At 42.7% G+C, this 72,089-nt stretch overlaps 2 protein-coding genes across 5 annotated transcripts in view; one reads left to right on the plus strand and one right to left on the minus strand.

Annotated features, from left to right (window-relative positions):
* The first annotated feature begins 23,633 nt into the window (after window positions 1-23,633).
* GABRE (gamma-aminobutyric acid type A receptor subunit epsilon) lies at window positions 23,634-41,154 on the plus strand. Its single transcript, XM_047715985.1, has 9 exons — window positions 23,634-23,748; window positions 27,876-28,093; window positions 28,533-28,600; window positions 32,192-32,412; window positions 33,118-33,200; window positions 34,561-34,698; window positions 38,625-38,777; window positions 38,890-39,089; window positions 39,362-41,154. The coding sequence occupies exons 1-9, from the start codon at window positions 23,693-23,695 to the stop codon at window positions 39,707-39,709; spliced, it is 1,485 nt and encodes a 494-aa protein (XP_047571941.1). The 5' UTR covers window positions 23,634-23,692; the 3' UTR covers window positions 39,710-41,154.
* Window positions 41,155-70,118: 28,964 nt separating this feature from the next.
* The window catches only part of MAGEA4 (MAGE family member A4), a 6,414-nt gene continuing 4,443 nt past the window's right edge, over window positions 70,119-72,089 (minus strand). For 2 of the 4 annotated variants that reach the window (XM_047715994.1, XM_047715995.1), the window contains exons 2-3: window positions 71,434-71,491; window positions 70,119-71,247 (exon numbers count right to left, since the gene is read on the minus strand). In XM_047715994.1, the coding sequence (XP_047571950.1) occupies window positions 70,225-71,247; window positions 71,434-71,491 (1,081 nt within the window). In that variant the 3' untranslated portion in view covers window positions 70,119-70,224. The other 2 variants (XM_047715993.1, XR_007124778.1) reach the window with 2 other exon arrangements.

Raw genomic sequence — 72,089 nt, forward strand, 5'->3', positions numbered from 1 at the left:
ACAGGTTGTATCTAGAGTATGAAAAGAACTCTTACAACTCAAAAAAGACAAATGACCTAACTAAAAAATGAGCAAAGAGTCTAAGTAAACATTTTACCAAAGATGATATGCAAGTGACCAAAAAGCACATGAAAAAAATGCTCAACATCATTAAATATTAGAGAACTGCAACTCAAAACCACAAGATACAAAATCACACACACACCAGGATGACTTAAAAAATGACGTCATCCAATTTTAACTCAACACACCCTCACAAAATAGATAATTGCTTTTTAAAGTTTTCTGCAAAGAAACAGCAGATTGAGGATAACACTAACAGTATGTATAAGCATAAATGAATGATAAGAAAGTGGCACCACTGACACTTCAACTAATTTGGGAATAAATCCTTTATAAACTATATGACAAGCTAATCATATGTGACAAAAATGGCAAAAAGTTGAAATTACCAAGACAATATGAAATGTGATATTTCATTACTACTGTTAATGATGAAACTTGCATTAAGTGTATACTATGTCGAGAAATCAGCAAATTTCAGGGTAAAGCCATCAGGATTTATAAGATATTTACAAGTATTATTTAGCTATATTTATATTTTCTTTCTTAAAACTCTGGATTTAAATATGTTTTATAATATAGATGTATAATATATTTATAATACAGAGATTGTCCAGTGGTTTGTGTATATAAGCTATAAACAAATATTCATATATTCGGGATTGATGTTTAACTGATAAGATGGGCAATCACAGAAGTGTAATGACTACTGTGTTAGAGCCCAGACCTGGACTTCTGTCCTAATTAAACCCCTTAGATGGAACTTTGAACAAGTTACTTAGCCACTTTGGTATTGGTTTTTCATCTGAAAAAATGAGAATGCTGATAACCTTTACTTCATGGAGTGGTTGTGAGGATTAAATGATATAATACACATTAAACAGCACAGTGCCTGCATGTGGTTTATGCCTAATAAATATGATGATGATGGCTATGATGATGATGATGATGATGAATAAGAATCCTTGGAGGGGAGAGATAGTGGAGAGATATATAAACCTAGCACAATAACAAGCTAGAGTTAAATATGGGACCTGATAATCTTGCAGTCCCAGGGAATGTACAGTATACAGTTTCACAGTATCACTGTCACCTTCACCCTTATGACCTTGTCTGCTACTTCTCAAAGTTCTTCCTCCTCCTTCCAAGGTTACCTATCACTTCTAGTTTCCAAACTCCATTCTTCCTGGCTCACTGGAATAAAGGGAAAGACACCTGTTATTTTATTATGCTGAGGGATTTAATTCTTGTTAATCTTCCCCCTTCCACCTCCACTTTGTCCACTGGGTCTGGTTCTCATGGCCATGTAGCCCTAATAAGATGATTTTATAAACAAAGGATTTTTTTCTAATAAAATTCAACTTTCTTTCAGGGCCAAAACACTCAAATTGCAGCCAGCTCTTAAAATAACTATTATTCTTCTCCCACCATAAACAAATGAATAATTGAACAAATAAGTGAGCCATCTTCTCCCCTCACTGAAATACCTCAGGGACACTTTTCAATTAAATAAGATTGCTGGAATCAAAACAGCAGCCTTATTCTGTTTCCTTATATGTTCCCTAGGAGCTGCCCTTCATTCTACAATGTTAGGCTGATTTGACTTGCTTAAACTCAAGTTACTCAGGAATTGGCAATATTGGTGGGGGTGACAAATGGAGATTGTTTGATTTACAGAGAAGGGAGTAACCAGATGTAGCAATATAAGCCTGTGTTTTAGGGAAGAGGAAACCTGGGTGGTTAACTGAACTCTCATGGGCAAGAAACTAACTTTCCTGGATTTCAGGTTTTTCGTCTGTTAAACATGAAGTTAGAACCAGATTAGAGAGAAGACATTATAAACCATGCAGGGAAGTGCTTTACATTTCCTTGTTGTTGTGGAACAGGAGAAAGGCTGAACACTACTGAATTTTATTATCTAAAAATAAACTAGACACAAAAAGGCTCAGCCACTTAAAATTGGCCACCCACAGTGGTTGTCTTTGGATGGGGACATTAGAGTAGTTGATATTTTTGCCTTTAATATTTGTATACCTTTCAAAACTTAAATAACTGTTGTGTGTTGACTTTCTAATTAGTAACCATAAAAGGCGAGGTGGAAAACTCAAGATACATGTTTGTATATACGTTCTGATTTCACTTTTGCATAAAATTCTGTATGCACATGTAAGAAAATTCCAGAAAGAAAAAGAGCTTAAAATGAAACTGTGTTTTTCTCTGAGTGGTGGTATTGTGATCTTTATATTCCTTTTCTCCATACTTTTTGATATGTTCTAAATTTTATACAATACACAGAAACCTTTAACCAGGAAAATAATAAAACATTTAAAAATTAAATTTAAATGCTGAAATTGTAGCAAAATGGGCTTCAGCCCTACTCCACTTCCCTCCTCAGTAATGAGCCCAAATGCAGTGTCTTCCTGTTTAAGGTTTGATCTTGGTATTGTTTCTTCCTGAGCTTTGGGACTAGTGGAGTCTACCCAGCTTGTGTTTTGCCATGTGTTTATAAAGTACTGGAGAAGCTCCATGAGGGTATATGTACTCCATTACTACTGTATGGAACTGTTTAATCACTATATTGTGTACCTGAAACTAATATTACACTGTGTTAACTGGAATTTAAATAAAAACTTAAAAAAACTACAAAACTTCTAGATAAAAACTCTGGAGAAAATTCTCATAGACTTAGAGTAGGCAAGGATTATCTTAGCCAGGAGTCAAAGAAACATTAACCATAAAAAGAGAAAAAGGATAAACTGAGCTTCATCAGAATTAAAAGCCTTACAAATAAGAACAAAGTTAGAGATCTTATACTACCATATTTGAAGGCCTACTATAAACCTACAGTAATCAAGATGGTGTAGAAATGTCATAAAGACTAACACACAGATCAATAAAATAGAATTCAGAGTCCAAAAATAAGTGCACATTTACAAAGTCTTTTGATTTTCCACAGAGGTTCAAAGCAATCCTAGTGGGTATAAAAAACTTTAGAACAAATGATACTGAAAATCTATATGGAAAAAAACTAACCTCAACTCCTCTCACATACCATAAATAAAAAATTAATTCAAGATGGATCACAGATCTAAATGTAAAAGTTAAAATGCTAAAATACTTAAAGAAAAATGTAAGAGAATATCTTTGAGAACTAGGAGCAGGCAAAGATTCCATAAATGAAAAAATTAATAAAACAAATTTTAAAATCTCCACTCATAACTAAGAAACTATTTTTTTAAAAGATTTATTTATTTATTTATTTGACAGAGAGAGATCACAAGCAGGCAGAGAGGCAGGCAGAGAGAGAGGAGGAAGCAGGTTCTTTGCTGAGCAGAGAGCCCGATGCGGGGCTCGATCCCAGGACCCTGAGATCATGACCTAAGCCGAAGGCAGCGGCTTAACCCGCTGAGCCACCCAGGCGCCCCACTAAGAAACTATTAATAAAAATTAATGGCAAGTCACAGACTGGAAGAAAGTATTCATAAACATATATCTGACAAAAGATTGTTATTCAGGGTATATTTTGAAAACAAAACAAAACCCTACAGCTCAATAAAAAAAAGACCCCCCCCAAAAAAAAAAAACACTTTAAAAGAGGGCAAAATATTTGAAAACACATGTCTTAAGCTAAAATATATAAATTTCAAAAAATGCATTAAAAAGTATTCAACATCAGCAGTTACCAGGGAAATACAAAAATTAAGCCAAGAGAAAATGCCACCACATGCGCGCATACACACACACACACACACACACACACACACACACACAATACAATGGCTAATTTTTTTTTTAAAATGCTAGGGGAAAAACTAGTGCAATTGTACATTGTTGGTTGGAATGTAAAATGCTACAACCACTTTGGAAAAAGTTCAAAAGTTTCTTATAACTGAACATATTCCATATGACCCAGCTCTTCTACTCCTAAGTATCCAAAGAAATGAGTCATAAGCCCATAAATAGACTTGTTCAAGAATGCTCATAGCAGCTTTATTTATAACAGTCAAAACCTGAACTAAGAAATAAATGTTTACCAATAGGAGAATGAGTAAACAAAATACAATATGTGGAAGACCACTCAGCAATAAAATGAAGGTGCTGTTGATGTACACAAACACATTATGAGTCTCAACCTGAGCAAAAGAAGATTTTCACAACAGAGTACATATTGTATGACTCCATTTATATGAAGTTCCATAACAGTCAAATAGTTATCCTGAAAAAATGCTAGAACAATAGTTGCTTCCAGAGGATGGTATAAACAAGGAGTCACTGAGAAGGAATATGAGGTAATAATGATAATGATAATGGTCTACATCTTTCTAAGGATTTGGTTTACTCAGGCATAGGCATTTGTCAAAACTTAGGCAATATCTTTAGATTTGTGCATTTCATTGTATGTAAATTTTAAATGGAAAAAAAACTGTAAACAACTATTGAACTCTAGTTAATGAAAATTCTAATGAAATATTTGTGAGGGAAATAACTGTTGTCTCTAATTTATTGAAATGCACATAAAAATAAATAGTTCAATAGGGAGATGGATAACTGTGATAAAACAAATATAATAAAACAATGATAGAGTCTAGATGGTTGTATAAAAGTGTTTACTTTGTTGTATGTTTTTTTTTACCTAAGAGAATTCAAAATATACATCCACACAAAAATTTGTACCGAAATTGGTGTAGCATATTAATTCATATTTGCCCAAACTGAAAGTTATATATGAATATCTATCAATAAGTGAGTGCATAAACAAACTGATATTAAAACTAAATGAACTGCTACACATAACATGGATCAATTTTATAGACATAATATTTAGGAAAAGAAGGCAGTCATAAGAGAAACCATGCAGTATGATGCCACTTATGTGAATTCCAGAATAGGCAAAGCTAATGCATCATGACTGAAATTAGGTAAGTGGCATTACCTGAGATGAGAGGCAAGAGTGGTAGTTGTGGGGGCATTCAGGAGCTTCTTAGGGTAATGCAAATATTCTGCATCTTGATTATGATGATGATTATATACTATGTATATTTTTAAAAATCTCACGCAATTCCAGTACAATTGAACTGGGTACATTTTATTATATGTAACAAAACAAAACAAAGCAAAACAAACAAACAAACAAACAAAAAAAGCCATAATGAACCAGATTTTTAAAATACCTAATTCAGATCCTGATTTTTTCCTGTCATACAATGGCTCCCCATTTCATCTCATGGTAAAAGCCTTCCTAAAGCCTAAAATTCCCTAATGATCTGCTTCCCCGTCCCTTCTCCAACGTCTCTGACTTCAACTCTTAATATTCTTGGCCTTCCTCACTCCACTTTTGCTGCATTTGGCCCCCTTGCTTTTCCTTGAAACACGCCAAACATGCTCTCACTTCAGGGACTTTGTGCTCACTCTTCCCTCTGTCCAAGATGCTGTTTTCCCAAATATCCACAACATGGCTCATCCCTCTTCTCTTCTGGGTCTTTACCAATTATTATCTTCTAAATGAGATCTTCACTGATGCACTCTTTAAAATTGAGCACATGTGCACAGACCTAAAACTCACCATACACTTTTCCCTTCTTCTGTTCTTACCTTTTTCTTTTTACCTTTTAACCTTTACATATAGCAAAACATACATGCTTTACATAGCATATGTGTCAACAATTCTCAATATCCCCTTGTTAACATGTTAGGTTCAACTTTTGTTTTGTTAATTGTTGTGTTATGTTGCCAGAGCTTGTTACAGTGTTGAGACATAACAGTAAACATAACATATAACCACATATATATATATATATATATATATACATAAAACATAACATATAACAATAAAAATTTGTTGAATAAAGAAATAATGTTTACTTATTTAGATATGGAGACCTTCTTGGAAAGAAAATGTGAGAGCTGAAATGGCAGACTATCTCCTCAGACCTGAAGGGTGTGACATTAATTGGACTTTGTGCTTCTACCTAGTGGCTCCAAACCAACTTCAAAGTCTTTTCCCATAAGAGAATTGGTTATTCTGCATGGTAATAGACAAAAATAGTCTTTAACCCCCAGAGCTGGAAGAGGGGATTTGGGGAGGGGGATCCCACTCTGAAATTTTTGAGACCAATATCTTAACATATGGAGTTGGATTGTAAGTTTGAGAAAGATGACTGGCAGGCAGAGTTTCTGGCTCTATAGGGTAGAGAAAAGGCCCTCCTCAAGGACTAGCCTGTGCTTTAAGCCAAACCTCCTCATTTTCCCTCACCTCAGTAAACTAGATTGCATGATTAGCCCTAGTAATTCGGGGGTAAGGAGTGCAGCCTGGAGAGTATGCTCTGATGGAGAGAAGGAAGGAGAGGTGTGGAAGATGGCATCCTGTTTAGGGAGGTCAGACTTACTGGGGCTCCAGACACCTGATGAAGGATGACAAAGCCCGGGATTGGACCTCAGGTAATCAAAGAGAAATTGGCAGCCTACTGACAAAGGACCATTTTCCCGAGGTTCGGCCTCTGTTCCACAGTTCACTGCCAAAAGCACCTCTGAGTTTAACTTCAAAGGTACTTTTTATGTAGTTAAGGGATTAGAACAAATGCCAAAGCCTCTGGAAGACCTGTTGCAATTAAATAAAATCAGAAACTCAATGCCTCTTGGTTGAACAGGTTACAGGCTGGAGGAGAAGGACACCACCTGAGTTAGAATCTAAAAAATATGGTTTGAATCACAGCTTGACCACTCTGGCAATAAAATCTTGGGTAAGTCACTTTCCTTCACGGATTATCAATTCCATCATCTGTCAAATGGGATACTCATGCTAACTTGCCAGCTCTACCTCAGGGCTAATACAAGGATTAAATGAATGTGTGACCAGGAGATATTTTAGAAATTGAGAAGGTCTGTACAGTATCAGATGCTGTTGTTGACAGGTTCAGGTAACACACTGATGAAAAACTAGCTGGACAACTGGAGTAACTGGATACATTTAAAGATGGAAAGAAGAATTTTCCAGCTCACTTGATCTTGGATCAAGTGACTTTCTGGGTAATTGAGAACAATTATGAACATGTAGTCCTCCCTTGAGCCACCAGAAACAGTATCAGGTGTCTGATATGTCCAGGGAAGGGCCTAGGAATCTGAATTTTGATAAGCCCACCAAGTGATTCTGATGGCAATGGAAGTTCAAGACCTGCTTTATCTGTCAGCTACACATGAAATTTCATTGGCCTTTGGGTTTATTTCTCTCTAATATTTAGCTCTGTTGGTGGTCTTACTAAAGAGTATACCTGCTCCTGCAGGAGTTGGGTGGATCTTCTTGCTTACAGCTGGGAACAAGCAAACTGCACTATTAATTACAAAGAAATAATCTGATTTGTTGCTAAACAACTGTTTGCCTTGCTTCAGCCATAGGTGAAACTATTCAGAATTGCTCACCATAGATTTCTGAGTCACCTGCATGATCATTAAAGAATCACAGTTAGTGAGTTTTCAGCCTTCAGACTTCGTTAGATTCCTGCTGGGGGTTGTCAGAGACAAAGAAATATTATTGACTATATTTCCTATGCTATACATTATGTTTCCATGTCTTATTTATTCTGTAACTGGAAGTTTGTACCTCTTAATCCTCTGTACCTATTTCATCCATCCTCCTATCCCCTTCCCCTCTTATAACTGTCAGTTTGTTCTCTATAAGTCTGTTTCAGTTTTGTTTTGTTTTGTTTCTTTTTTTTAATATTTAATTTTTTTATTTTTTCAGCATAACAATATTCATTATTTTTGCACCACACCCAGTGCTCCATGCAATCCGTGCCCTCTACAATACCCACCACCTGGTGCCCCCAACCTCCCACCCCCCACCACTTCAAAATTCTCAGATCGTTTTTCAGAGTCCATAGTCTCTCATGGTTCACCTCCCCTTCCAATTTCCCTCAACTCCCTTCTCCTCTCCATCTCCCCTTGTCCTCCATGCTATTTGTTATGCTCCACAAATAAGTGAAACCATATGTTTTGTTTTGTTTCTAATTACATATATGAATGAAGTAATATGGTATTTGTATTTCTATGACTTATTTGACTTAGCATAATACCCTCTAGGTAAATCCATGTTGTCACAAATGTCACAAATTTCACATTCATGTGTTGCAAAGTGTCACAAGATCACTTCTTTTTAATACTTTTCTAAAAGCATCAAGGGGCAGCCAACACAAACGTTCTGACTCTTCTCAGTGACTTTTTCTAATGCTAGACTCTCAGTAAACATTAAACTGAATTCCAAGTTAGTTTAGGTTACAGTTTTACTATGCTTTGCCATGGCATAAAATAATTTACCAGCTTTCAACTCTATTATAGTATCAATATATGTGTCCCCCTCCACACACCTTCTGCTAGGTTTTTGTAATAACAATACAATAATACTTTGTATTTCAAGATACAATTCCACTTTAGTCAAGGTAAAGTTAAGTTGTTCTAACAGAAACCCACTAATAGGATGACTGAGATAACAAAGCAGTTTCTCTTTATCTGTCAGCTACACATGAAATTAAGAGTCCTGATGTGAGGGATACTGGTTGGCAAGTGGTTTTGCCCCTTTGAAGTCATTTATGAGCCTAGGTTCCTTCCAAGTTGTTACTTGGCTGATATAATTGACTTAATTAAATGTGGGTAACCACCATGAATGGGTCCAGGTGGTGGGAAGTAGGAAGAAGACAAAGGGGAAACACACTGTGGTCTTAAGGTACATACATTCTATTAGGGATAATATAGTCACATGACAGCATCTGACTACAGGAGATTCTTGGAAATGTGGTCTAGCTGGGAAGCAATGTGCCCAGCCACAATTTTATTATTATGGAAGAAAATGAAACTAGGTTTAAGTGCACAGCTAATAGTCTTGACCACACCCATTTCTCCTTGCTTCTTCCATACCCAGAAGCCACATTGAAACCTTCACTCGCATTTATACCTAAAGATCTCTGTATTGATTAACTTAGCAAGCACTATCTCAGCTTTTAGCACACTTGACCTTCCCAGTAGCACTGTGAGGCAGGCAAGATAGGAATTTGAGGCTCCAGTGGAAAGAGATCTAAAGCAAGGCTCAAAGAAATTACTTGCCTCACAAGTGGCAAATGTGTGGTCAAAACCCGATTTTCCAACTCCAAGCACCTGTAATTTTTCACTGTCTTATATTCCATCTTTTTTTAATAATCATCTGCTATATGGTTCTTAGCTGTTTACCTTCATTACTGCCTTGCCTACTGTCCCCTCCTCCCAGGGAATGGTCAAAGCCACACAAGAATAAAACCTTTTTTACAGGGGCACCTGGGTGGCTCAGTTGTTAAGAGTCTGCCTTCAGCTCAGGTCATGATCCCCTGGTATCGAACCCTCCATTGGACTCCCTGCTTGGCAGGAAGCCTAGTTCTCCCTCACTCCCCCTGCTTGTGTTCCCTCTCGCTCTGGACTCCCTGCTTGGTGGGAAGCCTGTTTCTCCTTACCTTGGCAGCTTGATGGTGTGTGTTCCCATTGGGAACTCCTGGGCATAGCCAAACCAAGATGTTTTCTGTACTTTGTATTATTGCTTAAAACAGGTTCTCAATAATTTTGCACATGTCACTTGCACTTTTTGGTATACTCTCCATTCTGTTCTGTTAAAGCCTTTGTTCATCTATCCCTTCAATTCTGGGCCCAATACATACTTCTGAACAATATTCACTATGCTTATCGATATTCCTATCCACAGGCCACTAATGTGGCCATCCTTGTGCTTCAGTAGTTCCTTCTTTACACAGGGACTGGGATGTTATTTTTAAACTTTAATTCTGATCAAGTCATTTATGAGTTCACTAGAGCTGCCATAATGAAGTACCACAGACTAGGGGGTTTCAACAACAGACTTATTTTCTCGCAGTTTTGGAAGCTATAAGTCTCAGATCAAAGAATCAGCAGCATCTTCTGAAAACTCTATCCTCGGCTTACAGATGGCTATCTTGTCCCTGTGTCTTCACAGTCTTCCCTCTGTACTTGTCTGTGTCCTAAGCTCCTCTTCTTATAAGGACATCAGTCATATTGGGTTATGGCACCACCCTAATTACCTCATTTACCTTAATTACCTCTTTAAAGACCTTAGCTCCAAAAACAGTCACATTCTGTGGTACTAGCTGTGAGAACTTCGAGTATGAATTGGGAGGGACACAATTCAGTTCATAACACCACTCATCTCTTCAAAATCTCTTTAATGATTCCCCATTTCAGAGTAAAAAGTAGTGTCCTTTTAATCGTTCAGGATCCAGCCCCTGGAAGTTCCCTGATTTTATCCCTCTACCACTCTCCCCTTTGCCTGCGCTCCTTTAAGTCACACCAGACCCAGTGCCATTTCTCTAACATATCAGGCATGTACCCAACCACCTCAGGGCCTTTGTGCTCCTGTTCCTTCTGCCTGAAATGCTTTCTTCTCAGACATCCACATGGCTCATTGCCTCTATTTGATCCCCTTATAAATCACAGTATCCTATTTAAATAATAAAGTGCACCCTCAGCAGTACATTATTCCTTCCACTGCTTTATTTCCTTTCATAGCATTTTCCATCTTCTAATATGTCACATTTTTAAAGTGTTTCCTCCCATGAGATGCAAGTTTCATGAGGCCAGGGACATTTTCTGTTTTGTACTTCTGTATGCCCAGCCGGTAAAAGAATCTCTGATATATGGTAGGCACTCAGGAAATATTTGCTTAAAGAATGAGTAAGCCCTGCTTAATGAGAATACAACTGAGTTGGGGGGAAGGAAAGCCTCAGAGCAACCGAAATCACAATCAAGAAGCCCATGCTCCACACTATTTTTGTGGAGGTGAGGAACAGTGCCCAGAAACCTTAGTTTACATAAAGTTCTATGAAACATATATATATATATATATAAATTATATATATAAAATATATATATAAATTATATATATAAATTATACATATATATAAATATATATATAAAAATTTCAATTTCAATATATATAAATAAATATATATATTTTTATATATATATAGAACATAAAGTTCTATGAAATATATATATATATAAATTATATATATATAAATATATATATATAAAAATTTCAATTTCAATATATATAAATATATATATATAAATTTCAATTATATATAAATATATATATAAAATATATATATAAATTATATATATATAAATATATATGTATATATATAAAAATTTCAATGTCAACGCAAATGAGAAATGGTAAGAAAAAATGATTTTGTTAAAGAAGGCTTGTTGACAATCATGAGAAGTGACAACTGACAGATTTATAGTGAAGTCAGAGAAGAAACACTGTAAAAAGAGATACACTAACTCAAAAGGCACATCTATTTGGGGCCATTTTCCACAAGAGTAGTGACTACATCTAAGTAGTAATGAAAACAAACAAACAAAAAAACAATTGTCATAGCCAAGAACAGGACATGAAGTTCACAATAAGAACGAAGAGTTATTAGGAAGAGTTTGCATATATCTGGTGTGCTTCATTTTGCTAAGGCAGAAAAAATGTGCCATACTTGGAATATGTGGTTTTTTTCTTCCTAACATGTGGTTTAAATAGCTGTTTTCAAAAACCTTGATGTTGAAAGTGGTGAACTTTCTTTAGACTCCTTCATGCACATTCCTCACTCCCCAGGCTAGAAAATTTGATATAAAAAGTATGGCTGTTCTCAGCACAGTTCTGCTGCTCACCTTCTTCTGATCTGAGGATGGGAATAAATTGCCTTCAGTTTTCCTGAAGACATGAACCAGAGCTTCCATTGTCTCCCTTGGCACTCTCATTCCTACAACTCACCCCCAATTTGATGCTTGCCTTTTGGATTTTCCTCACTGCCTCCCAATGAGGACCATCTGGAAAATTCCCCTCTGGTTTATAAAGCCTTCAAGTCTGTCTAACATGCCATGTGACCCTTCCCTAGGGTTTGTTTGCCAGTCAAGCAAATCATAGTCATTCTCCATGCCTACTCAGCAAGAAAGCAGGCCTGAGATGGGCTGAAGAAACATGTCTGAAATCATTCCTATAATACTCCCTAGGTGTTGACACCCAGAACCTGAAACCCCGCCAGCCTAAGCCCTGAACAGAGCCCAACACCCAAAAAGAGAGACCGAGGGTGGGTCCTGGGAGTCAACAACCTAGGGATGCAGCCAGGGTTCAGAACCTCAAGATACAGTTAACAGAGCCAAGATCCAAAATACAAACTGAGTAACTTCAGTAGAAACACGGGGGGGGGGGGAGGTTAGAGTAAATTTGGGAGGAAAGCTGGGAAAGGCAAAGTTGCAGCATCCCCAGGTCCAGGAACCCAGTTAGATCCAAAGGCATAACATCCCATTGGTCAGGATTTTGTAGGCCCAGCTGCAGGCAGCTCATGTTTACTTCTGTGAAAACTCCAGGGTTCCATCTTCTGCCCAACTCTGTTCTTATTTTTCATAAGGTTTTTGAGGGACTTCAATTCCCCATGGCTTCTCCCACTATCTCTGTGCAGCTAACTTTGCATTTGAACAACAGTAGGAAATGTGTGGCATTCCCTATGAAGGGACTCTCATTCTAGCCCCAGTTCTGTTACTTCCTGGCTGTGTGATCTTAGGCAAGTCATCTAATTTCTCTGGGACTCAGTTGCCTCATCTGGGAAGAGGGAAAAATAATGTCCACCTCATAGAATTGCAGTAAGTATTAAATCAAATCATGAAGATGAAGATTATTTTTTAAAAAACGAAGTGCTATATATAATATAATTCATAGTGTTAGTAAGTCAGTCTCTAACCTGGACCTCTGTCCCAAGCTCCAGCTTGATATAGTCAACTGCCTCCTATAACCTTCCACTTGGTCATCCCACAGACACCGCAGAGTCAACATATTCCAAACTACCAAAACTTTTATTGTCCATTGAAGGGCATTCTGCCTCTGCTATGGAGCCTATCTCAGTGAAGCACACTTGAGGCACTAGGATGCCACACCTAAAACTTGAAAGTTTCCATAGGCTGAACCCTCCTTCACCATCTACATCCAATCTGTTACCAAAAACCAGGCTAAGACCAAACCATGATGAAATCGAAATCCTTTTACTCTACCCCCTCTGCCTTGACCTAGGTCAGAGTCTCAGTATTTCTCTCCTGGAATATTGCAATAGCATCTTAAGAGATTCAGCTACCTTTGGTCTCATACTCCACATTTCCAAATTAATACTTACCATCCTGGCCTTACTGGTCTTTGAAAAATATAAATCTGACATGCCAAACTCCTCTACTTAAATGCAATGTTCCTTAAAATTGATAACCCAGTCTTAGCACCTTGGCATTAGAGATACATGCCAACTTCACTTCTCACCCTATCCCTCTATGTACCCAGTGTTCTCACCACTCCTAACCAGAGGCATCTTAAACAGACCATGTCTCTCTAACCTCCATGACCCTTTTCTATTCTGATATACCTTGAACATTTCATAGAATTAGATCCTTCTGGGAGTATGGAACTTTACAATGAATTGACATCAGAAGCTCCCCTGCCATAGCTTTCTTCAACTTCCAGTGATTTTCCCCCCAACACAGCCCCACACAGAAGACAATTGCTAACTATGGAATATCCAAAACCCTAAGGCAGCATGAACACTGGACAGGGTTCTGCGTTAATTGTCAGATGCCTTTAAGTTCATTCAGTTCTTGTTCTAATTCAAGGTCTGCCATTAAAGACAAAAGCCAACTACATTGTGTTATCTGTGAGATGGTCCTCAAAGACATTGTTGAGCAGCTGAATTAAGCAACATAACAGCCCACATTACCTCTGGACCTCCTTATAAATGTTTTTTGTTGTCTGAGTCAATCTAAGTAAGGGTTTTCATTACTCACAGCCAAAAGCACTATAAATGTTCCAACACAATAGCTGACTCAAGCAATAACACAGGCCTGCAAAATATACATGGGAGCTATCATGTCTCTTACATCAATCAAGCAAACAAAAATAAAATCAGGCTCAGAGAAGGAAAGTAATTTCCCCAAGAACACACTGAAAATTCTATGGTTAATTCTATTGATTATGACAATACTAAAAGCTATTTGCAGTCTGGATTATCAGGTGGATAAGCACTGGTCCCTTCTAATTACGTTATTAAGTTGCAAAAGGTTGGGTAACCATATTTCCACAGGATATTAGAACTGAGTGTAGACTAAGTAAACAGACTCTAAGTAAAGTCCTAAGGGCTTGTCCATGAAGAAATGGTAGAAGCTTTAGTGTCAACTTTGGGACATCCAGATGATTGTGATGTCTCTGTATTCTTGGCTAATCTTTGGTCCATATAGTATCTGAAGCATTAAGATAATGTTTCACCTACTTATGTGTGTGTGTGTGTGTGTGTGTGTGTGTGTGTGTGTGTGAGAGAGAGAGAGAGAGAGAGAGAGAGAGAGAATGATTAATGAATGTCATAGAGTGTATACCTATAAAGAGGGAACTCAAATCATGCCTGCCTATGTGGGCGGGGCAAAAGAGTAGTAGGGATGGGCTAATTACCAGTTTAATTTTTTTTTTTTCTGGCCAACTTAAAATTGAAAAGCAAGGAGTCTGATTGGCCTTTCTACCTTCCCTCATATAATTCTTCACTCATGTCAAAGGACATTTTGCTGTACAGCTAGTCTAAAAGTGATATAAGATGCCCTGTGAGTAGTGGTCAGCCCATCCCTGGCTCGATCTAAGGATGAATGCCCCTCTTGTCGGGGGAGACTATAAAAGAGATTCATATTTCAGGAGGAAAGTACTACCAACTTCATCAAATCTTTTATAGTCCCTTCCAAATACTGATTCCCCTTACAGCCCATCTAATACTAGGTCCTTTGAGATGAAAACATATTCTCTGTTTTTTTTTTTCTTTTGTCAAAATTTCCCATAGAAATAGGAAGTCTCAAATTTATTTGGCCCACCATGGAGTCCTTTCTATTTCATACAATAGCGCCAGCCCTAATAATTTTGGAACTGAGACCCAACCAGTGATACTATTGATGATGCATCAGAAAAGAAAGAACAACTGCTTTTTACAAAGACCTTTTTACATTAAAACTACATATTTCCTACCAGGTGGTGGGTATTGGAGAGGGCACGGATTGCATGGAGCACTGGGTGTGGTGCAAAAACAATGAATACTGTTATGCTGAAAAAAATTTAAAAATTTAAAAAAAAAAGACCCATAAAAAAAATTTAAAAAAGAAAGAAAAAAACCTACATATTTCCTAGGTGAATTCACCTCTTAGCCTGTTGGAACCAATTGGTTTTATAGAACCAGCCACTTCACATTGTAGATTCAGTGGCAGAGCTTCCATACAGGGAGCCTCTCAGAGCACTTAATGAAGCCACACACTCCCAAATGTTACAAATGATAGGCAGTTGGACCCAGCAAGCATTATGAACTTGCCAATCAGTTTTCCAAAGCCTTGGGGGGAAAAATGTCTTTCATGAAATAGGCTACATTTGCCCAGAGCACCAGAGAAAAAGAGCATCTCTTGGGAATTCCAACAAAAGACTCCTTCCTTTCCTTCTTAGCCTACAAGGCAGGGAAGTGTGTCTGCTGAGGGAGGGCAGATAAGACAAGGACTCTTCCATCTAGCTGCTTAGCTTCATCCCCACCCAGAAACCACCCTGCTCCCAGTCATTGTTGAAGAATCTGTTCTCATGGACACTTTGACTATTGGAAAAATCTTTCTAGAGCTGAGGTGAAGAAATGTAACCATCCACACTGTTTAGTGCAAAGTCTTGCAGCTCTGAAGGATGAGTCATCTGCTTTTACCACCACTTGAAATAAATGATAATGGCTTGGCAGCCTCTCATATATTAATAGCTTTGTCATTTTACTTCCCTCCTGCTCCCTTTACTCCACATTGGAATTAGAGATGGCAAAACTGGTTTCAGAGCTGAATGCCCTGAATGTCCAAGTCACCCAGAAGGTCCAGAAGGACCCAGGACATTTTTTTTGCACCCTGACCAGATTGACAGGCCGTTTTCCTTCTCCTGCAGTTATTCTTGGCTACATTACCACTTTTAATGGTCCCAAGGTATTTTGTACTGGAAATTATCAGATTTACTTCCTTATCTGGGTATTGCCTGTTCCTCACTTAAGGATGTAAGCTTCAGGGGTGCCTGGGTGGCTCAGGTCATAGTCCCAGGGTCCTGGGATCCAGCCCAATATCGGGCTATCTACTGAGCGGGGAGCCTGCTTCCTCCTCTCTCATTCTCTCTCTCTCTCTCTCTCTCTCTGCCTACTTGTGATCTCTGCCTGTCAAAAAAAAAAAAAAAAGAATGTAAGCTTCATGAAGGCAGGGACTTAGTATGGCTTGTCACTGTATCCCCAGCACCCAGAACAGCATCTGTGAGAAAGGAGAGGGGATTTCAAAGCGTTAGCCCCTCCCTACATAAAAAAAGAGGATAATACAAAGAGGGCAGGAGTTGGTAATGGGGGAAGGGTTCCATGAAAGGGAGAACAGGACTCTATGTAACAAGGGGCTTTTTGATATAAAGTCCCATTTCCCCAAACCCCTGCTACAAACATGAGGCTCATAGTTCAACCCATGGTTAATCTTGGACTTAATCATTAAGCTTAAGTAGTTAGAAGGAATAAAAACCTGGAGATTGTAAGTGAAATGATTCGTCTTCTATTTAGTGTCTTCACTTTGCCTATACAACAGGGAACTTCAGTTGCCTGTGCTATGTGAGGAAGATTTCTGCTACTTCTTTACTCCTCCCTAAGGAGAAGCAGTGGCATACCTGACTGGTAAGACAGAACAAAGAAAAACACACCCACCCTTGCTTCTTCTGTGCCAGACTTCTGAGATATGCAGGAAGGCCACCTGCGTTTTGTAGCTGCCTATCCTCAGGAAAGGTAGTTAAGTTTAATTTGAAGGAGGGGTGAGGGATAGGATGGCATTTATGGAAGCCAGTTTGGAGCCTCAGCTCCTTTTATTAAGGGATGTGGGGAATTATTTGTTCTTCTGTATCTGTCTGACCCCTATATCTTATTTTTAAATTACTATGAATTTGGAGCAGATGGGATAGGGATGCAGATAATCATATCCCTCAAACTCCAAGAAGACCCACCACATTCCACAACCCAGTTCCTGTAAGTCTCTGTGCTCATTGCTTTCTATATAGCACATCCATCCCTGCACTTCTCTGTGCTTCTGTAACTATAATCAGACCCTGACCACTCTGGCATCCCCTATATCTTCAAAGCCTCCCACTAGCCCACCAGCACCTTGCTGTGTGAGAGAGAGGCCTCCACCTTCCCACCTCTTTATCCAAATGTAACTCTAACTCCTCTCCACCTGGAGGGCATGGCTTCCCATGCAGGCCTCTCATTCACACACTCAGTCATTAATCCAGTCGATATGTTGCGATAGGGCACTAGCTCTGGGGGCCATATGAAGGGGTTTATTCTCCTGTACTCCATGTCTCTTAGGGTCTCAGGTACGGTTGTCACCTTCTATAGTGCTGCTTCCAAACCATTACATCTTACCCCCTTTTGCTCACTTAATAACATCATCCTCACCCTCATTCCAATGTAGCATAGTTTTCACTCTATACTTGGGCTTTCCCATCAACTTATACATATGCTATCACTTCTCCCATATAACCTCTTGACCCTCCTTCTTTCTCCAACAACTATCCCATTTAGCTGCTGTCCTCTGCAATGAAACTCCCCCAAGGAATTTTCTATGCTCCTTATTTCTAATGCTCCATCCAGCCAAAAACGCACATCATACAAACTTCTTTTGTCAAAGTCACTAATGACTTACATATTGTTAACTACAATGATTAAGCCTTACTCTTATCCCACTTGACCTTCTAGCATTGGTTAACAATTGAATTCCTCCTTCCTTCTTGACTTCAATGATGCCTCACTCTTGATTATTCTCTCACCTCACTAGTCACATTTCTCTGTCTTTTTTGGCTGGCTCCCTCTCTTCTCCCTAGTTTCTTACTGTCCTTGGTCCAGTTTTCCAGCTACACTCACTCCCATGTTCATTTCGTCTAGTCCCATGTCTTTAAATGTCATCTCTATACCATATTATGTCACTCCTTTGTGCATAACTCTCCCAATGGCTTCCATTTTTAAGCAGAGTAAAAGTAAATGTTCCTCCAGTGACACTACATGTTTTGTCAGTCTCACACCATTATCTCTGATCTTATCTCTCACTAACTCCTTGATCACTCTACTCCAGATGCACTGGCTTTCTTGATGTTCCTGGAATATGCCAAGCATGCTCTGTCTTTATGTAATTTCTATTGCCTGTTCCTTCGTACTAAAACACTCTTCTTTCAGACATATGTATAGCTCAGTGCTACCTTCCTAGGGATGCTTTTCCTGACCATCCTATGTAAAATTGTAACCTACTCTCCACATCACTGTTAATCCCACTTACCTTACTCCATTTATTTTTCTCCAAACTATTTATTACCCTCTAAAATGCTACATTTTCTCCAAACCATTTATTACCCTCTAAAATGCTATATATATATATATATATACGTATACATACATACATACACATATACATAGATAGATAGATAGATAGATAGATAGATAGATAGATATTATAGTCAGCCTCTTCCCCTGGAATGTGTGCCCCATAAGAGCAGGAATTTTTATTTTTCTCATTTCTTCAGCATCTGAGACAGTGCCTGATGCATGGTAACAAATGTTGGTTGAATAAATAAATGAGCCTGTCTCTTTCTTCTCCTTTCCTTTCCTCCCTCCTCTGAGGAAGAGGTTTTCATCCTCCACTAGTAGACCAGTTCTGCACACTAGACTGACTGTACCCAACTACCTCCTTAAGGACTTCCTCCCTCCCTCTTTCCCCCAATCGGCGTCCTCCTTGTAGCCTATAAACATATGTAATTCATCTTTAAGACACAAAAATCAGAATTTTCCAAATATTTTCTTCCCCCTAGCTGTTGCACTCTGACCTCCTTCACTGTAAACTTCTTAAGAAGTTGTCTGTGTTTTCTGGCTTCACATCCTCACCTCACACATTCACTTCTCACGGAAGACGCTGAAGTTCTTTCCTTGAACCTCTTTCTCTTATTCTCTGAGGCCTTGGTCCAGGCCATAGGGACCCAGAGAAGAATCAGACTTGTCCTCTTCATTAAGCCCTATCTCCTCTTTTGGTCTGGGAGACAGTGACAGCTCTCCTTGCTTTCCAGCCAGACTTCTCAGATAAGCTGTGTTGGTATTCTCCCTTATCTCACTGCCCCTTTTCTGCACTCCTCAACCCTCCGTCAACTGGCCTCCACCCCAATGCTCCACTGCAACAGCTTGTGTCAAGTTTGCCAATAACTTCCCTGTTGATAAACCCAATCAGCATAATTCAATTCTCGTCTTACTCGAAATTTGTTGAACCTGCCATCCAATAGAAATTCTCCTTTCTCTTTTGGTTACTGTGACAGCTCTCTCAAGACTCAGGCTTTTGCCATCTTCTTTGCCTTGGGTGACTGCATCTAGTCCCATGGCTTTAAATAGCACCCATGTGCTGGGACTCTCAATCTCCATCCCCAGCAATGCCTTTCCTCCCTTGTAAACTGAACCTGAGTACCACCAGCCTAGGGTGCTGGCTCAGTGATCCAATTCCCCAAGGTCTAGAACCTGTTTTGTCCAGTCCATTATCACCTTCTGTAAATGGGAGCCTAGCTCTGCCATGCATATCTGGGGCTGGGCTCTTGCTCCCTGGTCAGACACTTGCTAGAGACTGTTCAAGACCTTAGGGATACCAGGTGTGCCTTCACTGCTAATTTTCAGTAATTTATCAGTAATGGTGAGAATGACACGTAAGTTTGTTAATTCAGCTAATATCTAGTGGAGGATCCGAAATTCAAACCCAGTTCCACCTATAGGGGGGCACAGGGACACAGGACCTAATCACTGCCCTGTGCTGCCTCTGCCTCTACTGTCTCTCTGCTCTGAAGCCTGGTTGTCCCCTGCTTGCCCCTTCATCCATTTTAGCTCTCAGCTTAGCCCTGTGGAGATTCTTCCCTCAGCCTGCTTCCCCCAGTATCCCAGGCATCTTGGTCTTGCTGTAAGCCCAGATACATAACTAGCTAAGAATATTGCACAACTTTTTGGGATGGGAATTTCCCCCTTGGTCTAACAGGAAAAACACATTGTGCATGTGTTACAGTTTGGGCCAAGCTAGACAGGAACACAGAGATGTTATGACCAGAAGCTCTGGTTTTACCCCTAAACCACATGTATAACATGACACATGGTGGGTTGGTATTGGTTATTAAAAGTGATCATTCACAACTGATAAAGGGGTTGCACAGGGCTATTCTAATCAATGTGTAGCTTGGTTTAGTTATGAAAATATAGCTGATATATTAACTTTTTTGTTTATATCCAGCTTGAATAGCTAGTTGTAGAGAGATATATTTGAAGTAATCAGAATAGGGAAATGGGGAGACACACACACACACACACACACACACACACACAAATCTAGACAATAAATATTACGGTTCTTGGGACATCAGAAAGTGAAACACAAAATGCAAGGGACTATTCTCATTACTGTGTCTAAAAGATCTCCCCCCCCTTCCTTCTGCTTTCCCTACTACTGTTCTGCCACCCTGGTCACCTGGGGGAAGACCCTGCACCTTCTCTAGCAATCCTATTTCTTTTGCCTCCTCCCTGACTCCAAGTAGATATCGAATGTGTCAGTTAAACCTCCCCCATGTTGTTCTCTCCCCTCTAATCATCCTGGGAGTTCTGCTCACATTCAGATCCATACAACTCCTTTTCTGGGAGAAAATGGGCTCCAGCCTGTCCTTCCTGAAAACACTCTTGCCTGACCTATCAGACGGGTGGGTCTCCTCGAAGAACAGTTCTGACATGCAACGTCTCTGTTTGAAAATCTTCTGTAACCTCCCCCTTGCCTACAAGAAAAAGTACAGGTTCTTGGCTCAGCATTCAAAGCACAGAAATAGCCTGTCCAGCCTGCCACTCCAGATTTATCTCCCACAATGTCTCTTCATGCAAATACCCGCAGCAAACTCTTCCTTGTTTTCTATCAAGCACCACACATTTCTGATTTCAGTATCTTGGCTGACTCTATGCTAGGAATGCCCATCTCTGTATCTCTGCTGGTAAGGCTCATCTATTGCTACAAATCTCAAGTCTCTGTAAAGCATAGGCTCCTCCTCCTGCTTGCAGTTTCCAGAACTGCCCAGCCAGAGGGAGACCTGGTCTTTCTGGGAACTCCAAGGCACTCATGACTTTCTACCTTGTGCTAGTAATTTCTGAGAGAAGTCCCTTCTCCTTTTTTTGAGCCATGCATGGGAGAACGAAAACTATGTCCAAGGCCTTGCTTTATATCCCTTCATTGCCAAGCCCATGGCCTGGTATACACAAGTACACAGAAAGCACTGTGAGAACTGCAACACAGTGATCAGGCCCTGACTTTTAGAAGGCTCATGAGTTTCCACAGCTCCTTGTAGCTATCCTGTTGGATGAGGTGGGTAAGGAAAATGGCAGAATGTGATTAATCTCCACCGTAAAGAGAAAGGTGCCCCGAGTGGGTCTTCTGACTAAAAAGCCATAACTGCTTGCCTCTTTTGACTGCCTGGGACTCATTCACTTATTCAGTGACCAACTAATGCTGGTCATTAAGCACAGCACTCAACCCAGGGGAGTACAGGGAAATCAGTCAAACCTCCATCTCTTGGAACTCCAGTGTCAGTGGAAGTAGGGACATCCATATAAGATACTTCAAGCCCAAGGCCGTTCTGCACAGCACTCTAGTGCTGGACAGGAGGGCAGGCAGATGGTGGACAGCTTTCTCCTTGTAGTGAGCTTGGGAATGCTCTGCATTTGCCTGGTCCCTGCTTTGCAGCATATCTCCCTACAGCAAGAATGACTACGTAATTTGCAGGGCTGAGGGAAAAGTAAAAATACAGGGGCACATGTTCAAAAATTATTAAGGATTTTAAGAGGAGGGCAGCAAAGTGTTAAACAAAGTGGGGCTTTTCTGTACAGGTCATAAGCCCATGAAGTTTGCCTTGTCAAAGGGCTAGGAAGCATGCACACCAGAGGCCTGAATGTGCCCTGCAGTGTTTTCTGCTCCCTTGCACAGAGGCTGAAGGGAGGCTAGGTCCCAGTAAACTCAGTGGCACTGGGACATACACAGCTGCACACAGGCCAAAAACAAATATTTGTTGAGTGCCTATTTTGTACCCAGAACATATCTAGGTTTCAGAGATATAATGGAAAACCAAACAGACATGTATTTTGGTTTGGTTTGGCTTGGTTTTTGTCACTGAGATTACTTCAGTCAGGGGACCCCACTACACACAAGCTCACAAAGAACTGCCCAAGAAGACCATCAGTTAGTGGGCAGTATTGTGGAGATGACAAAGTAGAGTGATGGGCTAAGGATAGGATGGTAGAGAGGTTGTATTAGGTTAGCTTGGTACAGCAAGGCTCTCCAAGGAGCCTTCTGCCAGCTAAGATGCACGCAGCCCCTTCTAGAGCAGCAGGTATCTGTAATCCTTACCCTTCTCAAGTGAATCATGAGGTTCTGGGTGACAAAGAGAAAGTCCAGGGATACTTGAGACTTCACTATTCCCACTGAATGGGGGCACTGACCTCCACTCTCATCCCCAACGCCAGTGTTTTCTCACTTCTATTTCTGGCATGACTGAGAGCCAAGTTTCCAGAAAGCCAGTCCAGCCAGTCTTGGAGAGTTTTCTGAGGTCCCAGATGGTCCCTCTCAGAACCAGGCCCCTGGGGCTAAGCCTGGACCCACATTGAGTCAGTTATTGCCTCTCTGCTGTTAAGGGAAAATGCTCTAGTGAATGCCTAGGCCTGGTCCTCTGCCGGTGGGTCTTCCCCTGCCCCCCAATACCTGAGAAACTGGCCTGTGTAGTAGCTCAGATCATAGCTTGCTGGGGAGATACCCCCCCCACCAAGTCTCTCTTCTTCCCCTGTGCCAAGGAAGGTACTCAGTTACCAGCTTCCTTCTGATGCCAAGAGATGCTCTGAAGGACTGGAAGGTCTGGAGTGAGGGTAAGGGAAATGTCAGAGGCCAGGAGACCTGGGGAAGCAACAGGTGATAAGGGCGGGAGCAGAGGGCTGGAAGCCACAGTTCGGTCCCGCTCTGCCCTAGTGGACTGGAGGGGTTCTATAAGGAGGCAGGAGCCCACCTAGTCCCCCATCTTGCCTAGCCTGGCCCACTCTGTGGCTGCCCTCCCAGCCGCAGCCGCGGACCTCCGTATTTCCCCCGCCTGGGGCCCGCGCCGCCTGCTCGCCTCTTCCTCCCTTCTCCCGTCCCCCGCCCGTGGCTGTCTGGCAGCGCTGCAGTTGTGGCGGCGGGGGGTGGGGGGCCTTGGCGACAGGGCTCCCTCCTCTTCTCCCTCCCCTTCCTTCCGCCCGCCAGAGCCTATCCACCCTACTCTCCGCAGCAGCAGCAAACAGGTCGTCGATTTCCATCGGGGCTCAGGGGGCGGGGCCAGAGGGGGGGCGCGGGGCGGGGCGAGTGGGAGGAGTGGAAATTGGAGCCCAGTAAAACCCTGCACACCGCGCTCGGTGCGGCCAGACCGTGCGCAGCGACCTCCCTACAGGTGGTCGCGCCGGTCCCCACCAAGATGTTAACCAAAGTTCTCCTGATCCTCCTGGGCATGTCCATAGTCCTCCCGTCTAGGTGAGTCTCCATCTCGGAACCCAGGAGCCCTCTGCGCCCGGCTCCCTCTCCCCTGGAGCTAGGCCAGCTCTACGGACCCCCGCTCCCCTACGTTCCTCAAGCCCCGCGCCCACCTTTTCCCATCTCCTGTGCGGTCTAGCCGGATCCCGGGTCCCCGCTACGCGCTGCCACCCTCCAACCCGCTCCCTCTAAGATGGGCACTCCAGACCCCTGAAGAGGCGCCCAGGAAGGGAGGCGGGACGCCTGTTGCCTGACGGTTTCGGTCCCAGACTCCTGCTCTCCAAAACCACGGCGATGGCTGGGGGCATGAGCACGCTTCTCCCTCTCTGGGTCTTCCGTGGGAAGAGGCGGGTGGCCCGCGAAGTAACCGACCAGCGTTGGCTCGCGCTTCTGAGGACTGGGGGAGACTTTGGGAAGGTGGCGCCCTGGAAGGCGCTCTGGCTTGGGGAACGAAACTGCGCCTAAATGCTGGAGTGTTGGCTTGTCTGTCCTGTCATTCAGATTTATTTTCCTGAGCGCCTAGTACCAGGCACTGTGCCAGATAACTCTGACTTTACTTATTTGCCTTCCCGCCGCGTCTCTTGGTGCCAGTGCCAGGCACCAGCCCCAGTTTAGTCCAAGGATTCCCGCCCCAGTTATCCACCCCACTCCACTCTGCCGCCAGCCTCCTCTTTCCTCCTTCATTCCCCGCCCGCACCAGACGCCCTGCTGGGTCTTGGGTTGACCGGACCGGAGGCCAAGTATGTTGTTCTCTGAGGTCTGCGGTTTGGGTCTTCAATTCCAATCCCCATCCCCTTCTCCAAAGGCTAACAACAGATTTCCCTTGAACAGCCAGCTTCCTTCACACTTTCTTCTGGCCCTGAGACTTTGCTAGAAAGGTTGTTCCCTACACTTCTGAGTTTTTAGAGTAGAAGATGACTGCTTCCTATTTTTGAGACGGTTTCCATTCCAGAACTCTCCAGGGCACTGAGTTCCTGTCTTGCTTATCTGTTTTGAGAAGAGAGAAGGCTTCTTTCCTCACCCCAGAATGCTTTAGCACCTCAGGGGAGGGGCTGTGGGGCTCCCTGCTGGCTCACCGGTGCCCTGGGGTGTGGGGGTTGGTCTCAGCAGGGGCTTGGCAAATATTTCTGAATGCGTGCTAGGAATTTCCAGTCATCTACCTCCCTCCAGATATGAATAAAACTGTTTGGGAGAGCTGGCATGGTTACTGGCTAGCTCAAAAGAGGGGTCTGGGAGCAGAAGCAGAAGGAAGCAGGAGGAGCAGGAACAAAATAATAAATAAAAGCTGGGAAGAGGGGCTGTTGACAAGGAAACTACCCTTCCCCGTCCAGTGGGGTGAATGGGGAGGGAAGGGCCTCAGTATCTGGCATTCAGACATTGTCAACATGGCAACCCATGATGTCAGAGCTGGAGATGGCTTTGGGGTGTGTTGGCAAGGGCCACATCGAACCAAGAAACCTTGCTCTGCTCCCAGCTCAGCCTCAAATGGTTGTGACTTTGGGCACAGCCCTCCCCCCAGGTGGGATTGTTTCTTCATCTGTAAGTTGAAAAAGAGGGCTGATTTTGGGGGAAAAAAAACCAACCCAGTGGACCCCCTCCTAAAGCATTTCCAGTCCTCTCCTCCTCCCCCCTCTTCCCCCACAGTTAGTTGAAAGAACATCCTCAGTAGTGGGAGGGTGCAGAATTTCAGCTCCATCTTGAACCATTGCATATAGAGAGATGATGCATGAAATGGCCCCATGGAAAGATTCCGCTAACCCAGTGCATGAGTGTTTTTCAAGTTGTTATTATTTCTAGCCTTGAAAGGGGGCTTAATGGCTGGCTGAGAAAAGGTATGCAGTATCAGCAGCTCCTTAACCTCAAGGACCCCAGGATGAGTGTGTTTGTTTTGTTTGTATTTTACTGGCAAAGGATGATTGTAGAATTACAGCAACCTCAAGACCTTCTGATATCATTTTCATAGTAGACATAGTTTGGGAGCAGGGGGGCTTCAGTGGTCCCTGGGCTTTTGCTTGTTTGCCTCTTGAACCTTGGGGCTATTGTTGTTGGCTTCAGACATTTGGGTGGTCTTGGCTGGCAGTGCCAGTCCTGACTGTGCCATGCTCCTAGCCACATCACTCATTTTGCAGGGTCTCAGACCTCTGTTCTCCCTCTGCCCCTCCAGCAGTCAGAGGACTGGGGGAAATGCCTCAGGGAAAGAGGATATTTCTGCACATGTTACTTGGAAATGGAAACTGTTTTTCTCAAGCCCAGTTCTTCCTTTGCCCACAGTGGGAATAAGCCACTTCAGACATGAAAAATGGTATAAATCTGGCACATCTGTATGTCAGTTAGGCAATTCTAAGAGCTTGAAATAGTGCAGGAAAATGCGTTTTGCTGCACAAGTTGCCAGGCCCTGCGCCTGCACCACAGAAGCCATGCCTATGTTGCTAGTCCTCTCTACCTAGCCCCCACCACAAGCTTCACCACATGCCCCCCCCCAGTATACTCTCCTATTCAAAGGACACCACTGTCATGCTTTACAACATCATAGATTAATTTTGCTGATGGTTTTTAAAAAAGCTTTTAATTATAATTTTTTTTCAAAGACAGAAAAGCAGGGGGAACAATAGAGTGAAACCTTATGTACCCATCACCAGCCTCATTAATTATAAATTCATGGCCACACTTAATTTCTCTGTCCTCCACCCACTCTGCATTTCTGCTTAAATTATTCTAGAGCAAATCTCAAATCTCATATCATTTTCCATGCAATTATTTTAGTATGCATTTTTAGTCATAAGGACTGCACTTACATAATAAAATACTACTATTACACCAAAAATTTTAGAATAATTTTGTCATAGTGAAGAAACTATCCAGTCAGTGTTCCCATCTCCCCTATGGCATTATAAATGTTTTTTGTTTTAGTTTGCCTTTTAAAAATCAGGATCCAAATAAGATCCATATATTAGCAGATTTTTATTAGCATTTTTTGAAACACTTTTTTATTGAATTAGAACATATATACAGAAAAGTATTCAAATGATTAGTGCGTAGCTGATGAGTTGTCAGAAAATGACTACATGGGTATCAGTACACCCACATCAGGGACTAGAACGTGACCGGAGCGTCAGAAGATCCTGAAGCCCACTTCTTCACAAAAGTACGAGGACCCTAACTTCTAACACCATCAGTGAATTTCATACATTGCTAGATGGCTTTTTAATTTTTTGTTTTATTTAATTTAATTCTTATCTTTTGGCTGTGGTGCAAGGCTGTGGCACTCAGGCTGGATTCCAGTCAGTCCTCTCTCCTAGATGACAGTCTCTGAGTAATGGACTCCTGCCTTTTCTCAGTGCTCAGAGCTTCTCCTCACCCCAGCCCCCAACTCCAAACCGTGAATATCACAAAAGCAAAGAAATGCAGAATATTCCCACTGTGTCCTAGTCCTCTGTGGGAGAGGCCGTTCTGGCTTTCCGGAGCATTCCTCAGCAATCTGGGCCCTCTGCCCACCCATTTGCTCCCGGGTGGTGCTGGTCAGGTGGACTGGAGGCCAGGGCTAGTAACGGCGGCTGATTGGCCAAAGCTCATACACCAATATCCTCTTCATCTTACCTTGAGAAATTCTTTTAAAATCTTGAACTTGGTTTTGTTATTAGGATATTTTTATTTTTATTTTTTTTTTTTTTTTAAAGATTTTATTTATTTATTCGACAGAGAGAGATCACAAGCAGACGGAGAGGCAGGCAGAGAGAGAGAGAGAGGGAAGCAGGCTCCCTGCCGAGCAGAGAGCCCGATGTGGGCCTCGATCCCAGGACCCTGAGATCATGACCTGAGCCGAAGGCAGCGGCTTAACCCACTGAGCCACCCAGGCGCCCTATTAGGATATTTTTAAAATAAAGAATTTCCATAAAGGAGGGGTAGTATGGAAAGTCCCCAAAGAGCAGCAAGATTTAGAAGAAATTAACAAATATAATCTGTTACTGGCCCCAAATTTGCTATTACCGGTTACTCTTTATGCCTCGGGATGCAGACTTATTTTGGTTTGCTTCTGTCCAAAGAGGCTTCAGCTGGGTCCCCTTCAGAGTGGAGAACAGAGCTTTATTCTTTTTGTTTGTTTGTTTGTTTGTTTGTTTTTGTTCTAGGAGTGAAGAACCTCATGTTGAATCAGAAAATGGACCCTCTGCCCATGATGATGTCTACGGGTACCAGCCCCAGGCTCCTGAAAACAAACTCCTTTCTGAAGAAACAGTGCCCACCCTTACTGGTCCCTATCACAGACTTGGGAACCTGCAAGCAGCCACTCATATTCTGAACAGTATCCTGAATAACTATGACCACAAACTGCGCCCTGGCATAGGTGGTGAGTAGCAGAACACAGTTCTTCCCCTGCTGGAGCAGTAGGTTGATGACAGCATAGGTGTGGATAATGAGTGTGGGGTATAGGTAATGGTGCCATGCACATGGACAGCAATATCTGTTGTTGACCTGTCAGGTAAGAGATATCAACTCTAGTCTTAGCAGTGCTCTTGACCTTGGTCTAGACTTTTTTTCTTTTCTCATCCTCAGTTTTTCCAAAAATAAAATGAGTAGACCAGATGACTGACCTTCAAGGTATGTCCAGCTCTTAGCAGTCTGTGAATTGGATCTTGCCATGAAAGAAGAAAGAAAGAAATAGGACTGGATGTTGAAACCATGTCTCTAGCCCTCACCCATCGCCCTGCTTTCCCCTCTGACAATACCCCCCCATCGTCCCTGCTCCTATTTGACACTTATCTCTGCCACATCTGCTTCCTTTGCAGAAAAACCCACTGTGGTCACTGTTGAGATCTCTGTCAACACCCTTGGTCCTGTCTCTATCCTGGACATGGTAAGTGCTGATTTTTTATTACAGTGTCTCGTAGCCCAGAGAGCTGACCCGTGGGCCCTTTCACACAGTTATTTTTTCTGTTCTGCATCTAGGAGTTTTGTGGTTTGGGTTTTGTTTTTGCTTTGAAGAGGGGAATATTATATCCAACACTGACTCTAGAAGGTGGGTAAAGGTAAGCCCCTTGCTGCCTGAAGAGTACCTTCAGGATCCTGACCACATCTCCTAGTTTTTCATTCAAAATAAAAATAATAAAGCAACTTTAAACACCACAGTGGAACAGCTCTTTTTTCTGATAGAGGTTTTTATAGATTTAAGTCTGTAGTTACTAACTCTCATTGTCAGACTGCTTCTCTCATTTCTCTTTCCTTTCCCATTACTATCAATCTAGTGTCAAGATGTCCTCAGTTAGCCTCTATTATCTCTCCTTGAAATATACAAAATTCAAGGACTCTCCCTACCCCGGTCTACCTACTGACCTGGCTTCCTGTGTGATATGCCTCCTGTGTGATGTACCTCCTGTAGTTCTAACCTGGCCTAAGGTGTGAAGTTCAATACCACACTCTAGTGCTCAAGCTCTTCCATGGCTGGAACCAACCCAGAGCTCTGGTTTTATTTTTTTCCCACCCATTTAGAGACCACATGCTCTAGTCACACTGGAGTGTGGGTGTTACCAAGTCACCTCGTATCTTTGAGTCTTTGTTTCAGGTATTTCCTGTTTGGAATGTCATTACTCCAATTTTCTACTTGCCATAAGTTTTATCCTTCAGTTTCTACCTCTAATGGCATCTTCTCTGACCTCCACAACTATTAATTGCTCCCTTCGTAGTCACACCACACTCGTGTCTTTGGGATTCAGATTTTTCTAGTTTATATCATAGTTGTTTACCTGATCTTCCCTACCTCATTTGTAATTATGTGCTCTTTATTTGCCTTGCTCTCCTGATTATGGTTTCCTTGGTGTCAAGGACTCAGTATTTGTTAACTGAGCAAATGAATTATGAAAGTTGCTATATAGAAGTCACTATTGTCCCCCTGATACCTAACAAGCCCGAGGGATACAGTCTAATAACTTAGCAGTCACTGAACCTGGCGTGCAACACAGAACTGGTCCAAAGAGGAGCCAACAACTTGATTTTCTTTGGCCAATAAACTGCTGCTTTAGCCTAGGCCAAGTACCTTTAGAAGATGCCAAATACTCATATGGTATTAAATTTCCCCCAAGAAGTCTGGTCTTTTACATCATTTCAGATAGCTCTTTAAAACTCTGGGAGTTCTCACTTCTTGTACAGTCTACTTTTCCCTGGTGACACTGGAGTTTTGTATTTGGTAAGGAGGGAGTATAGAATGTCTGACTCTCTCACAGCCAATGAGCAAAGCATACTTGTCTCCTTGGATCTTCATCACAGCCTGTATGGCAGGCAAGGATGCCACTGGGATCTTCATTTTAAGTTTGAAGCAACTGAGCCTCTCAGCAAGCATTTTGTTACAAAAGGGGTGTGATTGTTTGAAGGGAGTTCCTACACCCCTCAGCTAATCAGATGCTGTGTAGAGCATAGGATTATTTCTTAGGGAGAGAAACCTGAGCCCATAGCATGGAGATTTAAATCCAATGTTTTTATCAGTTTCCTGATTAAATTTTTGAAACACCTAGCCTGAGCTTAGAAGGCCGTGACCAGTCTGGGAATGACTGCCCATCACAGCATCAACAGTTGCTAAGGCTTCCTGCTGTGATAACTGTTGCAAGCAATCCTAATTAAGCCAATTCCTTGACACTGAATTTCTAGAATTTCAGCTGAGCTAAAAAAGATGTACAACCCAAGCTCCCTTGTCACACTGGGGAAAAAATGAACTGTTAGTTATCAGTTGCTGTGTAATGAACTTAAAATTGGTATCTTGTTTAATAAAAAATAAATGCTCATTTGAAACACTGTAACACAGAGCAAGAGCACAGCATGCATGGATTGTGGAGGAAAGACTTCCCCTAGCTACAATTCCTAGGGCCTAGGAGTGAAGGAGGCTCCATAGGCCAAGTTGGAACTGCCAGCTACCTGGGCCTATAGAAGCACTCTGAAGGCCACCTATGAAGGCTGGTGAGGATGGGTGGAGCAGGGCTGGGGGCTCCCATATGAATGGCAGCCAGGCTTTTTTCTGTTTGCTTCTCTGGACTACTCCAGGGAACCTTCTCAGTCTGAAAGGCTAGCTCCCAGCAATTTGGCAATGGCTCGCAACACCTCTTGCCCGAGGCAGAAACACCAAGCTTTCCCCTGAGGGCTCTGGCCTCCAAACTGTGGGTTTCTGATTGGTGTTTACTGATGCAGGATAACTCAGGAGAAAGAACTAGGGATTCTACAGGAGCAAATTAGAACTTGGTACCCAAAGGGATTGTTTGTGCAAGTAAAATAAGCATAAGAGAGGGAAATCAGTGAAGGCCATCCCAGGGCAAGGTCATGTGCTCTAAGCATCAGAGCCAATATGCTGCCATTAGCTATTTGTGACTTTGGACAGTCTCTTTTCTCTTTGAGCCTCACTTTCTCTACCTCTAAAGTAAAGGGGGTTGAGTTAGCCCTCAGGATTCCCCCTTGGTCTAGTTCTGGTACTTGCTCTTCACACCGCTTGCAATTCTATTGCAGTCTGTTTTTGACCCTTTAATACTAGTAGTGCAAATCTCTAGCTTCTCATGATTCTTCCTATTAAACATCCTTCTCAATGTTTAATAGACAGTTTATGGGATAGATTATATCATTTGGCTACCAAATAATCATAGGTATAGCTATATATATGCACACACACATTCAGAGGTCAGGTGCCCTTGTTTAAAAAGAAAAACCAAAACAATTATTTTAAAAAATGAGACTAAATATACTCTTCTTTTATGACTCAAAACTTCATTTTAAAACATAACTCTGGGGGCGCCTGGGTGGCTCAGTGGGTTAAAGCCTCTGCCTTCAGCTCAGGTCATGATCCCAGGGTCGTGGGATTGAGCCCTGCATCGGGCTCTCTGCTCAGTGGGGAGCCTGCTTCCCCCTCTCTCTCTGCCTGCCTCTCTGCCTACTTGTGATCTCTGTCTGTCAAATAAATAAATAAAATATTTTAAAAAATACAATAAAATATAACTCTGGAAAACAAACAATTGAGGTTAATTAACATTCGTGCTCCACAAATAATCATCAAACTGAAAGGGAAAACGTCACCATATACAACCAAAGGTGTGAGTGTATTTGTAAATGTTTAAGATGATTTTGAGTTGAAATCTTTGGTTTGCTATGGAAACGTGGGGCTGGGAGGGTGTTAACCTGGCTGGAGTAATCCCATAACCCTACAAGGTAGTGGTGATGTGATGAGCCCAACCTGTGCAATTAATTCATGTGTTTCTAGACAAAATGTGTCTTCCCTGATTGTTATTTATCTGGGAATGTTCCTTTCTTTTGGGAATCCCGGAAATAGAAAACTCCTACAACTTAATTCATGCTGTTTTCCTCTGGGAAAACCTAACTCGGTTTCTATCTGCTTGATAGGCCCTTCACAGGATGGCATTAGAATACTCTTTGCCTATAGAGTTCTAGGTGTGTGCTTTTCTGTCAATCCCACCAGGAATACACCATTGACATCACCTTCTGCCAGACTTGGTACGATGAACGCCTCCGTTACAATGGCAGCTTTGAGAGTTTTGTTCTGAATGGTGACATGGTGAGCCAGCTATGGATCCCAGACACGTTTTTTAGGAATTCTAAGAGGACTCAAGAGCATGTGATCACCATGCCCAACCAGATGGCTCGCATCCACAAGGATGGCAAGGTGTTGTACACAATTAGGTATGTCAAGCCTCTGGAATATTACCTCTTGGGACTCTTTTCACCAAGTAACCATGGATATGGATTTCATCCTGAATGATACTTCTAAGGGCCTTTCCAGCTTTGCTAGAGCTTGAGCTCAGCCCCTTCATGTGTAGACATAGACACTAGGCCTCAAAACTGAAAGATTACCTAAGGTTACACACCAAGTTCATGGCAGAGCTGGGGCTGTCAGCCAGTTACTTGGCTCCCAGTCCACAGCCCCCCACCCCCAACTAGAGTATGACTGCATTGTCTGGACAATTCCATCCCAAGTGGGCACTGGATGTAAAGACACGTCCACGGTGGTGGAATTGCCCAAGTGGAGCAGCAACACAGACTGTGGAAAATACCTAAGAGCAGGCTGGACATTTGAATGTCTGGCAGGGGAAGGTTGTGTATTGGTGGTATGAGGTGGGAAGGTGGTAGAGAGTAGGTAGGCAAGTCCTGGAAGCTGGGATGGGCAAGAAACAAAAGCCTATCTAAATTGGTCCACACATTTCTCTGATGTTAGAAACCAAAGGAACCAGATACTTTCAAGCTGTTCTTCCTCTCTTTTTGTTTCTCTTATGAGTTCTTTGTTTCAAATCCTACTGTTGCCACTCATTGGTGGTGGTCCCCAGGCCAAGGTGGGTGGATACCTAAGTGCTCAGGGCCAGCCTAATGAGGCTCCTTTCTCCCTTCCAGGATGACCATTGATGCTGGATGTTTACTCCACATGCTCAAATTTCCAATGGATTCTCACTCTTGCCCTCTGTCTTTCTCTAGCTGTGAGTACCTTCTTAGGTGTCTGGGGCCCCAGAGTCATGCTGAGCCCCTTCTTTTTTCTCATCCTTGCCCTTTATATTTTTCTGCCTCTGTTTTTCTCCTAAGATGGTGTCAGATTTGCCCAGAGCCTCCTCATCTCCTGTCCTGCTGACAATACTGTGTTGCTTCACCTGGAACACTTGTTGGGTTCTTCCTTTTTCCTCCCACTCCATCTCAAGTCAGTCACACATTTCTGAAGTGTAATTCAAGTGTGTCTGCTCCTCTTCATCTCCACTGTCAGTACCTTGACTTAGGTCTTTGTCATCTTTCACGTGGGCTTTCACAACACCTTCACTTTAAAACTGAACATGTCCAGAACTAAATACATTGTCTTCTTCCAATCTCTACCCCCAAAACAAATGTGTTGCTTCTGTGCTCACATTTGTCTTATTGATACGCACCATCAGCCACTCAGTTGTCCAAGCCAAGAACTTTGATGCTTTTTTCTCCATCACCTGCTACATCTAATCAATCAAAACATCTTATTGGTTTTCCATCCTGAGTCTCTAAATCCTATTTCTCTGCATTCTCACTGCCACAGCTTTGATTCCTGCCTTCATTCATTTTGTTGTGCCCAGATTCCTGCATTGGCCTCCCAAAACTTGTCTCCCTGTCAACAAGCCATCTTCATATAATGACAAGGGTGACCTAGCTGAAACATCATCTATACCAGGTCATATTTTAGTTTCAAATACTCCCTGAACTCTCATAGATCAATACCAAATTCCTTGGAATGACTCCCAGGGTACTTCATTAACTGGCCCCTATTACCCATTCCTGTATGCTTCATCCAGCCTCTGTGAGCTAGCCATCCTGAACCTTTGGCATTTCCATAATCCATCAGGCATTTTCACCTTTCTATGCATAGAACACCCTCCCCACCCTTTCAGCCTCACTCATACAGAGAATATTTTACTGAGCTTTTAAGATTTATTGAAAATGGCACCTACTTTATGACATTTTTGTTAGGTGTGTCCCCAAGTGGTTTTTCCCTCTGTTTTTCCATTGCCCCATGGGTGGAGGTTTCTCAGCAATTCCAACAATTACAGATGTATACTTACTATCTTACTTAATAAAATGTGAATGTTTGAGGGCAAGGCTTCCGCCTTGCTCATCTTCATATTTCCAGCACAGAGCCTGGTACTAAAAAATGCTCAGTAAATGCACATATTGAATGGACTTCAACAATGAGGTAAGAGAGGCAAGGTCCCACAGGTGGTGAGGCCAGAGTCAGGACTCCAAGGCATTGCTCAGACTCCATGCTGATGGAGACAGCTGGCCTTTCCAGTCTCATAAGACCTTCCTTTCCATGTTGCTTTACAGTTTCCTATCCTGAGAGTGAGATGATCTACAAATGGGAAGATTTCAAGGTTGAAATCAATGAGAAGAATTCTTGGAAGCTCTTTCAGTTTGATTTTACAGGAGTGACTAACACTACTGAAACTATCTCAACCCCTGCCGGTATGTGTGTCCTTGAAACCATGGCTAGGCAGAGGCCCAGGAGGGTGGTATGGATGACTAGAGGTGGCCATTCATACATATAAATGTATGTCATCATCCCATGAAAATATTGTAGAATATGACTCCTGTCTTATAAATGCTAAGCACTTACAACTATTTGCAGAGGAAACTGAGACTTTGTAACTACATCTCAGTCTCATCTGCAAAGAAGTAAATGCTTTGCCAAGTCCCTGAGAAGGTAGGTAAATAGTTAAAGTTTTACTGCTGTCAGGATTTGCAATTAGCTTTGGTTGTTCAGACCTTTCAGTTTCTAGGTCTTTGTTACAACCAGCTTGTTTGAATGACTTTGGGGAATGGAGCTCATGCGAGTTCTCCATACCTAGAACCAATTCAAGCTGATTGAGTGGGAAACAAAGTTGGTCCTGATGGGAAGTGGAGGTTAGAGTTCTAATGACAGCTAGATGAGGGCTGGGATAGTATGGGGGAGGTTTCAGCAGTTATAATTGTTACTAAATAAATTTATATTTATTTTAAAGAAGCAGCTCTAACAAGCACAGATTCCTGTCAAAGCCTTCATGGTGCATTCAACATGCACATGATGATCATTGGTTTTCTGACTTTGTCCCTAACAAGGACAAAAGGGGAGGGTCCTGGATCATTTCAATGTCAGCTTCTAATCAGATATGAGTGTCTTTGCTTGTGTTCCTAGGTGATTTCAATGAGAAGCTAAGGAACCTCCCAGGATTGCTCCCAGAGCAGCCCTGGAAACCTTCTTCATACATACTGACCAAGTCAGGGCAGTGGAGGCACTGGCCTCATCACTTCCAGAACACAGATGGAGTCAGTCACCCAAGCAGCCATTTGCCATAGAAAGAGTCTTGCTTTGCTTCTGTGTAGCTAGGCATAAAATCTGCTTTTGCTGCACTTATTGAGTTGGTCACTGGGTGAGGAATAGCTCATGCTTATCTGGCTAGGGCTTTGCTTGCCTAGGCAGGGGCAGAGGGATATTTTACAAATGCTTTTCTTTTTCTCAGGGTCTCTGGGTAAGCAGTTGTATTGCCTTTGATTTGGGATCCTTGTTCTTCTGCCAGCTAACCATGGGCCTGCCTCTTGCCTTTCTGTATCTCAGTTTTCCCAGACAGGTGGAGACCCCTCACCAAAAGCGGCAGAAGAGACAAGGCCCAGGGGCTTTCAAGTTATTAGTGGTTCCATTTAGTAGATGGTTATGCATTGTTTCAAAATGGTGCCCTAGTGACTCTGAAGCCCCAGAGCCAGTATCATCACAAAAACAATGACAATAGGTAAGCACCAGCCCTCCTTGGGAGAGAGGAGGGTTCTTGGGGAAAAAGGGCTTCTTTCTCTTATGCTAGAGGTTAATTCTTTAATTATGCTTTCACCAGTATCATAGTTCTCTTTTAGGCTTGTCCTAAACTCTTCCCATCAACCTCTGGGTAGTTCTTTCTATCTGAAGCAGATTTATGTAACAGTACCTAAGGGTTCAGAACAAGGTGGGAGCTTGTGAGTTTGGTCACCTTGGGCCTTGAAGCAGAGAATCTGCTTCAGAAAGATTTCAGAGAGCACAGCCTTGTCCCCAGTAAGTGAGTTAAATTTCACTGGTGGCTATTGAGACTCTGACAGAATCTTACCCATGATTAGGACTTTACTTTCTCACAAGGGAGTTTCTGCCTTCTCTGGACAACTCTGTTCCTCAGAAAATTCTCTGTTCATCTGAAATTGGAATCTCTGGAACTCCTACCCATTAGACCTAGTTACTTTTCCCTAGAACTGTTGAACTTATGGAAAGTCCAGTCACTCTTACACGGGGTCAAGATTAAAGGACCAGTACTATGGTCCCAATCCAAGGTCATAATCTTTTTTAGACTCTACAGTCTAGTTTCTTTTCCCTCCTTTGTTCGTCACAGCTTTGGGTCCACTCATTCTTCTAGTCCCTGTCCTTTGGACACAGTCTATTAAATTATCTTCCTCTGACAGCACAGGGACCAACTCTGGTCTGGCCAGATGAGAGAAGAGCAGAGGCATCTTTAATTTGGGGGGGTATGTTTTGTTTGGATTTGGCTCCTCAGCTCCAGATGTCTTTTTTCCCTTGCCCATGCTCCTTTGTCTCTCAGGAATAAGAAATTATGTGTTACTATCCTTCCTCAGCTTTCAGAAACAAATTTCCACATCTTGAGAAGTGGAGAAAGTTGTTCCTTGGATGGAATAAATAAAATAAGCAAAAGAAAACCTGATAGGATAATAAATCTTGCAACAAGAATATATATTTCATGAGGAGTGGTTATAGCTAAATAGAGGGTCTTAAATTGCAGCCAATTCCCAGGGCAAGAGAATTAAGAACTTGGTAAATACATTCTGGCCAGTAGGCAAGTGTGAGTGGTTCCTGCAGGAGCCCTGGGTAGGAGTTCTATCCACAAAGCTACTACTCTGAATACAGATATTCTACTAATCCCAGGCCAGAGATTTACCTTTTTCCAGAGAACCCTTGCCTGTTAAGTGTCAGTGCTGCCAAGGTGAATAGGAAAGGCTGCTCTTCTCCTTTAGCTCCAACATACACAGACCTGCTATGCAGGTGATCTACCTTGCAAAATAGAACATGTGGACATGTTGTATTCTGGTCTGCTTTACCAAGTTATTGCCAGATAGCAGCAAGAGTCACTGAGCATCTAGTAGGTTCCAGCCCATGCTGGGCTTGGATAGGCAAGAGGCAAGGCACAGGGCTTACATGAGAGATTTAAATCCTGAAGGGGTTAAAAAGCCCACCTAATTCAAAGCTGAAGAATTTTACAGCACCACTTACGTAGAAGTTTGGAGTTTAGCTTCACTAAGAAGCCAGAATTTGAGCTATCACAAACCCTATGTGATGTTGAACATGAAATGGGAGGTTCTGGGCTCAGGAGAGCCCCCAGAATCTCTAAGATCATGATGAAAACGCAGAGTGTTTAGGATGAGTGTGTCAGAATATAAGGCAGCATGAAGGGTGTAAGAGAAGATGCCAACTAGAGATGTAAGTTGTCATTATGTGCTATAAAAGCAATCACTGTAGGGGAAGAGCCAATCACTGTAGGGGAAGAGCCATCAAGGACATGATGCTCCAATTTTTATTTCCATCTAATTCTATTTTTTTGAAACACTCAGTTTGGATTAGGGTAATACTCTGAGAATAGGGAATCTAGGGTTTGGATAATCGTGCAAATATGCAAGCTATCTCAGGAAATCTCGGAGTATATGGGATTAGTTTACAGGAAGGTATGTGTGTGCATGTGTGTGTGTAAGATGTCAGTTGGAGCCTGGTCATAGTGGGCCTTCAGTGTCAGGTCAGAGTATGCATTTGATTCTGTAGCTGTTGTGGAATAAGGAACAACCAGAGGTTTGGGATGGGCATATGAATGAATAGGAAGGAGGCCAAATGAATTCTGTGCTTCCCCCACCACAGCACAGGCTGCTCTCAGCTCATTCCCTGAGAGTATACATTGTAAAGGCCAGTAGTGCATGTGTTGGGCTATGATTCTGCAGACTAGGTATGGCACTTTAATGGATGTGAGGGTCTCAGTCATCCTTCTGGACATTAGCTGTGTAGTCCTGATAACTAGAGGGCTAACTGATTTTTTCACCTTCCTCTGACACTTCTGTCACCCTGGGAAGACAGACACTGGGTGTGGGGCAGTCGGCTAAGAAAGAAGCAATGAAGTTTCTGGCCTTGGCTTAGCTCCTAACTGACCATGGGTCTTGCATGGATCCTCTCTGGGTTTGCTCTGATTCTCTGTATGTGGCACTGGAATAATGTGCCTCTATCTTAGGGCTGTGGTATGGATCCTATGAGCTGAATAAGAACTTTAATGTGCTTGTCCTCTCCGGGGGAGACCACATGTCAGTACTGTAACGAAGTGGTATTTTTTTATGTCTTCCAGGTGATTTCATGGTCACGACGCTTTTCTTTAATGTGAGCAGGCGGTTTGGCTTTGTAGCCTTTCAAAACTATGTTCCTTCTTCTGTGACCACAATGCTTTCCTGGGTTTCCTTTTGGATCAAGAAAGACTCTGCTCCAGCCAGAACCTCTTTAGGTAAGTGGGTAATGCATACACATGGGCACAGAATTGCCTTCTCAAGGGTCCTTTCAGCAGTGTAATATATGGATCAGTAGCTGAGCCCACCTTCACTGCTGTGCTTTCACAGGAATAACCTCTGTACTCACCATGACCACACTGGGCACCTTTTCCCGTAAGAATTTCCCACGTGTCTCCTATATCACAGCCTTGGATTTCTATATTGCCATCTGCTTCGTCTTTTGCTTCTGTGCTCTGATGGAGTTTGCTGTGCTCAACTTTCTGACCTACAACTGGACGAAACCCCGTGCTTCTCCAAAACTTCGCCATGTATGACCTGGGTATGGGAGTGGTGGTAAGATTTGGAGTATGGAGGCATGCACGTGAGGGCACTAGAACTCATGGCACATGGATGGCCAGTTCACCAAGTGATGGGGGTGCAGAACCTGAGGTTGAATAAACTTTTTGATGTCATGCTGGGACTGGGGGTGGTAACAAAAAGCAGTGTGCCAGGGACAGAACCTCCAGAAACCCTGGGGCAGCACCTAGACTTGATTCATCTTTGTTTGACTCTTTCCCACTTCTTCCCTTGTCCGTTTCAGCCACATATTCGTGCTCGTGCCCTTACTCCTCCCCGTGCCCATGCCCAGCAGCATCCAGAAGCTTTTGTGTGCCAGATCGAGGACTCGGAGGAGAGTGATGGAGAGGAGGGCCCATTTTGCCCAGCCCAGCAGTCTTTCAGACGACGTACCATCCAGAAAGCTGGTAATGGTTGCTTCAAGTGGTGCAAGAAGTACCTGTGCGTGGTCCGCAGTTGTGAGGGCGGCGTCTGGCAGCAGGGTCGCCTCTTCATCCACGTCTACCGCCTGGATAACTACTCACGACTTGTTTTCCCAGTGACCTTCTTCTTCTTCAATGCGCTCTACTGGCTCGTTTGCCTTAACTTGTAGGTGCCAGCTGGTACCGTGTGCACAGCCTCCCCAGTTCCCCAGGAGGTCCCACAGCCCTTTGCAGGGGAGCCAGAGGAAAGCAGCAGCAGCAGCAGGAGCAACAAGGGAGTGTCTCTCCTTCCCCACTCCCCAAATATAAGGCTGCATAGAATTGCTCTTTGCTGGCCCTCTCCCCTACCTGGCCCATTCACGGACTCTCCATGGCAGTCCATTGCCAGTAGAATGGCCTATTACTCAAGAGGCATTAATGATGCTCAGACTTCATATCACAGGCTGTCAGTGACTAGCTCCCTAAGACTGTGCCCATGTATGAATAGGTTAGCTATCTCCCAGTGCTGATACCCATTGCCTTTTTCCAGAAATAATACTGCCTTTGTGGTGCGCCAGGCCCAGCTCTGGCCGCACCCTCAAAGTGCATAGACCGGCTACTTGCCTGTTTCTGACACCTCCTTAAAATGTTGGGCAGCAGTGTACAGGGGAAGGGGACCCTAGTCCTCAGATCCCATTATTATATTCTTGGTTTTTTCTTCCTGCCCTCCCTCCCCCTGCACAGAGACGCCGGTATAATACTTTCATGAGGAAGGGAGCCAGCAATTGAGCTTCTTTGGGACAGTATCTCCCTCTGCTGCTGTGCCACCTCCTTCTCCCCCCACCACCCCCACCTCCATCCTTCATCGGCACTACAAATTCAATGCCTTGCATCCATTGGGTATCTATTTTTGTCTGTGATAGTAGTAATGACTCCCTGCTTTCTATGCCACCTTCTTCCTCCTCCTTGACCCCTGTGACGTTTTCTGTAACTTCCCCAGTGGCTTTCCCAGCCCCGACCCAGGTGCTAGGCCATGCTGACTTCTTGGGGCCAAGAAACTAAGAGGACTTTGCTTTGCAGTGGACATTACTGGCACAGATTGCTGCCGTCTAAAGGCACAAAATAAGAGTTTTGCCACTTCCTTGGCCCCTGGACCCATGAGCCAGTCCACTCTTATCCTGGGGCACTCACAATCACAATCAATGAATTGAATTCCCTTAAATTTGTATAGCACTTTACCTTTTGCAAAACACTTTTGACAAATTATTTCTATTTTGAGCCTCATCATAGCCCTGTGATATATTCAGGGCAGGATTCTTATTCCCATTTTGCAGATGAGAATCCTGAGGCACAGATTTCTATGGGACTGTGAATCTCACTGGAAACTACTCAGGATCCCACTGTCACCTTCTAGACCACATGACAGGGCTAGGCAGCTCTGCTCACCGTGATTTGATTCTATAGCCTCTGCCATTGGCAAGGCCCAGAGTGGCAGCCTCTCTTCACCACTGGCCTGCTCAATTCCTGGGTCCCCAAGACCGAACCTCTCCTGGCTCTGGCAACCCAGTGTGGTGAATTTGGACACGCCCCAATGCTTGTATATGCTGAATGAAATCTGTGTCTGTATTTTACGGGGGGGGGGGGTAGGGTAGGGAGATACATCTGCTTTTTGTCACCATCAACTGAGAAGGGGAAATGTATCAATAAATATATCAGCAAAACATGAAAGGTATGGCTGGTTTCTTGGGCATTCAAGTTTGTTCTCAGTTCAGGATTTAAATCTTAAATCAATGACCCAATTATGTTTGTTCCCCTCTCCCATCCATGACTTCCAGACCTACCAAGCTTGTACCCTCTGTCAGTGGAAAACTGAAGGGACGAGAGTGACCAAGCGGGTGTTCCGCTTTTACTGATTCTCTAACTTGCTCCTATGTTCCTGCTCCCCCCACCATGTCCTTTTTGCTTTGCCCGTCATTCTTACCTCACCTAGTCAGAAAGCTAGAAGTTTCCTGGAGATTATCAGGCTCGGAACACTCCTCCCCCACTGCTGTCACATAAAGATAGAGATGCTGAGGCCCAGAGAGGAATATCTACTGTCATAAAGCAGATAGCGGAGTGGAACCAGACCCCAGGAATTCTAATAACTTGTTTTGGCTGTAAGTCTGGAGAGCTTGGTCAACCCACTTTTCAAATGAAAAGTCTCTAAAGGTGTACTGGGGAGTACTAGCCTGGCATCCCATGACACATCCAACTTTAAGGGAACTCAGAAACAATAACAAGAACCAAGTAGGAGACAAAAATGACCTGTGAACAGCCAATGTTTTGTTTTAAATTTCTTGAATTGATGCTCAAACACTTTCCCTGTAAGAAATCCACATGCTTTTACTGTGAATTTTTTGATGCCCTAACCCATGTCAAAGTACAAGTAACAATTTAGAACAAGGAAAATAGTTCCTCACTTTCACTTAATTAGAAAGATTCAGAAAAAGAAAAAGTAGTCAGGTTGTATTTTTGAAATAGAAATAATGCAAAACAGATTCTTTAATCACACTACAATAGAGCTAAGAGATAATGAAATTCCATTTAAAATTTTAAAAAGCTCATACAAATAGTTCTTCGAAAAGCAATTTGAAATTTGGTGCATAATATAAAAAAATAAAACTAATGGAAAAAAATTTACATACTAAAACACGTGGGATGTAACCAACACTGCACTCAGAAAAATTCATAATTTAAGCATTTCCAGTACTGAACACAGTGTATAAAAATTAGTTAAGTATTGAAACTTAGAAATTGAAGAGGATAAAAACACACCTCAGAAAAGATTTAGGAAAAGAGGAATTTTAAAAATAAATAGTGTAAGGAGAATCATCAAAAAACAAAACTGAGTCTCTAACTGTTTATGTCAAAATCATAGATAAATAAAAAATTCAAAAACTTTCGAGGGAAACCATAAGACAATATTTGTGAGTATGCTTATAATCTTGGGATAGAAAAGACCTTTCCAAATACAACATAAAACACCAGAAACTATAAAGGAAAATATTGAAAAATCTTCTCATACTAAGAAATAGCAATAACTAAAACAAAAGCAAAAAACACAGTTACTTGTTAGTTCTTCTGGGACACAGTCTCTAAGACTGAGATTAACACACGGGAGGTTGATTAGAGAATTGTTTTTTTTATTTGTTTATTTTTTAAAATTTTTAAAAAATTAACATATAATGTATTATTTTATTTGTTTCAGGGGTATAAGTCTGTGATTCAGCAGCCTTTTTTTTCTTTTTTTCTCTTTTTTTTATTATGTTCAATTAACCAACATACAGTACATCATAAGTTTTTGTTGTAGTGTTCAGTAATTCATTTGTTGCCTATAACATCCAGTGCTCATCACATCATGTTGCCCTTCTTAATACCCCTTACCCAGTCACCCCATTCCCCACTCACCTTCCCTCTGAAACCATCAGTTTTTTTTTTTCCTGGAGTCCAGAGTCTCTCTTGGCTTGTCTCCCTCTCTGATCGCTTCCCATTCAATATTCCCTCCCTTCCCCTGTGGTCCTCTGCTCTATCAGTTTTATATAATACCCTGTGCTCATTACAACACATACCCTACCCAATGTTCATCACCAGTTACCCCATTCCCTCACCACCTCCCTTCCAGTAACCCTCAGTTTGTTTCCTATGATTAAGAGTCTCCTGTGGTTTGTCTTAGAGAGTGGTTTTAAGGTCAATGCCCATTGCGGGGAGTGAAGGGAGCAAGGCTTGGCAGAGAAGAAATCGGCCTACAATAATAAGGGCCTCAGCTGAACACACGAGAAGCTCTGGAGTTGAGATGGGTCTTCCAAATTGTTGCATATCAGCACAATGGGGCTGGGCCTTCATACTTTTTCACTGACCAATCAGTTGTTGTATGTGAGCATAAACTTGGAAGGACATGAACTCAAGCATGTCTGGAGAAGGACTCCCTTGAAGCATGTCAGCCTCAAACAATCTCAACAGCTGGAGAAACAAGAGCTTCTGTGCCGATGGAACGGGGTTGTAGGAAGTGTTGGCAGCACCTACTGCAGTTCATGCCTCACCTTGCTCAGGCTCATTTGCTTCATGTAGATAAATTCTGCAGCAGTTATCTCCTGGTTACATTGAGCTTCCTTTCCTGAGGAAAACTTACAGTATCAGTGAAAGACCCTGTAACACCTGCCCCTGAAACTGGTTTTAGGGCCTTAACTGATTCATCATCCCTGTCCTGCACTGCTCATTCTAGATTTATTCTTATTTTCAGCTAGTATCTCTGCTGATCTCAGTATCTTATCGGGCTCTGTGACTAAAAACTTCATCCTTGAAGGCTCTGAGACTCTGGACACCATGCCTTTCTCAAGCCATGGCTGGAAGACTTATCATTTCCAAGGGATAAATAAATGGGTCACTTAGACACCAAACCTATTCTTGCCCGACCCCATTGTATACCAATACCTCTCTCCTAATGATTAGAGTCAATTTCCCCTATCCTGATGCTGACTTGTTTTCTTTTGCATGGTGCCAAAAGTGACCAGGCAGCTTGTTTTCTTTTGGCTGGTGTTAAAGGTAACCAGGTGGCAACCACAGATTGAATTTTAATGGGGTTCCTGTGTGTCTCCTAGTGAAGGCATTTGCAATCTTAGAGTCAAGAGCTCCAAACTTGCAGAACACAGAATTATGAGTATGGGAAGCACAAATTCCCCAAGTGGGTCACTGGAAGTAATGACAAACAAAACAACTCCTACTCCTATTCCCAAACTCATATATTCTTCCATGTAACATTGATTGATTTAGGATATATAGTGCTTTATCATGGGTGATAGCCCATCATTTCATGGTATCATCTCCAAACTGGCACTTCAGCTATGCCTTCAACACACCATTTCATCACTTTGTCTGACCAGCACCTTTTCAATGGTGCAGTATATAATAGAATCCCAAGGATGTCCTCAGTGTTGGACTCCTTTGGCCAGAAAGTGGATCTCTGGGTCCAATCCTGTGTTTTAGATAAAATTGTGTCTCAGTAGATCAACGGTCTATATTCACTAATAGTAGTGCTGCCTGAGGCCTTTCAGGAAAGAAAGGCAAACCCATATTCAGAAATTGTTTTGATTACAGCCAAGATGAATCATTGCCTCATACAGTTTTGAATAGGCTCAATGTAATCAACTTGCCCCCAAGTCACTTTTTGGTTTCCTTCAAGAATGGTGATATATTGGAGACTCACTACTGGTCTCTGTTGTGGGCAAGGTCAATAGCTAAAATACCCTTAGTGAGTAGGTGACCATGTTGTTGTGCCCACATATAACCTCAACTTTACCACTGTGATAGGTTTGACAGATACAGTAAATAAAAATCTATGACATCCAGTTAAATTTGAATTTTAGATAAGCATCAAATAAATTTCAGCATAAGTGTGCTTCATTTGAAGTCATACTGTCCCTAGGCTGCTCCCAGCCAAAGATTGGGCAGAGGGGGATACTAGAGTATGGACACTTCTTCCAAATGCAGAGGACTCCTCCAATAAGCAATCTGTACCAGAGCTTCCCATAAACCTGGCTGAGACTTCATCAAACCTGCCTTGCAGTCTGAGGGTCTTCTTCCTATGCTTCCTTGATTTCCCCTCTTCTTTCAGGTGTCAGATCTCATTCCCATATAAAGGTTTCTCCAGTCTACTCCTGCTCTTCTTTTTTTTAACCACTTTTAATTTATTTTTTTAATATTTATTTTTATTTTTTTATAAACATATAATGTATTATTAGTCCCAGGGGGTACAGGTCTGTGAATCTCCAGGTTTACACACTTCACAGCACTCACCATAGCACATACCCTCCCCAATGTCCATAACCCCACCACCCTCTTCCAACCCCCTCCCCCCAGCAACCCTCAATTTGTTTTGTGAGATTAAGGGTCTCTTATGGTTTGTCTCCCTCCCGATCCCATCTTGTTTCATTTATTCTTTTCCTACCCCCCAAACTGCCCATGTTGCATCTCCACTTCCTCATATCAGGGAGATCATATGATAGTTGTCTTTCTCCAATTGACTTATTTCACTAAGCATAATACCCTCTAGTTCCCTCCATGTCGTCGCAAATGGCAAGAGTTCATTTCTTTTGATGGCTGCATAGTATTCCATTGTATGTATGTGTATATATATATATATACCACCTCTTCTTTATCCATTCATCTGTTGATGGACATCTAGGTTCTTTCCATAATTTGGCTCTTGTGGACATTGCTGCTATAAACATTCGGGTGCACGTGCCCCTTTGGATCACTACGTTTGTATCTTTAGGGTAAATACCCAGTAGTGCGATTGCTGGATCATAGGGTAGCTCTATTTTCAACTTTTTGAGGAAACTCCATGCTGTTTTCCAGAGAGGTTGTACCAGCTTGCATTCCCACCAACAGTGTAAGAGGGTTCCCCTTTCTCCGCATCCTCACCAGCATCTGTCATTTCCTGACTTGTTAATTTTAGCCATTCTGAACGGTGTGAGGTGGTAGCTCATTGTGGTTTTGATTTGTATTTCCCTGATGGCCAGTGATGTGGAGCACTTTTCCATGTGTCTGTTGGCCATCTGGATGTCTTCTTTGCAGAAATGTCTGTTCATGTCCTCTGCCCATTTCTTGATTGGATTATTTGTTCTTTGGGTGTTGAGTTTGCTAAGCTCTTTATAGATTTTGGTACCCCTGCTCCTTCTTTCTTTAGCTTTCACAAACATTTCCCGAAATTAACGTTTTTTCCTTCTAATCCCATCTCAGCATCTGTTTCCCAGATGACCTAAACTGACATAGTTGAAATCATGACCAATATAAGAAAGCACACGGTAAGATGGGGTTCTGAGATGGGATTGCTTGCCATCTTACTGGCAAGGAGCAACCCATCCTGGGTGGTATATGAAGCACAGACAACATGTGGCACAATGTGACAGCCCAATCCCAATTCACTGGGAAAATATGCTAGTGAGGGGAGCTCTTGTTGCTGATTCAGGCACCTGAAGGCTATAGCAGAAGCAGTTCAAACAAAGAGAGTGGAGTTAGCCGGTTATTACTAAATTGTACTGATGACCTACAGAGGGATCCTTATGACTGATTATATCTTCATTCCTTCCTCAAAGGATTGTCCAGCCATTTATCAGATAACTGTAGACTTGGGAGAGAGGGAGATATCAAGATATCTCAAGGACAATGGGACATAGGTCTGAATTAATTTTTATACCAGAAGACCATCATTAGACTTCTCTGTTAGAGCAGAGGACTTATGGAGACCAACTAATAAACTGAATCCTAGCTACAGGTTCACAGTGGGATGACCAGATCCACAGACCCATTCAGTGACAATCTTTCCAGTCCTGTAATTGCATAATTGAATTTGATATACCTGGAAGTTGGAGTAACCACTACATTGAATCCATGGTCTGTGTTATAAGAGCCATCATAGTGGGAAAGGCCAAGTGGAGACCTCTAAAAATGCTCTTTCCCAGCCAAGAAAGTAAATCAAAAACAATATCACAAACCAGATGACAGAAATTAGTGTCACCCTTATAAGATCTCAAGCTATTCCCCTTCATGTTTCCATTTAATTTGCCAGACTGGTCCCTGAAGAAACTGGATGGATCCTGAATAATGACTATATATTACCACAGGTTTCAGCAAGTAATAGCTTGGATTAGAGCTGCTGTGCCATATTGTTGCTAGAGTAGGTTAACAAAGTCTCAGGTATCTGGTATACTGTCATTGATTTGGCAAATGTGTGCTTTTCCATTCCAATTAGAAAAGAGATTTTAAAACAATAGAATAAGAACATTTATGTATAGTTTTCCTCAGGGCTTTGTTCTTATACCTCCAGTCATAATATAGTCCGAAAAGATCAAGATTGTTGGAATCTCACACAGAACATCAGTCATCTCCATTACACTGACACCATCATACTGATTGGACAGGATGAGTAAAAGGCTTCTGTAAGACACAACATATTCCCCAGGGTAGATGATAAACCCTGCGAAGACTCAGGAAGTTATCAATTCAGTGAAATTTTTAGGAGTCTAGTAGTCAAGGGCATATCAGGATTCCACCTCCAAAGTAAAAGACAAATCGTGTCTGGGATCCTCCACCACAAAGAAGGAAGTAGTGTACCTGGTAGGCCTCTTTGGGTTCTGGGGACAAAACATCCCACCCCCAGGATTATCACTCTGGTCCATATATCAGGTGACATAGAAGACTGAGAGCTTTGAGAGAGGTGTGGTGCAGGACATTAATCTGCAGCAGATGCAGGCTACTGGGCAAGGAGCCACTCGGACCATCTCATCTGACAGACTCCATGGCATCAGAAGTGTCAGTGGTGGGCAGGGATACAGTATAGAGTTTGAGACCTGCCTTTGTAGGAGAATCACCACCCTGGACCATAGGGCTCCAGAACAGGACCTTGCCATGCACCTCAGAGAGTTATATGCCTTTCTATAAACAGTTTCTGCTGTGTTTCTGGGCCATGGTAGAGACAGAATTCTTGACTATGGAACACCAAGTGACTGTGTGTCTGGGAACTGGTTGCTATCAGACCCACCAAGGCATAAGGACCAACTCAGCAGCATCCTAAACTGAGCCTGAGTAGCACCAAAAGGCAAAAGTGCCAGAGCAGTAGTCATTAACTTTGTCTGGCATATGAAGACAGATTGTATCTGGAACAATGTGACAGCCGAGTCCAAGGGCTGTGACCCAGGATAAGAAATAATATATGTAAATATATATGGTATATATTCATTAACTGAAATTCATGTCCTGCCAAAATTCATATGCTGCAGCTCTAACACACAATGTAATGGTATTTGGTGGTGAGGTTTTTGGGAGGTAATTGGGTTGAGACGAGGTTATGATGGTGGAGTCCTCATGATGGGAATAGAGTTCTTATACGAAGAGGAAATGATAATGAAAGATTTCTCTCTCTCCATATGCACACTCTGAGGAAAGACCATGTGAGTGAGCATTCAGCATGAAGGTGGCCATCTGCAAGCCAGAAAGAGGATTCTCACTAAGAACCAAATCTGCTGGTACCTTGATCTCAGATTTTCCAGCCTCCAAAATTGTGAGAAACAAATATCTGTGGTTAAGTCATCCAGTCTATGATATTTTTATAGCAGCCTGAGCTAAGAATATATATATTAAAATGACTGTGTTGTCTTATAGAAAGAAGAGCCCTGGAGGAGAAGAATGGATAGAAAAAGTATTGGGGTCACAGAGAACAGGGAGAATGCAATGACTTCCAAGAATGATCCTGATCCTGTAGCTGAGGACTCCAGGCCCCAAGAATAATGTAATTAAAGGATAAGACAACTTGACTGACAGAAATATAAGCAATTTTATTGGCAAAAACATGTATCATTAAGATTGGAGTGTAGCAAAAACTTTTTCTTAAGCTGACTTTCAGAAAAAGAGGTTTTCACAGGGATTTTATGAGCTTAAAATTAAAATAATTTTCCATGTTCCCTTTGACAGTCCTATGTCTCTCCCAAAATAATGGTAAGACATAAGCAAATTCATGAGAAGGGGGTGAGTTGATATAGAGAAAAACTTATAAGAACTGCTTTTACAACTTTTCCCCTCTTCTGATGTTCTGATGGGGGTCGTGACTAAACTCCTGGGTGCCTTATGCTAAATTGCCCAATGTTCATATCAAATAGATAGAATATATATTATTCCTCTTTTCACATATAGCCATTTTATATCAATGGGATAAATAACTGTGCCCAGGATCTAGACAGAATTTAAATTACCAGAGACATCATAACTCAGCTAGCTGGGAAGAACAGCTAAAGGACATCAGAATGAAAATATCTGGCCATCTTTAGCTATACTGACTTGAAGAGGTTGGATATAGAATAGTATATTAGGAGTTTTGAGTGTGATGAAATGTTAAATTTTATTTGAATATTAGATCTCTATATAATTCATAATATTATATCTCAAAAGGAGAAATGCCACTGTGTGCTGAGCTTAGGACAAACTCTCCTTCAAGTTGGCTGTGGAGAGCAGAAATGGAGCCAGAGCCATACCAGAGGACCCAAGTCCAAGTCTCATGCCTTGAAGATATCACAAGCTAGCTGAACATCTCAACATTATGATCCACAGATTTATGTCATTTCTCTGATATGGGTTTGTTTTTCTAACAAGATTATTACTTTTTTTTTCTTTTTAATTTTTTAAATTTCAGTGTACCAGAATTCATTGTTTATGCACCACACCCAGTGCTCCATGCAATGTGTGCCCTCCATAATATCCACCACCAGGCTCACCCAACTTCCCATTCCCTGCCCCTTCAAAACCCTCAGATTGTTTTTCAGAGTCCATAGTCCCTCATGGTTCATCTTCCCCTCTAAGATCATTACTTTTGGGGGAGCCTGGGTGGCTCAGTGGGTTAATGCCTCTGCCTTTGGCTCAGGTCATGATCCCAGGGTCCTGGGATCGAGCCCTGATCAAGCCCTGTGTCGAGCTCTCTGCTTAGCAGGGAGCCTGCTTCCTCCTCTCTTTGCCTGCTTCTCTGCCTACTTGTGATCTCCGTCTGTCAAATAAATAAATAAAATCTTTTTAAAAATCATACTTTTGACATTCAAGAGATATGGAATGAACTACTGTATACCAGAATCTATGACTAAATGCCATGTAAATAAATAAATAAATAAATAAATAAATAAAGCAGAATAGGGGAATCAAAAAGTGTATCTGGAAACTGAGTAGGCCTTTTTTTTTTTTTTTTTTTAAAGAAAGGCTTTTTTATATTGAGAGCTCAGAGAAGGATTCTTTGATGAGGTACCCAAAGGAAGTGAGAAAGTGAACTATGTGGCTATTTGGGTAAAGAATGTTTCATGCACGGGGAATAGAAAGTACAAAATCCCTGAGGTAGGAGCATGCTTGATGTGGATGAAGTATAGCATGGAGACCAGGGTGGCTGGACTCAATTGAACTCTAGGATGAGTAATTAGAGAGGTAAGAGAGGCAGAAGAGAGCAAGATCATGTGAAGTCATTTAATCATTTGTAAGGAATTGGATGGCTGCTCTGAATGCAAGGGCTTTTAAACAGAGAAATGACCTGATCTAATTTCATTTTTAAAAGAATCTCCCAAGCTACAGTGTTAAATTTAGTCCATCATTGGAAAAGGGCATATACAATGATATCACTTAGGAGACTATTGCAATAGTGAAGGTGAGAGAGTTCATGGTGGTTGGGACCAGTATGAAGAGAGACTGAAAAGTACATCAGTAATGGAAATTGTTAAGGTTGAACCAATAACTTTTTTTAAAATTATGTTCAATTAGCCAGCATATAGTACATCATTAGTTTTTGATGTCATGTTCAATGATTCATTAGTTGTGTATAACACCCAGTGCTCATTACATCATGTGTCCTCCTCAATACCATCACCCAGTTATCCCATCCCTCCTACCCCCACCCCTCTGTAACCCTGCCTTTGTTTCCCAGAGAGTCTAGAGTCTCTCATGGTTTGTCTCCATCTCTGATCCCTTCCAATTCAGTTTTCCTTCCCTTCCCTGTGGTCCTCTGTACTATTCCTTAAATTCCACATATGAATGAAACCATATGATAACTGGCTTTCTGTGCTTGACTTATTTCATTTAGCATAATACCCTCCAGTTCCATCCATGTTGATGCAAATGGTAAGTATTCATTTGTTGATGGTTTGGATAAGATTGTGCAGGTGAGACTTTTCTTTTTAAGATTTTATTTATTTATTTGTCTCAGAGAGAGAGAGAAAGCACAAGAGGAGGAGCAAGAGCTAGAGGGAGAAGCAGACTCCCCGCTGATCAAGGACACCCCCCCAACATGTGGGACTTAATCCCAGGACCCTGGGATCAAGTCTCAAGCTGAAGGCAGCCGCTTAACTGTCTGAGCCACCCAGGCATCCCAATGCAGGTGAGATTTTTCTCTGCATAACTTAAATTCTCAGTCTTTGCACAAAGGAGTGTACCCGGAGTCCAAGTCAGAAACAAAATCCATGAGATCTTGTGCCTCTTAATTGATGGTCAGGACACACTCTCCTTGAAAATGAAAGATCTGAGAATGGAAATTTCAACTGTGATGTTTGCCTTATCCTGCAGGGCACATTCAATCTAGCTTGACTATCACACTCTTAGTTTGAGTTCAGTAATCATGTAGCATGTTTAATTCTTTGATAAATGTGGTTTTGTGTTGACTCCAGTGAAATTGATAGGGACCTGAATTAAAGGCAGACAAGTAAACCCTTGAATAATTCCCACTGAAATAAGTATAAACGCAAGAGGAGATGCAGTGTTACTACTTTTACCAAGGTCAAATATTCACATTTCAAGTAAAGTACTTGAGGGAAATCTCATAAAATGGACAAGATGGGTGATCCAAAGTGCACAAGAGCTTCATGTGGCACTTCTCAAAAGGTAGAATCAGTTCTGCAAGGACTCAGGTACAGTAAGTTGTTTCTTTGCCAGAAGAATAGGCTTTACAATGTTTCAGAATCTCCTCTAAAAATAAAATGATTGCTTTGTAATAGGGACCTAGCCTTGGTATGAATTTCAAATCTGTTTCATATTTTATGAATAACAGCAGCCTGCAGCGAGGTCACTTAAATGTTTACCATCTTTATCACCAAGTTTGACTGATAGTAAAGGAACAACTAACAGCCAGCTACATGCTGGTCAAATTTCAAATTCAACCCATCAGGAGAAGTGTGGTATTAATTCCATGACAGAAAATGTCAGAGCTTCATAGGAAAAGTGATTATGCTCTATTTTCAGACCTTGACTAGATCTCAACCCAAGACACAATAAGAGTAAAGGCAAATACTCTAGATGGTAGCCAAATTAACAGCAAACATTTGGTCAAAAGTCCATGGAAGAAAAACATTCATATACATGAACTTTGGAGAAGACTGGTAAAAAGGTACTGACCTGAGGACTCTGCAGAGTTTTGCTAATTTAAAAATAAAGGAGAGAGGGGGGCACCTGGGTGGCTCAGTGGGTTAAAGCCTCTGCTTTTGGCTCAGGTCATGATCCCAGGGTCCTGGGGAGCCTGCTTCCTCCTCTTTCTCTCTGCCTGCCTCTCTGCCTACTTGTGATCTCTGTCTGTCAAATGAAATGAATAAAATCTTAAGATAAATAAATAAATAAAGGAGAGAGATCATCTTCCTGCATGACAGTGTGAGGAGTTCTGCCGACCTCCTCCCCAGGGAAATGGTAAAAACAAAACAAAAAACAACAACAACAACAACAAACAAAACCAACACTCATTTAAAACCTCTGAAAATGGTTCTGAGAAAGAGCAGCAAATGAAGAAACATTTTTTCAAGAACGTCTACAAATAATCCATAAAAGGGCAAGAATCTGTAGTATTTAAATGAAGACTGCTCCCCCTCTTTCTCCTTCCAGTTCAGTGAGGAAAGACTCCCAATATAGGAGATAACAATAACAAAAATTTGAATAGGTCAACATAATTGAAATGGAATCAGAAAGCTCTAACTTTAGGAATCATTAGTCACATATTTAAAATAACCATGTTTCATATGTTCAAGAAAATGAAACAATACATTGAAAGTTTTTTTAGGGAACTGGTACTAATGACAAGACCAGGCCAAAGACTGAAATAAGAAAACAAATTACCTTCAGATATTAATTTCCCATGGCTGCAGTAACAAATTACCACAAAATCGGTGACTTAAAGCAACAGAAATGTATTCTTTCACAGCTCTGGAGATCATTAGTCTGAAATCAGTAGTACTGGGCCAAAATCTAGGCATCAGCACAGTTATCTTCCCTCCAGATGCTCTAGGGGAGAATCTGTTCCTTGCTTCCTCCAGCTTCATGTGACAGCCAGCATTCCTTGGTTTGTAGCTGCATCATTCCAGTCTCTGCCTCTATAGTCACATTGTCCTCTTCCCTTCTGTCTCTGTCAGATCTCCCTCTGCTTCTCTCTTATATAGACACTTGTGATTACACTTAGGGCCCACCTGTATAATTGAGGAAAACCTCCCATTTCAAGATCTTTAAATTGCCACAGAAAATAGCAAAATGAAGTTATAGGGATTAGAACAAGTGTATCATGTTGGGGGGGGGGGCATTATTCAGTCTACCACACTTCAAAAGTTCAATAATTAGACTGACAACTAAAATTCTCAACAGAAACCTTGGAAGGCACAATATAATGGTATGCTTTGCAAAACACAAAAGAAACACAGTTTCCAATTTAGAATTCTATGTCCAGAGAAAACATATTTCAAAAATGAAGGTAAGTGGTGCCTAGGTGGCTCAGTAGGTTAACTATCTGCCTTTGACTCAGGTCAGGATCCCAGGACTCTGGGCTCAAGGCCCACATCAGGTTCCCTGCTCAGCAGGGAGTCTGCTTCTCCCTCTCCATCTGCTCCTTACCCCCACTCATGCTCTCTCTCTCTCAAATAAATAATTTTTTTTAAAAGGGTAAAATAAGGTAAATACCCAGCAGTGCTATTGCTGGATCATAGGGTAGTTCTATTTTCAACATTTTGAGGAACCTCCATGCTGTTTTCCAGAGTGGTTGCACCAGCTTGCATTCCCACCAACAGTGTAGGAGGGTTCCCCTTTCTCCGCATCCTCGCCAGCATCTGTCATTTCCTGACTTGTTCATTTAGCCATTCTGACTGGTGTGAGGTGATATCTCATTGTGGTTTTGATTTGTATTTCCCTGATGCCGAGTGATGTGGAGCACTTTTTCATGTGTCTGTTGGCCATCTGGATGTCTTCTTTGCAGAAATGTCTATTCATGTCCTCTGCCCATTTCTTGATTGGATTATTTGTTCTTTGGGTGTTGAGTTTGCTAAGTTCTTTATAGATTTTGGACACTAGCCCTTTATCTGATATGTCATTTGCAAATATCTTCTCCCATTCTGTCAGTTGTCTTTTGGTTTTGTTAACTGTTTTCTTTGTTGTGCAAAAGCTTTTGATCTTGATAAAATCCCAATAGTTCATTTTTGCCCTTGCTTCCCTTGCTTTTGGCGATGTTCCTAGGAAGGTGTTGCTGCGGCTGAGATCGAAGAGGTTGTTGGCCTGTGTTCTCCTCAAGGATTTTGATGGATTCCTTTCTCACATTGAGATCCTTCATCCATTTTGAGTCTATTTTCGTGTGTGGTGTAAGGAAATGATCCAATTTCATTTTTCTGCATGTGGCTGTCCAATTTTCCCAACACCATTTATTGAAGAGGCTGTCTTTGTTCCATTGGACATTCTTTCCTGCTTTGTCGAAGATGAGTTGACCATAGAGTATTTACCCTAAAGATACAAATGTAGTGATCCAAAGGGGCACGTGCACTCGAATGTTTATAGCAGCAATGTCTACAATAGCCAAACTATGGAAAGAACCTAGATGTCCATCAACAGACGAATGGATAAAGAAGATGTGGTATATATACACAATGGAATACTATGCAGCCATCAAAAGAAATGAAATCTTGCCATTTGTGACGACGTGGATGGAACTAGAGGGTATCATGCTTAGTGAAATAAGTCAATCGGAGAAAGACAACTATCATATGATCTCCCTGATATGAGGGAGAGGAGATGCAACATGGGGGGTTAAGGCGGTAGGAGAAGAGTAAATGAAACAAGATGGGATTGGGAGGGAGACAAACCATAAGTGACTCTTAATCTCACAAAACAAACTGAGGGTTGATGGGGGGAGGGGGATTGGGAGGGGGGTGGGATTATGGACACTGGGGAGGGTATGTGCTATGGTGAGTGCTGTGAAGTGTGTAAACCTGGTGATTCACAGACCTGTACCCCTGGGGATAAAAATATATTATATGTTTATAAAAAATAAAATTAATAAAAATTAAAAAAAAATAAAAGGGTAAAATAAGGATGTTTTCAAACAAACAAAAACCAAGCAAATTTATCACCATCAGATCTTTCCTAAAGGCAATACCAAAATGAGTTTTTCCAGCAGAAGAAAAATGATTCCAGTTGGAAGCCCAAAGATACAAGGAGTAACAAAGAACAAAAGAAATGGTAAATACTTTAGTGATAAATTTAAATAGATATTGACTGTGTAAAACAATATAATTATTCATACTCATATATGTGTATATATGTATATGTGTGTATAATAAAAATATATAATTAAACAACAACAAATACTTGGAAGTAGGAAGAGTTAAATAGAGTTAATATATTCTAAGTCCCTTGCATTATTAGAGAAAAGGGTATAATTACTAATTTATACAAGCATTTGTTAAGTCAAACAAATATAGAGTAATATTTTGGATAACCACAAAAACAATAGTACAAGGATGCATAGCTTCCAAGTTACTTGAGAGAAAAATCAGGGAGAAAAAACTAACCGATTCAAAAAGAATGCAAGGAAAGAGGGAAAAATAGCATAGAATGGGTGAGACAAAAATGAAACAAAAAGATGATTGATTTAAACCCAAATATTTAAGTAATTACATTAATTAAATGTTATTTACAAGAGATACACATAACATATAAGAATACAGGAAAGTGGAAAGTAAAAGAATGACAACGTATGATATAAAAACCACAAATCAAAAGGAAGTCAGAATAGCTATATTAATTTCAAAGTTGACTTCATAGTGAAAAGCTTACCAGAAATCAAGAAGACAGTTATTAGTACTAAATTTTCAAGACACAAAGAAGCTATAACTTCTCAAATTTTGTATTTATTTAATAATATAATATAAAAATATAGCATATAAAATAAAAATCAGTAAGACTAAAAATGGATATAGGCAAATTGGCAGTCATAGTATGAGATTTTTTTCACATCTCTCTCCATTACTAAAAGATCAACTAGACAAAAAAATTAGTAAACACATAGAATGTTTGACCAACACAAATAGTGAATTCGACTTAATGGATATCTGTAGAACACTGCATACAACAAATGCAGAATTCACATCCTTTTCAAGTGATAATGGATCATTTACGAAGTTGTCTATATGCTGGATCATATGGCAAACCTCAAAGGATGGAAATCATATAAAGTATGTTTTTGTTATCTGTGTTGTCTCTCAGATAGAATAATATCTACAACAAAATTAAGCTAGAAAAATAACAGACAACTGGAAAATACCCATGGGTTTGGAGATTTAGAAATGCACTTCTAAATATCTAATAGGTCAAAGAATATCTCAATGGAAATTAAATAATATTTTGAGAGGAATGAAAATGAAAATACTACATAAGAACATCTGTAAGATGCAGAAAAAAAGTCATTTGTAAGGGAAAAATTCATAGGTGAAATGTATGTACAACCATTCCCTGGCTTACCATTGTTTTATTTATGATTTTTCAACTTTACAATGGTGTGAAAGTGATTTGCATTCAGGAGAAACTATACTTGAAATTCTGAATTTTCACTTTTTCCTGGCTAGCAATATATAGTAAAATCCTCTCTCCTGATGTTGGGCAGCAGCAGTGAGCTACAGTTCCTGGTCAGCCATGCAATTATAAGGGTAAACAACCCATACATGTACAACCATTCTGTCCTCATGCAAACATTCTGTTTTGTTTTTTTTAACTTTCAGTCCCGTATTCAATACATTACATGAGATATTCAATGCTTTATTACCAAATATGCTTTGTGTGAGTTGATTTGTCCAATTGTAGGTTCACGTTAAGTGTTGTAAGCATGTTTAAGGAAAGCTAAGTTAAGTTATGATGTTTAGTAAGTTAGAGGTATTAAATGCTTTTAATCTTTTAATATTTCAACTATGATGGATTTATCAGGACATAAACTCCATTGTAAGTCAAGGAAGAATTGTATTAGAAAAGAAGGAAGTCAATCAGAGAAAGACAATTATCATATGATCTCTCTGATATGAGGAATATGAGAGGCCGGGCAGGGGGGCTTGGGAGATAGAGAAGGAAAAAATGAAACAAGATAGGATCGGGAGGGAGACAAACCATAAGAGACTCTTAATCTCACAAACAAACTGAGAGTTTCTGGGGGGTGGGGGAGGATAGGGAGAGGGTGGTTGAGTTATGGACACTGGGGAGGGTATGTGATATGGTGAGTGCTGTGAAATGTGTAAGCCTGACGATTCACAGACCTTTATCCCTGGGGCAAATAATACATTATATGTGAATAAAAATAATTAACAAAGAAAAGAAAAGAAGGAAGGCTGAATATCAATCAATTAGCTAAGCATTTATCCTAAGGAATTAAGAAACAATAGAAAAGTAAGTCCAATAAAAACAAAAATAATCGGACAAATAATAATAAGAGGAAATAGAAAATAAGCATAACATAGAAGAAAGCCAAGTTTGTTCTTTAAAAAAAATGATAAAGTTCTAGAGGAGCCTAGGTGGCTGAGTCAATAGAACATGTGACTCTTGATCTAGGGTTGTGAGTTTAAGCCCCACATGGGGTGTGCAGATTACTTAAAAATAAAGAAAGAAATAAAATAATTGGGCAAAATATTTTCATTGATAAAATCCTAGTTAGACATATTTAAAGAATCAAAAAATGTACTAATAATTGATATCAAGAATGATAAAAGGAGAAAATTTAAAAATCATGAATGTTATTAAAAACAACTTTTGCTAAATCTGAGATAGGAAACCATCAGCATCCTTGAAGAGAACATAGGTAGCAACCTCTTTGACCTCAGCCACAGAAACTTCTTACTAGACATGTCACTGGAGGCAAGGGAAACAAAAACAAAACTGAACTATTGAGACTTCATCAAGATTAAAATCTTCTGCACAATGAAGGAAACAATAAACACAACTAAAAGACAGCCTACAGAATGGGAGAAGATATCCGCAAATGACATATAAGATAAAGGGTTATTATTCAAAATATATAAGGAACTTATAAAACTCAACACCCCAAAAATCAATAATCAGTTAAGAAATGAGCAGAAGACATGAATAGACATTTTCCAAAGAAGACATCCAGATAGCTAACAGACATATGAAAAGATGCTCAGTATCACTCATCATCAGGGGAATACAAATCAAAACCACAATGAGATACTACCTCACACCTGTCAGAATGGCTAAAATTAACAACACAGGAAACAACAGATGTCAGTGAGGATGCAGAGAAAGGGGAATCCTCTTACGCTGTTGGTGGGAATGCAAATGGCGCAACTACTCTTGAAAACAGTATGGAGGTTCCTCAAAAAGTTAAAAATTGAACTACCTACAAACCAGCAATTTCACTACAGGTATTTACCCAAAGGATACAAAAATACTGATTTGAAGGGGTACATGCACCCCGATGTTTATAGCAGCATTATCTACAACAGCCAAATTATGGAAAGAGCCCAAATATCCATTGATAGATGAATGGATAAAGAAGATGTGGTACATATATACAATGGAATATTACTCAGCCATCAAAAAGAATGAAATCTTGCCATTTGCAACAACAGGGATAGAACTGGAGTGCATTATGCTAAGCGAAATAAGTCAGCCAGAGAAGGACAAATACTCTATGATTTAACTCATATGTGGAATTTAAGAAACAAAACAGATGAACATAAGGGAAGGGGAAAAAAAAAGAAGGGAGAGAAGGAAGGAAACCATAAGAGACTCTTAACTATGGAGGAGAAACCAAGGGTTGATCGTGGGAGGGGGCAGGGGACGGGCTAGATGGGTGATAGATATTAAAGAGGGCGCTTGTGATGAGCACTGTGTGTTATATGTAAATGATGAATCACTAAATTCAACACCTAAAACCAATTTTACCATATATGTTAACTAACTAGAATTTAAACAAAAACTTGAAATTAGAAAAACAACTTTTGCTAATAAACTTGTAATTTTAGGTAAAATTGTCAAAATCCTGATGAATACACTCACCAAAATTTACATTACAAGGAATTTGTAAATCCCAATATTTATATAAGTATTAAAGAAATTGAATCAGTAATTTAAAACTTCCTCAGAAAGAACTCCAGACTCAGATATCTTCATCAGCAAAATATTTTCTAAATACTTAAGGAATAAAAAAAAATCAATCTTAAACAAAACTTCCCAGGGGGAAAAAAAAAGGAGAAGAAAGAGAGAACTCTTGCTATGCCAATCATTAGCTTGTTTCCTGTCATATGATTTCCCTGGCCTTTGCATCCACTGCTCTGCATTTCAGGGAACTATATGTCTCAGCTTACCTTGCTAACAGACTTTCATATAGATTCAATCAACAAGAGGCTGTAATGTGTAAGACTGGTGTGTAACAGAAGGTGAGAAACCAGGACACTCCTTCCTTTCTCACTTACCTTTGAACAGCCTATCAATTCCCTCCTGGGTCCTAGGTCCCAGGTCCAACTAGACTGTCCCAAGTCTAGTGAGCCGTTGTTCTTTTTTTTTTTTTTAAGATTTATTTACTTATTTTAGAGAGGATGTGGGTAGGGACAGAGGGAGAGAGAGAGAATCTTTAAGTAGGTTCCATGTTCAGGGGGTCTTGATTCCACAGCTCCATGCCCACAGGGCTCCAACATGGGGCTCAATCTCACCAGATCCCATGACCCTGAGATCAGGACCTGAGCTGAAACCAAGAGTTGGATGCTTAACTGACTACAACACCCAGGAGCCCCCCTACTGTGGTTCTTAATTGATGACACTAGCTTCTAGTTTTCTCAGGTTTTTCCACTTTCACCATTGTCTCTCCAGACCTAGAGGTGGTCTTCCCTGAGTTGCCTCACTCCATTTGTTCATTAGCTATGTAACAATTTTCTGTAGTTAACCCCCTCTCTGTTTTCCAGGCTGGGCACTGCCTGATATACTTTTGCATTAAGAGTGCCCCCTAAGGCTGCCTTCGGCTCAGGTCATGATCTCAGGGTCCTGGGATCGAGCCCCGCATCGGGCTCTCTGCTCAGCAGGGAGCCTGCTTCCTCCTCTCTCTCTGCCTGCCTCTCTGCCTGCTTGTGATCTCTCTCTGTCAAATAAAAAAAAAAAAAAAAAAAAAAAAAAAAAGAGTGCCCCTAAGGGATAGGCCCTCACAGTGAGTTTCCGGAAGTGGCTTTTAAGCTGAAATTCAGTGAGGCTCTCCTTGCAGGTGGAAAAATGCAATACTAGAAACCTATATTGTAATTATCTTCTATATTACTTGGAATTAAGTGCCCCTTGTAAGGTTTTGGAAAATCACATATCTTCAATGCTTGATCTATATAGGAGTAATAATGACTGTGGGTGAGGTAGGGTGGTTAATTTTATTTTACCTCTGAAGGAAAAATTTTATTCTTGCCCCTGACTTTCTCCATTACAGTGTTATGTACCCAACATAGAATGGTGGGTGACAATGGAGATTTTTTCAACATTTCATTATAAAAATTTTCAAATACCCCCCAAAATGAAAGAATTATATAATAAATGCACATAAACCAACCACCTAGATTCTACAATATTTATGAAATTTTAGAACCTCATATACTGAAAAGATAGCATAATATTAAAATGTGCAAGAGACTAAAACAGACTCTTCATAAGAGAAGATGTACAAATTGGAAATAAGCATATAAAATGGTGGTCAACCTATTTAGCAAATGCAGGAATACAGATTTAAATCACTATAAAATACTAGATACAACATGCCAACCAGGATTGATAAAATAATTGTCAAAATCAAGGGTCAATAAGGATGTAGAGCACCAGTAAGACCTAAACCTTGTTAGTAGGAGTGTAGATTGCTATAATCTCTGGGAAAATATTAGGGCATTATTTACTAGATTTGGTTTTTTTAATGTTATGTTAGACACTGTACAGTACTAGATTTGAAAACATGTTCCTACTATATCTCAGAAATTACTCTGGAACATTTTTAATGATTTTAATGGTAGAATCTTCGATAATGCCTCAAATTAGAAAAACCTCAAATATCCGTTACTAGTAAAATAAACTTTTAAAATGGTGGTTATGTATACAATAGAAAACTAAACAGCAATGGGAATGAATAAAGTAATGTTATATCAACAACATGGATGAATCTCACAAGCATAACACTGCATTAAAGAAGCCAGACATAAAAGACTATATACTATATGATTCCACTTATATAAAACTCAAAAATAAGTAAAACTAGAGTATTAATTAGCTATTATCTTGTGGTGGAAGCATCAGCAAAAGCTGTGTAGGCACCTAAAACTCTCAGGGAATTCATCTCTCTAACAAGAATGTTGATCTAAAAAGTGTGATGTGAGAAGACTCCCTTTTGCTATTTTTTATTTTCCCACAATGTAGCCATTGAAGAAAAACCATTCAAAGGAAGTGTACAGTAGAGTGGCTAGACTACAGACCCACTTTCTAGCTAGAAAACCGAAAGGGAGCCCCTTAGGGGCAAGAGTAAGGTGGAGATCTCTGAGAAGAGGGAATGCGAGAAAGGAATTCCATCAGATGGTGTATCAAGTCCTCAGTTCAACTCCAGCTACTCATGCAGGAATCAAGTACATATGGAACAAATATCACTTTACCCATTACCAACAAAATACATATTTTCCAGGCACATATGGAATATTCACTAAAACAGACAATATTCTTGGTACTAAAACAAGCATCAACAAATTTTCAAAACCTGAAGCCGTGAAGACTCTATTATCTGAACATAATGGAATCAAATTAGAAATCAGTAACAAATACAGTGGGAAAAATACCATAACACTTGGAAATTAAGCAACACATTCTTAATCAATGGGTCGAAGAGAAAGTCTTAAGAAAATAAAAATGTATTGAAGTGAATTAAATAAGTGCAGTATATCTTAACTTGTGGAATGCAGCTAAAGGAGTATTTAGAGGGGACATTACAGCATCTAATGCTTAGATAAAGAAAGAAGAAAGATCTCAATTCAATAATCTAAGCTTCTACCTTAGCTGTGAAAAAAAGAAAAAAAAAACAAAGCAAGCAGAAGAAAGGAAATAAAAGATAAGAAATTGATGACATTTAAAAAATGAATAAAGGAAACCAAAAGCTGTTTCTTTGGAAAGATCTAGAAAATTCCTTAAACTCTACATAGACAAAACAAAAGAGAAAGAAGACATAAACAGTTATTATCAGGAATGAAACAAGGGATACCACTACAAACCCTGCAGCCATTGGAAGGATAGAAAAATACTAAGAAAAATTTAGGCAAACTAATTCAAAAACTTAGGTTAAACTGAACAATTCCTTAAAAATCAGGAAACAACAAAGCTCATCTTAGGTAAAATGGATACCCTGAATAATACTATATATTATTACATAAATTGATAGAATACTTTAAAACATTCTGAAAATGAAATCCCTAGATCCAGATGGTTACTCTGGCAATTTCTCCCAACTTTTTTTTTTTTAAGATTCTATGTATTTATTTGACAGAGGGAGACATCACAAGTAGGCAGAGAAGCAGGCAGAGAGAAAGAGGGAGAAGCAGGCTCCCTACTGATCAGAAAGCCCTATGTGGGCCTTGATCCCAAGTCCCTGAGATCATGACCTGAACCAAAGGCAGAGGCTTAACCCACTGAGCCACCTAGGTGCCCCTCTCCCAAAGTTTTGAAGAGTTAACACCAATTCTATAAAATCTCTTCCAGAAGATAGAATAGGAGAAGATTTTTGTGATTGATTTTATAGGGTCAGCATTACCTTTATATTAAGACCAAGATAAAATAGCCTAAGAAGAGGAAAAGTACAGATCAATACTCCTCATGAACTAGATGCAATGAGCCCCAACAAAATAATACCAAATGGAGTCCAGCAATATATAAGAATAATAATACAGCACAATTAAATGGGATTTATCTGGGAAATGCAAGGCTGGCTCAGTATCATAATTAATCAGTGTGATAAACCATACTAACAGACTAAATAATTTTATAATCACCTCAATTAAAGCAAAAAAGACATTTCAAAATAACACACAATATTCACTTATAATAAAAATACTCAGAAAACAAAAAATAAAAAAGAGCTTACTCAACTTCGTAAAGGATGTCTACAAAAAACCTACAGCTAATATCAAACTTTTTAGTGAAAGACTGGATGTCTTTCTCTTGGGATCACGAAAAAGGCAAGGATGTCTACTCTCACTGTTCTTATTCAAGATTGTGTAGAATTCTTACCTTTGGAATAAAGCAAGAAACATAAAAAGAGGTATACAATGTAGAATGAACAACAGTGTCCTTATTCTCAGAAGACACAATTGTCTATGCACATATTGCATGGAGCACTGGGTGTTATATGTAAACAATGAATCTTGGAACACTACATCAATAATTAATGATGTACTCTATGTGACGAACATAACACAATAAAAAAAATTTTCAAGGAAACTATTAAAAACTCCTAGAACTAACAAGTGTAAAATATTAGGATAGAAGGTCAACACACAAACATAAATCATATTCCCATATAATAAATATTGGAACACAAATTTTCTAAATACCATTTCAATAGCTTAAAAAATGAAATATATATATATATATTGAAAACTACAAAATGCTAATGGCAGAGTCAAAGAACTGAAAAAATGGAGAAAACATGAACTAAAACATTCAACATAGTGAAGTGGTCAATTCTCACCAAAATGATTTATAAAGTCAAAGAAATGCCAATCAAAATCCCAGAAGTTTTTATAGATAAAGGAAAGCTGATTCAAAAAGTTTATCAAAGGGAAAAGGAACTAGAAGAGTTAATTTTTAATTTTAATTTTTATTATTTTTATTTATTTTATTTTTTCCAAAATCAAGACATATCAGTTTATTTCAATATAAAGATATTTTAAACAGATAAAATTGTGTCAGCGTTTAGAAAAAGTTATTTCCTGGGGTGCCTGGGTGGCTCAGTAGGTTAAACATCTGCCTTTGGCTCAGGTCATAATCCCAGGGTCCTGGGATCGAGCCTTGCATCGGGTTTTCTGCTCAGCAGGGAGTCTGCTTTCCTTCCTCTCTCTCTGCCTGCCTCTCTGCCTACTTCTTGTGATCTCTGTCAAATAAATAAATAAAAATCTTAAAAACGAAGAAAGAAACTAATGTTATCTAAGTGTTGAATTACTATACTGTACACCTGAAACTAATACAACACTGTATGTTAACGCTACTGGAATTTAAATTTTGTTTATTTATTTGACAGAGATCACAAGTAGGCAGAGAGAGAGGAGGAGGCAGGCTCCCTGCCGAGCAGAGAGCTCAATGCGAGGCTCAACCCCATTTTGCAATAGGAAGATATGTACTACTACCTTCGTAAGTAAGATTTCTAGATAAGCCTAACAACAAAAAAGCAGCCATGTGAAAGTGACTGCTAACTGATGCAACAAATCCTGACGTTTGAAGGGCTAACACAACAGAAGTGAATATTTTTTAAAGCTTTTTAAAATTTATTTATTTGACAGAGAGAGAGATCACAAGTAGGCATAGAGTCAGGCAGAGAGAGAGGGGGAAGCAGGCTCCCTGCTGAACCGAGAGCCCGATGCAGGGCTCCATCCCAGGACCCTGGGATTGTGACCTGAGCCGAAGGCAGAGACTTAACCCACTGAGCCACCCAGCCGCCCCCAGAAGTGAATTTTTGTGCACATAAATTCTGATACAGTTTGGTAGCGGTCCTCTTCTTTTCCTAGACCCTGGGTCCAGGTTGTTTTCATCTTGTGGCTCCCCATCTCAACGTGGGGTCACCAATTTGCTGGTGAATCAAGGGAGACAGCATGGAACTGACAAGACTGTCTCTCAAATGCCTGGATGTGAGAAACAGTGCTTCTGCTCACATCTCCATGGCAAAGGGTCATCACACAACCCTCCCTAACTACAAGCAGACTGGCAAGGTAGTGTCCCCTGTGTTCTGGAGGGAAAGCAAGACACACTATGGATGAATATTTAAGTTTCTCCCATGTATTGTCACACAGTAGGTGCTTAACCAAATGCAACTATTATAATTTGTTATGACGACTGACTTCATTGGTGGAAGGAGTTTCTGAGGTCGGATTTGCCTTGGAATTCTTTGGGCTTTTCAAGCACCTCCTGTGTGACCAATACTTTCAAATACAGGATGGCATCTAATTTTCAAATGATTCTGTAATCCCAGCAGGAAATGCATTTAGTGGCCAGGAGACTACAACAGAGAGTAAGGTTCTATGTTGGGGGAGAGAAGGTGCTCCCTAGCTGTTCCATGGGGATCGGCGATGAGCACACTAGCAGGCCAGGTTCAAGAGTTAGGCAAAAGAGCACATAGGGGAATACCAGGGAAAGGCTGCTGTAATTTGGGGAAGTGCTAAGTCTGGAAAAAATGCCAGCGCCTGGGCAGTCAGTTCTCAAAGAACTCTGGGGCTCAGGCAGAAGAACTCTAGGTTATTAAAGCCCACAGACAGTACCCAAATCCTGTTTGATTCTCATTGTCACCTTCCTTCCTTAGCCCAGGTTTTAGTATCTTCACATATACAAACTCTGTACTATCATTGCAAATTGTTCACAAATCTAAAATAAAATAGTTTAAAATAAATAGTTTATTGAAAAACTTAAAATAAAAAGGACAAAAAGAAACTGAACACAACATAATGTGTAGGTTAAAAAAAAAAGAAAAAAGAAAAGTAAACACAAGCACACACCAGTGTGAAAAAAAAAAAAAAAAAAAAAAAAACTTCCTGAATATTTTTTACTTCTTTCGTCTGCTTTAACTCCCAAGCCCATATCACACACAAGTCTGGATTCTTCCGTCTCATAAACATCTCCAGAATCCACTCCTTTTCTCAAGCCCTGTACCATTGCCTGAACCCGGCCTCACACATGTCTTCCCTGGATTAGAGCAGGAGGCTCCCAATGATGCCAGATGTAGGCCTGCAAACACGATTTGCCCAAGAAGGGCTTTAAGACATCTGCAGTGGTGTCTGCCACAGGGAAGGTCTGGCAAGAGTCAGGAGGAACTCAACTCCTTGCAAAGAAGACTAGAACACAGAGCAAGTTTAGCTACACTTGGAGGAAAACATCAGCTCCTCAGAGCAGAAACACAATGACTGAGAGTCCTCGGGCTGGGGAGCTCCTGTCTGATTTGCCTTGCCCCGGTTAGGGTAGCTGAGGGCCTGGGTGGCATGTGCCCACGTAGCAGGCTATGGCTAAAAAACTGCATTCTAGGAATGACGCCAAGGAAATGGGTTGACGGCCTGGGGCACGTCCTAGCTGCTACACTGTTACACCCTTAGAGCTGGGCCCATCAGTTCCCCACAAAGGAACATGGGAAGGTCCTGTCGGCAGAGGAACCCCCGCTTCCATCCTGGAGAGCCCCACGGGCTCCAGTCCTGGGACTTGGGCCAAGAGCACCCAGTTCACGAGCTCAAAGAGGCTCCAGCTCACCTCAGCCTCCTCTGGGCTCCCCTGACCTCCCCTGCTCAGCCCAGGGCAGTCCAGACGGGATGCGGTGGGGGTGCTCCTCCTTCCACCTCTCCTGGGGCGGCCAAGCCTCTGTACAGCCTTCCGCATGGGAACCCGAACCCCGTCCTCCATGGCTGCTTTTGAGACTGGGGGTATCTGGGGTGAATGGGGGGGGGGCATCCAGGTGGCCACGCCATCCCCTGCTAAGTCTCTCCTCTGCTACAACGGCCCGACTACAGACACCAGGGTCCCAGCAGGCTCTGGGGGTGGCTGACAGGAACACACGCCCTCTCTGGCTCAGCCTCAGGAAGCAAAGCGTCAGAGTCACCTGCACAAGGCCACCAGCTTCATGAAGCAGTTGGGGTTACACAGGAGATCTCCGAAAGTAACACAGCATTGTACACGGTCTCACCCAGTCGCGGGGCGATGACGGTCATCCGCGGGCCCCGGGCGCACTCGCCACCAGGGTGTTGAGTCAGCTCTAGCGGACGCACGGGCACGCTGAGCGGGATTCGTGGCTGGGGCCTCCCGAGGGAGGATGAGTGTGAGAGGACTGGGGAGTGAGGGCTTGGCAGCGGGGAGACAGGAGGACGAGACCCCAGACATTGCAGACCGAGGCCAGGGTCAGGACAGGCCGGGCGGTGCACGAGGCATGGGGGCTGCGGGCCGGGCCCCAGGAGGAGGACCCCCGCCCTGGTTCCCACAAGGCCCACATGCAGCTGGCTGCCCGGCTCCCAAAAGACTCATGACGGCCCCGAGGGGACCGACGGGGTAGCTCAGGGACCTGGCGGTGCAGGGGGCAGGAAGCATCCCTACAGCCCGTTTCCCGAGCGGGGGCTCCTGTGGGGAAGGCCGCCCGCCCTGCACAGAGCAGTAAGGCCCACGCGTCGGGCATGACACACACGCATGAGGGTCCGTGGGTCCGACACCAGTGTCTGGCTGAGGACGCAGCGCGCTCTCTGTTCTGTGCTGTCAGGGCAAAGAACGGATCCAGGGTCCCTGGGGCGCCTTCGATAGGAATGCCTGTGACAAACAGGATTCTGCCACGGGAGCCTTCCTAAGCGCAAGAGGACTGGCCACGCTGTTTCCCCCTTAGCCTGGGGGCAGAAGGAGCACAAGAGGGGCCCCAGCACTGGGCATCGCTCTGATTCACTCTTGCGGACTACGTTCTCAGCCCAAAGCGGCATTTCTACTTTTCCGAGGCAAAACCCCCTCATTTCTGGGAGCGGTTCCTGAGAAAGTCAAACTTGCCTTGAAAGTCTCCGCCTTTGGATGTGCCCAAAGACCAAGGGGCAGGGGCTTCAAGTGCGGGATCGCATCGAATGTTCACGAGTTGGCACACGCACGTACGTGGCTACCACATCTCAGCGGGGCCCATCGCCCTACTCACTCCCGAGCCCCTTTCGGCACTTCCCAGGGCCATAACCTCCAAGATCTCAGTGGGCTGAGAATGTTCGCTTTCCTCGGATGCACGGTCCGAATCCTCTCTAACCCGTGAGTCTCTGCTCCTGTCCCGCTTTGGAAGAGGCCGGAACACGTGCACGCTGGCGTCTGAGGGTCTGCAGTGCTTGGGACAGCTGTCCGGTGCTATTGTGACCGCCCCCCCACTCTCCCCCTCTCTAAATGTTCCGTTGCCCTGACAGATCACAGACGCGGGGTTCGAGTGGAACGTCAGAGAAGCGAAGCACGCCGTGCTCTCTGCCTGTGCACCTCCGGGAGGACAGATGGTGCCCAAATGGGTGAGGGTGGGGCAGGGGGTCCAGACCAGCTCCGTGCAAGGAACCCAACGGTCCCCAGGAACAGGCAGAGACCACCTCGATGCCTCTTTTCAGCTTCTCTCCCATGCAGACCTCTGAGCTTCCTTCCTTCCTTCCCACGAACACCCAGCCACTCTTCAGGACTGGCCGTGGACAGCTCCGGGGAGCCCCGATCCTTTCTCCTGGCCGAGGAGGCAGCGAGGGCTCCCCCAGTCCAGGGGGAACAGGGCTGTCCGGGACGTGCGCATTCCCCGCTGTCGTCCACAGGACGTTCGTGGAGACGGTAGGAATAAAGCCACTGAACCTTCACCGCGTTCAGATACCCTGTGACAGGGCCCGGCACGCTGTCCCTTCAGGCCACAGGACACTCACTCGGCCTTCCCCACAGCCCAATGCAAACTGCTCCCAGCATTTATCCATTTAAGACATCTCTCCCGCCCCCAAAGCACCCGATCCCCAAAGAGGGCCACTGTCACCACCCGGCTTCCCCGTGACCAGCAGCACAGAAGCGATCATGGGGCCCCTCAGGACACAGCCCTGCCACCCGGGCTGGGTCAGGGGCATTTCCAGGGCAGTGCTCGCCTCGGGAGCAACACCCCCTCACTCTGCTTCCGCTTCATCTGCAGCTCCAGGGCCCGCCTGCCCACCTTCGTGCCAGGACCGGGACTGCCACACACGGTCCCCTATGGCTGGGACGCGTCCTGCTTCTAGCGTCCTCCGCGCTCACCCGCAGGGCCTTCCAGACAGTAGAACTCAGCCCATGTCTAGGGATCGAGGAGCCAGTGAGCAGAGCTCCCTCTGTGCCGAGAGGACGCTTCTCCTCCTTTCTTGAAGAACCAAGCCAGGGCAGGAGCCCCGTGTGCGTGTGTGCCTCTGGCATTTACACCATGACCGCCGGCGGGGCGTCAGAGAGGCCAGAACCCACGCGCTTCTCTTCCCCCATTCCTGACCCCCTTCCCCTTCCCCTTCCCTTCTTTCGCCTTCCCAACCCATCCCGAGGCCCAGCCCTGTGATTCTGGCCCAGAACCCAAAAAAGGAGGCAAAGTGTCTAGGCTGGTCTCTAGGACATGGCAAAAATCCTTTGTGCTTCAAGGCATTTTATTTATTTATTCGAGAAACAGCACACAGAGAGGGAGAGGGAGAAACAGGCCCCACTGAGCAGGGAGCCCGATGTGGGGTGAGATCGCAAGATCCTGAGATCCTGGCCTGAGCTAAAGGCAGATGCTTAACCAACGGAGCCCCCCAGACGGCCCCGGGACATGACAAAACTCGTAACTCTTGAACTGGGTCAGGACAAACGCTGTGTTGGGGGATGTCACTCACACACTCAGCCGCTGAAGCCAACGAAGCCTCCTATAACAAGGAAGCCCCCTGGAGAGCTTCGCCAGGGACACCAAGCTCTGAACTTGGGAGGCATCGCAGGGAACCGCCCCCCGCACCCCCCAAAGGAGGCTCTTTGCCCTGCATTTCCCCCCAACCCTCCCTGGCCCTGCACTGCTGAGAAATCCCAGGGCTCTCTCTTCACACACACACAGGGAAGAACCAAGAAACGGCCTCACTCCGTGCCCAGCGCCCCGCAGGACAAGCTGCCGACCCCGCCGGAGCCGGGACCGCACCACAGCCGCCCCTGGGCCTCAGGCCCCCTCTTCCTCATGGCTCACAGCCTCTTCAGAGGGGGCCAGGGAGGGAACCGGCAGCCCGGGATAGACTCGCAGCAAATACTCCAGCACCTGCAACCTGCTGGTTTCCGCGTGGGCCCTGGGACCCCACAGGAACTCGTAGCGGGCAGGGTCACTGCCGGGCACCTGCCGGTACTCCAGGTACCCTTCCTGCACCCAGACATTGGTCAGGAGCTCCCGGGGCTCCCCATAGATGATGTGCTCCTCGCCGGCATACACCCCCATGACCCCCAGCGCTTCCCACACCACCTCCTCGAGGGCACGGTCGCCCTCCAGGAGGATCGCCCCCAGGAGCACCACCAGGAAGCCGGTCTTGGGCGCGCCCTGCTCAATGCTCAGCATCGCGTCGCAGGTGAGGCCCAGGACGGGGACCAGGACGTAGGAGTGCTCGCTGGGGTCCACTTCCTTCACCTCCACGCCGAACACCAGCTGCATGCACTTGGACGCCTGGCCCAGGATCCCGGGGAAGGCGTCCTGCTCATCCTCGCCGACGATCGCCAGCATCTCCGCCTGGCTGGTCGGCTCCTTGGTGAGATACTTGAGGAGCAGGAACCCCACCAGGTCAGCTGTCTTCTCCTGGAGCACGTCTGAGAGCCGAGGCTCGGCTTCTTCGGACTCCTCCCAGGTGCTGGACCCCTCCTCATCTGAGCTGCTGGAGCCCTGGTCGGGCAGGCTCCAGACAGTGGCTGCCATGGCCGCGGGCGAGGGGCAGGCCCTCTGAGGGCTCTGGGGAGGACTCGGGGTCCCCGCAGCAGACCCCTCCTCCGGGGGGCCCAGAGACAGGGCAGAGCAGGAGAGGGACGGGACGGTGGACTGGGAGGAGGCAGAGGCGGAGGAGGGAGGTAGGGCCTCCACCCCTCCAGCCCCGCACTGCTGTGCCTCCTCCAGGCCCTGGCCTGGTCCTGGTCCAGGGTCTTCCTCCAGCTTCCTCAGCTCACTCCTCTGACCCAGGGGCATGGCGTTGGTGTCGGGCTGAACCTGAACACACATGTGCGCGGCTCCTCAGGGTGCAGCCCAGCCAGCAGAGGCCCGGACGTCCCAGAGCCGACAGTGGGCTGCGTCGCCCATGGGTGCCCAGGGTTCCCCTCTGGGTTGGGATGGGCGAGCCCCTGGCTCCAGGCTCAGAGCAAGTACCTCACCTTGACCACTGGCACTCACCTGCACCGTGATCCCAGGGACTCCTGCCTCACACCGAGGGCTCAACAGCCCCTTCTCGACGACCCTGGGGGATCAAAGGAGGAGGCACCTGACGGTGCAGACTTACAGCACAGCCCCGGGGCCCAGGGCACACAGGAGGGCTGGGTTGGACTCCCTGAGTGGGCCACCCGTCCAGGCTGGGCGGTCCCCTCCTTGGCCTCTCGGGGGACTTCTTTCCCCTGCCAGGACCTAAGCCCCACCCCGCTTGGCCCAGAGGCCAAAGGGTCCCAGCAAGACCACGCAGCCCTGAGCCTCCGGGAAGGAAAGCGAGGGGGTCCACATCTGGACCGGCCTGCCATAGGTCTACAGGGCTCGTCACGGATCTCCAGGGATGGCCGAACGTCGGGTTCCGTCTATACTGGATGGGTGCGACCCGCTGTCTATACCTTGACCCCTCGGACTGCCTGGGAAAACTCCCTGTGCTGACTGGAGGCCACCTTCCTGGTGTCGAGGCCTCATCTCATGGAGAAGCCAGGAGGAAAAGCGAGGAGAAATCAGTCTGCCCACCGATGCCCCGTCTCCCCACCGACCCCCGTGTCCCCATGGCTGACAGAAGTGTGAGGGCAGGCCTGGGCCCTGGGGATCCAGTTGTGGGAGGCATCTCCTCATTTCCCACCTCCACC

Source organism: Lutra lutra, chromosome X, assembly GCF_902655055.1.
Source record: "Lutra lutra chromosome X, mLutLut1.2, whole genome shotgun sequence".
In the NCBI taxonomy this organism is placed as follows: Eukaryota; Metazoa; Chordata; class Mammalia; order Carnivora; family Mustelidae; genus Lutra; species Lutra lutra.

Excerpts from the sequence above, each read along its gene's own strand:
- GABRE (XM_047715985.1), top strand. The coding sequence starts at position 23,693 with ATGTTAACCAAAGTTCTCCTGATCCTCCTGGGCATGTCCATAGTCCTC. Across the intron at positions 28,601-32,191 it reads CTGTCTCTATCCTGGACATG|GAATACACCATTGACATCAC; the intron begins GTAAGTGCTGAT and ends CAATCCCACCAG. Across the intron at positions 34,699-38,624 it reads AACTATCTCAACCCCTGCCG|GTGATTTCATGGTCACGACG; the intron begins GTATGTGTGTCC and ends TATGTCTTCCAG.